The sequence below is a fragment of the Aythya marila genome, assembly GCF_965140915.1.
Source record: "Aythya marila genome assembly, chromosome: 3".
NCBI lineage: Eukaryota > Metazoa > Chordata > Aves > Anseriformes > Anatidae > Aythya > Aythya marila.
The window spans coordinates 18,018,058-18,090,146 of record NC_139044.1 but is presented as its reverse complement, the minus strand read 5'-3'; the positions used below and the strand labels follow the sequence as shown (position 1 = coordinate 18,090,146).

Below are 72,089 nucleotides of genomic sequence, written 5' to 3'. Positions count from 1 at the left end.
ACTATTTCATCTAGCTGAGGCTTGTTGGCATTCTTTTTGGCTTTTTCTTCACTGCTAGTATTTTCTGTAAGAAGAAAAAAAAAGCAACAGTGAATAAGGATAACTACTTTAGAAATGGGAGTCAGAGCTTTGCTTTGCAGCAGACAAGACACTACTTTGTTTAGAAATCTGATGGGCTGAAGTTCATACCAAGGCTGTGGCTAAAGCATTCAAAGGGAAGAGGAACAGCACACATAGGTTTGTGTGTTGTGCTCCTTCACTGAAAAAGCATCAATTAGTACCTCTTTCAGAAAATAACCATCAGTTTACCATTGCAATACTGCAATACCCCCAACTATTTTAACCTATCAGTGATCAAATGCAGCATCTGATGTTACTGTCAGAATTTTACTTTCAACTTAAAATTGCAGACAAGATGCCAGCTAGATAGAAGCCACGTGCTGTAGAGGCTGGGGAGCTAGGAAATGGTACAAGACAGTCAGTGGGGTTTTCCTGCATCACAAGTTCTGCAAGACTGGGATTTTATATAAATAAGCGTGCTTACCTTCCTCTTCATCCTCATCATCACTGGATTCACTGACATGCACACTGACTGCAGTATTAGGGGAGTCTGTCCATTCAAAATACACCCCAAAGCCAATATCATAATTGTCTGTAGCAAACTCCCAAAAGAGGTAAGACCCCTCTTCGTGAGTTGGTACTCTAACTGTAACCACTTCTCCTCGGCCCACTGTGATCACAGAGTCTGCATCCTGACGGATTTTTTCTTTGAAGTCTTTTATCTGGGGTCGGGTCCACATTGATGGAGCAGCTATCACTGGAACAGAATCTAGACAGGGGAAAGACATCCCAGTTAAGCTTTTGCTTCAGTAACGTATGTGGCATGCTGAAGTCTGCTCTGGGTGCACTTGAAGACCATCAGAGTTGCTTCTATTCAGACAGGGACTGCACTAGTATAAGTTTCTTACTGAGGTCCAAGCAGATCTTGGAGACTACTGATTGTGGGTGAATGTAAAGAGGACAACACCCAGAAATACCAGTGAGGGAAGATCTGCTGGGAGGCTACTACTCCTGCTCTGCTTCCACAGCTTCCTAGAAGCAGCTGGAGGAAGGTGGGAGATGCAAGGGGACGGTGGCCTGCACTGCACACAGAAGGAGGCTAAACCACAGAATGGGTAGCAGTAACAGAATAAGACGACTTTCTTTTAATCCCCAAGACTAAATAAATGCTCAGTTTTGATGTTTGAATACACTTCTGCACAAAACAGCTTTCTGCTGCAACTCATGCAATAAAACAGACTAAGTCAAGAGTGAAAGAAGATTCTGTATCCCATCCACTTTGCTGGAAATGCTTTTGTGGCTTACTCTGTCCTCCCCCAAAACATCCTCTGCCTGTGCAGTGTCCTCCCTTGAGAAAAACTAGACCCAGAAATCAAACCTAGATCTTGCATAGCTCAATGAAGCCAAGCAAAGAGCCACAGTAATCATACCTAAGACACCTAAATCCTAATGAAGGCTTTTGTGATTTATCTTTATTTAAGTGATCTAGCTAGTCCTACCTTTTGGTCCATTCTCCAATGCTTCTTCCAAAGCCTCTGGATCCAGCTCTTTTTCAGGGCTGTCTGCATGCGTACTGGCTTGCCCATTAACAGATGGGATATCCCCTTGGGCAGGTGTATTCACCTTTTGTGCAGTAGTCAGAGGTGTCCCTGCTGCTGCCACGACTGCCTCCTGCTGTTTTTGTAAGGCTGCCTAAAATGAAAGAAATTCAGTGAAGTAAAACAAAAACAAACAAAATGTCTCCCTTTTTCAGTAGAAGGTGTAAGTGCAGTCACAAAATTTCCTTTCCTCCCCCGGAGGAAGCCTGACATGAAACACCAGAAGCAGCACACATTAACCAGTGAGAATTACACATACGTAGTAGCAGGGGAAGTCCATGTCACTTAGTGATAGTCAAATATTAGATTCCAGATTTGAGCAGTCATACAGGTTCTGTCCAGGTTCACTACCAAAGCTCCATTTCAATGGAAATTGGTGAGGAACTTTTCACTGAAGTATTGTTTACAGCCTTTGTGAAATTAATTATATCAGAAGATCAACTAGAAGCAATCGCAACACAACAGTACTTTTGAACTGTTAAGTTCCAAGGTGACTGAGATAACAGGCATCCAAAAGGGAAGTACTCATCAAAAGTGCTATAGGCTACCTGAGTCTTCAGCAATATTTAAGCAGGATTAGATAATCTTGGCGCTGTTATTGCTTCTTTTTCATTTTTTTCTCTAGCAGAGTTATCCAAGTATTGATTTGAAAGATGAACTTCATTGCCTGACAGATGTATTATTTTGTAAGCTGCTACAAAGAAAAGACTGTTTTGCCCTGGATCTCAGTGGGCATTAGTCTTCTCTGTGTAGAAAACAGCCAGCCATAACTATAAGGAAGAGTGCTGGCAAGGAAAGTTTTCTTCAAGGAAAATTGGCAGCATCTCCTCAGACACCTCAGTCTCAAGGGAGCGGTATCAATTACAGAAGGCATCGAGGACAAGGCTGATGAGACTGTAGCTTTCGCTTACCATTATGACACCAAAGCATTGGTACCAAGGTGGCATTAAGCCTGAAGAGCAACTATAAAAGGGCAGAAAGCCTCTGACTTCCCTGTACCGCTTCAGTTCTTTTCCTTCCTTGAGCAGCTCTTAGCTGAGAGCATTGGACTCTTCAAAATACAAATGTCTTCGCAGGAAATTAGTCACTGAATTTTACCTTCAGCTCAAGAATAGCAGACCTCAGCCTGGCAGATACAGGTTATTTAAGATGCAGATCCTGCCCATCGAGGTCAGACATGCTGGAGTCTAAAGTCTGTTTTACATCTGCTTAAGACACTTACCCTGAACTTTTAAAATAAGCTTCAGAGAACACAGCACGTTTTCCAGAGATGCAACATCTAAACAGAAGAGTAGCCTTTGAAGCCCACGCACAAAACCTTTGCACAGAAGCAAGGTTTTACTCCCACCCACTGCTACCAGAAACATGAAGGTCTCCTTCCACCCAGACCACAAGCAGGCTACTGCAGGCAACCAAACAACTTACTAGACACTTCTGTCAGACAAGATGCCAGAGGAGAGAGAAGTCAGTACTGCTATAAGTTGACAGAAAGGAACAGTCTCAAACCCAGTAGGGATGTGACTGTACTACACGCACATTCGACTAGAAACATTGCCAACCAAAGCCTGATGTTCTGCAGATCCTCAAATGTGATACACACATCAAGAAGCACCTGAACAGGGTTGTTTGTACTCACTGCACTGGTACATACCCCCATATAATTGGGCGTGAAATAGATGCTGCAGCAAAGCACTTAACATTTTGTTTCCAGGAACTGTAGCAAAGTGGTTAATAAATGCTGCTTAGAATTTTCTTAACTAATGGCTGCTTCAGAAAACTACTTGAAAAGACAAAGAGGCTTTGGTGTTTGGAGCTGAAGCAGCGTTAGTCACTAGAACACTCTTTCTCTCTCCTCCTTCTAGCAATTAGCTTTTCAAGGAGATAAAAGTAGGCAAGTTAATGTCTCCCAAAGAGATTATAACACAAAATCCAAGTTTCTCAGCTGGTCTGTCATACCTGTTGCTGTGCAAGCTGGACTTGATACAACTGCTGCATGTATTGTTGATAATGCTGTTCCTGAAGCTGTCGAATTAGGATCTGCTGCTGCTCATAGTTGCCCGGATACTGCTGGGCTGCGTACTGCTGGAACTGCATGGCAGTCTGCGAGTTCAGTGCTGCCATGATCTGTTGCCTACATTAGAGGGAAGAGAGCATGAGGATTACGAACAGCTGAGGTCATTGGGAAATTCCTGTACTTAGGTTATTTAAGTGACAGTTAATTCTGCAAAATAAATAAATAAATAAATAAATAAAACAAATCTACATAATACAGCAGAGCCCAGAGGTATATGCAAACCTGAGTTTTGTCTAAAAATATGCTGAGAATATAAGACTGTGCAACAGCTTCTACCTAATATTTTGACATCATGTGTTAAAAAAAAAATCAAGAGCTCTCAGGAAATTCTCTATCTATAGTCCAATAAAGAAGTAGTGCTAGAAAAACATGTTACTAAATCTCTCAAACAACCAAGGGCAAAAAAATTCCACAATTCATTCCTCCAGAAAACATGCAGAAACCATCCTAGCAGCCCTTCTACAAACAGTAATAAGAACAGGCCCACTGTGGTACTGCATGTCAATATTTTTTGTTAAATCTAAAAACACTTCATATTACCACATTAATTTCCCAAGACACAGTGCAACCATATGAAGAACACGACTGACTGTGGCCTAATTCACAAACAGAAAAAAGCTGCCAAATAGGACATCTGCATCTCCAGCAGACTGAACTGCTGAAACTTCAGGAGAAACACATGGGTTCATCAAGCACAGGCTCAGTTTTCCTCCCCTCTCCAAAAGAGGAACAGAAGTTGTATAGTAGGACCCAGGGTTCATTTTTTCCTCATGTGTAACATTCAATGACCAGCTATTGATACTTCAGAGGGAGATAAAAGAATCATGCAAATGTAATAGTTCTTTCATTCCTATCCTTCTTTCTCCCCCTCCTCTAACACATTTCATGAGGTGCATGCAGTCCTTGAACACATAAATCTCCAGAGATTCTCTTCAAACAAGATCTCTCTGGCAATTTTAGATGAGAAGGCTGCATACAATAACATGGTGGGATAGTTATTCTCTGCAAACTGTACCCCTCTTAACTAAGAACTGCAAGTGTCACTGCTAGACTACAGTGCTCTGGAACTTCAGGTATTTAACGCTAGCATAACTATTTAAATGGTTAGATAAAATTGTCTCAAGTTCAAGACAGTTATTTTCTTTCAAGTATCATTTCTTTCAGCTACTCACTTTTGTTGTTCCATCCGAAGCCGTTCCTCCTCTATTCTCCTCCTCTCTTCTTCTTCTCTTCTCAGTCTCTCTTCTTCCTCTCGCCTACGTTTTTCTTCTTCTTTTTGTAAACGCTCACGCTCCTCTTCTTCACGGCGCCTTCGTTCTTCTTCTTCTCTCCTGCAACATCCACCCAATAAGATATTTCAGTATTTCTACAACCCTACGACAAGCTATTTTCAGCATGCTGTAACCTGCCTTTTGCCTACCCCCAGAAAAGCTTTTCATTTGGCATCATTGCCCACTTCAACTTGACTGGAGAAATGTCTTATTGCTCACCAGAAGAAAACCTTACTGTTTGGTCTTACTGCACTACGCAGTATGACAAGCATAAACTGTGTATTTTAATTCGATATCCACTCTAACAGCAGAGAACTGGAGAAAAAGTATCTGGAAGCCTTGAACACTTCTTCCAAGTTGTAATATATGTTCAATAATCACACTGATACTACTGTTTAATAATCACATGAATTGATTAGTACAGGATATAGTACTAGCATATATAGTATATATACTATAAGAAAATAAAAATATAGAAAAATAAAAAAATACTATATATACTATACTATATATAGTATATATATAGCATATATACTATATAACCTAGTATATATGCTATATATATAGCATATAACCTAGTATATATGCTATATATATACTATATATAGCACATAAGTTGTTGTAACTTGTATACTATATAATATATATACACACTATATATAGTATAGTATATATATAATTTATACTCTATATATAATTTATATACTACTATATATATACACTATATATATAAAGTACTATAGTACAGGAAAAGAACTTTATCAAGTTGCTAACCCATACTAAAAGAGCTTTGAACATCTAAAAGTTTCATTTCCTATATGTTTAATATACTGACGTATCAGGGCAGACATTTTGTGCGTATTTCTTAAAAATATCACAGTATCACCACATTTTAAAAATAATCTTATGTTCTAGTTATATTCACCTGAGAATAAATCATTCATTGCTGGCAACATACAAAGACTTAGAGAGCAATTGGTTACCACAGACACCCGAACTTCAAGCATTTCTCTTCCCAAAGTGATTTCAGCCTAAGCCAGATGCAGCAGTGTCCATAAGTCAAGAATTATATACCCAACATACTTCCCAGCACCACAGGATTGAAACATTACCTTTTCTTTTCTTGTTCTTCTTTTTCTATCTTGTGTGAAGTAACATATGTTGAGAACAAGTGGCAGCACCTATTTAGGAGCTTAACAAATTCTGTCATAGCTTCTTGTTTTGACATGTTTCCAAGGGCAGCCCATTCCTTCCTGGGGGGTAAAAGAAGGAGAGAGAGAAGCTGAACAGAAGGCTCAACTCTTTGCAAGTCAGCAGTGAACTCAGAAAACGAAGAACAGTTGGGAGACCAAGAACCAAACTTCAGCATGTGGCATTTCAGAGAATCAACAACTTTTTCCTCAAAACAGATCTTAAACCTGTAGATTTCAGGTGAAGAGAGCACTGAACAACCACTTCAAACAGACGTAGCCGAGTGCTTATATGAAATCTAATACACACCATCAGCTAACCCTACGTAGAATTCTCAAGTGTCCAAAAACTTCCAAGACTGGCAGATGAATCTTTTATTTTTACCCTTCTTCCACTCTAGCTTGTGGAAAAAATGCATACACTTTCCCAGATGAGCAAACACAGTAACACCCATTGATTGAAGCGCTCAACCTAATTGAATGCAACAGCTTGCTTCTTCCTAAAGAATGACTCCATCTATTTGAGCAAAAACAGTACACTGGGTCCAGCTCTGAGAAGCAAAGTACAACACAGGACTGCCTCTTCTCCACCAGAAATAGCATCAAACAACAAGAAAACTGTAGGCAGAGACTGCCCTGACCTCATCAAAATTTACACAGAGGCTGAATGCAACAGGTATCTAATTTCAGAAGTTATCCTTACTATTAACAAGAAAGTTATGGTAAATGCTGTTACCACTGGCAAAAGACTTGGCCTGTTGCAGCTCTGGTATCAAATTCGGAGGAAGGAACTTGGGCCTACGTGTTAATGCAGAGCTGAGCCTTTAAACTGCTATGAGAAACTGGACCGTCAGCACAAGAGCTTCTCCCAGTGTGGCTTAAAAAAACCTCAGTAATTGCCTGATAACTCCTTTACTAAACAGTGACTCATTTCTAAGACGTATTTGAAAAGGCTGCGCTCACATTCCACTACCATACACCCATACTGAGGCAACCCACATACTTTTCTTATTGTTGAAATTAGGTGGCCTTTACTTCAGATAGGAAAAGCAGAGTTACGATCAAGGAAGGGAACAGGCCTTTTACCTCCTATCATTCCCCAGCACATCAAAGAATCCAACTTCAGGGCAAGTGTCAGGGTTGTAAGGTCCCAGCAGAACCTGCTTGTGCAGCGCCACCAGTTTGAGCTTTTCTTCATATGTTGGATGAAAGGCTTTGCCATCTTTTTCTGTAGAGGAAGAGAAAATTTCACTGTTGTGATTAATTTGTTCAGCATAGGACAGCAGAGAGTGTTTCGTATAAACAATCACAACCTCTTCTCTAAGAAAAGGAAATGAAGACAAGTCATTAAAGGTTTGACAACTGCAGTCAATTCTATTCAAGGAAAACAATTTGTCCAGAAGAAACACATCTAACTTCAGCTGCTGAAACTTAACTCTGACTCTAGATAGCATGATACGAACACTTCAATCTTAGCTAGTGAGTTATCACAAATATTTATGTTATCATACCATATGGACCTATATTGCCAAAATACTTAAAAAGCTTAACTTGATTTCAAACGTGTCTGCCAAGTGTACTGTAATGTGGATAGGAAGGATTTTCTACAGAAAGATGTGGGGTTAACTTTATAAATAGCTCTTCTTCCATACTCTTCACATCAGTGAATGCAGAACAAGCAAGGTTAAAGGCAAGAAAGGCTGCAGAGAGAAACATTATAACTAAAGGAAAGTTTTCCTCAAGGCAATTTGATTGCTGCACTTTGCCCAGGCAGCTGGAATAACTCCTCACAATGAGAATCCTTAGAGATACCTTGATCAGCATCAGTGCGTATAGAGAGCTCTGGCCGTGAGATAGAGGCAGCATAAACCAGAACAGTGTCACAATTCCAGGGGCTCCACACAAACACCTTCTAAAGCACACCCGGTTAGCTCCCATCATGTCATTTACTGGTGAGAAGAAGTTGCATTGATTTAAAATGATAGTTGAATGAGTCAGCTAGGACTTGCCTCAGCCCATTTAACAAGCTGCCAAACAAGCCTAAGAGACAGACACCACTATATGCAATTACTGGGTAAAAAAAAAAAAAAAAAAAAAAAAAAAAAAGGACCCTTTTCTTGATCAGGAAACCCAAAGAAATACGCATCACCTCTTTTGGGAAGGACTGAAATGAGGAAGCTGTTATCGGAGGTAAACAACAGCAGTAGTCACGTGGAACACCTAACTGCTCTGCGCTCGGTCAGGAATCACAGCACGGCTGCCACTAATTTCCAGCTCTCCTTTACCATAAAGGTCACTTCGGATCAAGCTGCCCAGAGCTAAGCAGCCCAATTCATTCTCAGACATTCAAGCTGACACACTGAGAAACCGCTCAGCTGATGATTGTAAACAGAATCATTAAGGGGAAAAGAAAAATCCCAGAAGAGGAGGGAAAACCCCTCCCCTGGGGCTTGCTGAAAACACTGCCATCAGTCAGTATTTCTGAAAACTGAGAATGAGAGACAACCCCAGAGGAAAAGTGTTTGCATATCACAGCAAGATTAGTACGTTACTGGATTTATTCAGCTAAAACATCACACAGAACAACTGTGCACGTACCACTAGTTTTTAAGCCTGAATCAAGTTAGGAAGGTAGACATCTAGTCACTTCTTATCCATTCCTAGGGGCTCACTTCACTCTTACAGAATCTAAAATTACTCACTTTTTTCCCAGCATCACAGAATCTTTCAGCAAGTATCTATTCCAGCATCAAAAACCAGAAGGCTTTGTGCACAGAAGTGTCTATTCCTGAAAATACATCCCCCCCAATCCCATCAGGTAAAGATGCACTCACCCAGACTCTACCCGGTGGTATCCAGTGAAAGGGCAAGAGGCAGCAAACAAATTGAAATACTGGAAATTCAGCTTCAGTATAAGAGGTGGCTTTTTTCCCCTCTTTGCTGGTACAGTGGTCAACCACAGGCACAAATTGCTTGTAGAGGATGCAGAGCCTCCATTCTTGGAGATGTTCAAAATCCAGATGGACACAGCCCTGAGAAGGCTGCTCTGAAGGCTGGATTTGACAAGTCCTGGAGGTCCCTTCCCACCCCAGCAAGCCTGTAATCCTTAAAAGATGCCAACTACCACTTCCTACAACTCCACCCAAGGTTACAGCACTTTCTGCAACGAAGCCAGCAGAGGTAAGCTCTCTCCCTGCTCTCAGGTCTTACCACCCAGACACCCAAGGAGCCCGTTGGCTTTTCCTCAGTTCCAAGCACTTTGCACTTCCATTAACCTTGATAAACAGCAGGCACTTGGCAATCACTCTTAACATCCCAGGGCTACATGCTTAAAACGAAGTCCGTTCACAAAGGGTCCTGAAGTGAAGCTTTTGCTAGGCTTCTGTGAGAGGCACACCTCTCAAGGGGTCGCTGCAGCACCACTTACCTTGCACAACCTGTACCTATATACAGGTCTGCCAGAAACACTGCTGTTCACCCTGCCTAAGCCAGCTGACACAAGTATTTGTATTCACTTCTGAACAGGGTTAAAGCAGAAAAAGAGATTTCTTTTGGCAGTATAGCACAGCACACCTGCTTTTGCACAGAACTGAGAAGTCAGACCTTCAGGCCTAACAAGGCCTAACAGGGAAGGCAAAAATCTGCATTTACAAAGAACGGGGACCCAAGGGAAGAAGAACAAATGAGCTAAGAGATAAAAACAGACCAAAAAAATCAGAGGCAGGCTTTCAGCAACCTGTAGATAATCCATATCAGAAGCAAACTCTCAAAGTATTTGGAGCCAGTCAAGAGAGTGAAGTCGTATACCAGCCATTTTTCAGCTGAACCCTTCAGCAGAAACCACGCAGTTTCCCCAAAAGATTTACCCCAGTTACCCCAAAGACTTAGAAGTGCTGCAGGTTGACCTGAACCAGAGGAGCTGAAGCCATCTGCAGAGTTAAATGTGCCAAAGAAGAGCCTTAGCAAGCGAAGATAAGCAGAAGTGCTGAATTCATTCAAGTATCCGTGACTGTATCATTCCAGTAGGTATTACCCATGGATATGGTACAGGAAACTTGGGAATATCAAACAGCTGCAAGGGACACGGCAAGAAATCTGGATGATGTGCACAGGAATAGCAGGGGGAGACCAGAGGGGACAGACACACTCAGCTGAATATTCCTGAAGAACTGAACATGGAGAGCCGAGGACGTTCCTTACCATACAGGTAGTTGGCAGGGACTTGAACACCACTGTCTGTATTTGCATACACCAAAAGATTAAGTCATCCCAATAACTACTAATTAAAAACAAATAATGCAGATTTACGTTGCTATATAGCACTGTACTGCTGGCCTGAACCAGTAAAAACCATAAATAAATAAATAATAAACGAATAAAACCACAAATTCAGGCTCCAGGGAGGTTAACAAATACGCTTCAGAGAACACTGCATCATGCCGTGTACTTTCTAACTTCAGATTTTTTCTCCCTGTAAGGAACACTGCACAATCTGCTGCAGCTTCCACTCCAGCTCATCCACTGCACTCACCCTAAGTGCTCAATTCCCACAGAACGGCACTCAGTCCCAGGCAAACAAGGAAACAGTCTGCAGTGTGATTTGTCACCTCCTAGCTTTTAAAAGCCAGTGTCACATATGTTAATGCTATTCGTTTGCAGCGCTTTAATGAGCACTAAAACCAAGAAACAGGAGAACTGCTTACTGCGGTCTGCAGGCAGTGATTCCACCTCTTATGCTCCTAATTCTTTTTTTTCCCTGAAGATGTTCTGCATCAACAGGAGAGTTACCAATCAATCCTTCCTATTAAATCTGATCAAAGCTTAACGTTATGAAAAATGTAGATATATTATAGTTTTTTTTTTTGTTTTTTTTTTTTTAAGGCAATAATCTACTTAACTAACAAACTACAATCATGCCATCAAATTAGCACACTGAAAATGAGGTCAAAATTCATTTTGAATGCTGTATTGCTGAGTTGAAGATGCATTCCTGTTAGGATGAGAGGAAATAACTTGGAGCAGTCAATGAAGTTAAGGTACTTAGGGTACCAGGAGAGCTTTCAGATTGCAGGGTGATACGGTTGGTACAGTCTGCCCAGATATGCAGCACTGCAAATCACTACAGACAACGCATGCACACTTCAGGGACTGGCACATATTGAAGGTTGAGTAAAAAGCTATTTCACAACCACATGATACAGAAAATTGTAAAGCCAGGTTCTGGAGGAGATTTGCTGGCAGAGCTGTGCGAGCTACCCCCTCCTACAGCAGGGGGCAGCTGACACCTTGAGCAGATCACCTGCACTGACAGCTCCCAGTTGCACAAGCAAAAGCAGCTGTCAGACACTCCTCTGTCTTTATCAGGCAGACTGAAGTAGCTTTCGAGGCTCTTTAGTATCCTAGACTATTTTCAGTTGTGTTCTTCCCTGCATTTACACGCACTCCCACCCTATCTTGGCTCTGAGCGATTCTGCAACGTGCCACCACAGACGAGCGCTAGCAGCCATTGTAATACCTAACTCTGAAGGGTTTTGATCTAAATCAGCTTTCTAGGAAGAGAGTGCATTATAAGTTACAACCAGAGAACTCACTCTACACGCTGAAGCAGAAAAGGAGGTGCTTAACTGGTGATCACCGCTACCTTTTGACATCCAGCAACTTCTTTGGTATCCCCCTGCTCAACTCCCCCACCCCACCAGCTGCAGCTAACCCAGATCCCTGCCTCCCTGTGGGCTGCCTCTAGCTGCTAGCTTGCCCCACAGTAGCAGTACGTGTAAGACAGCTTCCGTATCATAAATTGAAGCACTGGTACCAAACAGCTTTAGGATGGATCCAGTTTGTCAAAGGTTTCCCCACCACCACCTCCGTATCAATACAGAGCAGCAGAGCCATCAGAGAACAGCATTCAGAGTCCATCCCTGTCCACACATGCCAGCCTTCAGATCCCCAGCGCCTTCCTTCCCAAGGGAAAGGAGGAATCTGCGTTTGCTCCTCAGCATCTACAGGGCTGCCCACTCCCACTGTTGCTTTGACAGCAGATAAAATAGTTTGGAAACAAGGCCAATTACTTTCAGAGCCACACAGATACCGAACGAGCTAGCAGAATTGGTAATCTGAGTATTACAAGCTCCTGTAGCTCATCATCATTGCACTTATAAATAAAAACCTTTGTGTTACACCGGTTTCAGCAAAAATAATAAATAAATCGCATGAAGATAGAGGCAATGACTTCATATGACTTATTCTAGCCATAAGGCCAGAGGAGCACGGCCTTCGTTTGGAAAGTCTGACAGCTTCATAGAGGGTGGGAAGTTCTCTTATGATCACAATTGTGTGTTGCGAGAAATTGCGGAAGGCCGAAGAGCAGCAATAAACTGCGGCTGAGCTTTTACCAAGAGGAAGGCAGCAACGAAACGGAGACAAAATGAACGCAGCACAGTGCCCTGTAACCTGGAAACAAGATTTCTAGCTATTCACAAGGAGTGAAGCGCGAAGGCTGAGCATTAAAGATGAGCTGTAACAGAGCCCGAGCACAGCGTGGAGTTTCTATACTATCGATATCGGTTTCGGCAGAACATTAACCCAAAACGAAACCGCAGCTGCCGGGGATGAGCAATCTGCTGCTGCGGAGCCACATTTCAGCACCAGGCTTTACGCACAAGCGATTTCTAAGCAGCCAACCCGTGCCAGCAGGCAGCGAGCGCGGTGCCCCCACCCGCCCCTACCCCGGCGCCTACCCTTGAAGAAGCGCAGCGCCAGCCCGTACAGCTCCTCCAGCGCGAAGCCCCAGCGCCGCTCCGGGCTCAGCGCCGCCTCCTCCCCGCCGGCCTCCGCGCAGCCGGGCCCCGCTGCCGCCCGGCTCCTCCCCGCGCCCGGCTCGCCCGGCCCCGGCCTGGCTTGGCAGGGCGGCGGCGCCTCGCTGTTGGGGCTGAGCGTCAGCCCGTCCACCGACACCTCCAGCCGGCCCGAGCCCAGCGCCGCCGCCATCCTCGGGCTGCGCTGCGGCGGCCACGTCCCGACTTCCCGTCCCCTCCGACCCGGATCTTCCGGGCCCGCCCGCCCGAAATGGCCGCCCCCCCGCGGCACCTGAGGGGAGGGAAGGAAGGAGGAGGGCAGGGGGTTGGCGGCGTGGCCGCCCGCCGGGTGAAGGGGGTGTGTGAAGGCGTCCCCATAACGTCTTCTGAGGGCCCTGGAAGGAGGAGGAAGCATAAAGTTGTGTTAAATTGAATTCCCAGTTGGTATTTCTTGAAGGAGTGAATGCCAAACAGGGCGCTTCATTAGAAACATGTATAGAGAAAGGCAGAATTTACCTCAGATGATTAATACAAGCTTCAGTAGATATTCTATAACCAGTAAAATTCAGTAGATATTTTACCACCAACCAGAAATCCTTTGTAGCATGTTCAATAGCTTTTGTTTTCCTTTTGGTCGAGGATCACAAACACAACACCCTATTCTTTGCTTTATCCTAAAATCACAGAACAAGGCTGTATCACCCGCCTCTAACAATTTTTGCTTTCCAGGGCATGCAGTTCCCTGGACTGCTGCTACCTTGTGTACCAGGCTACCAGCAGCATGGATAATTTTATCTCCTCGTTCCTGCACCCTGCTTTACAAAGTCTGCCATTTCAGTATCGGCTTCCCTTTAAGATGTGTTAGTTCATCTACAAAATCACTTGTATTAAAATACCTGTTTTCAAAGTTTCGGTCTAACACATTTCCTGCTTGGTTTGCAGAGTTTGTACTTCATAAATATTTTATTTTGCATTAATTTTACAGTTCAATCCACAGTGAGATTAATCTTAAAATTTCTGCTTTAAGAAGCTTTGAGTTCCTTATCCTAAATGCATCGTTCAAGTAAAAGAAACAGACGTCCTTAATGATCCCTATAGGGGTTTGCTACGTTTAACCCAAATGGAAGGAAATATTTATTTCATTTTATATACTAGCAAAACCAGAGGTGTTTCTGCTTCATGGTAGGAGCTGCTTGAAACTGGACAGCCCTTAGCTTGCCTTCATGTTTGGAGGCCAAGCTAAATCCACAAGCATCTTGCTTGACAAGCTGATTTGGAGAATAATCACAGAAAACTGATTTGTCTCCTAACAGGATGTCTCCTGTAGGAAATGCTTGGTACATTTAGCAAACGTGTGACTATTCCTCTCTTCTCCTGCCAGCAGCAGATTTGCCCTCAGTGGCTCCCTGCCTGCCCTACCCCTAGCACAGGTACCTGGTGAGCATGGAGTAGACCCACTACATCACTCTCCTCTGTTTCACACTGTTTCCGAGTCCTATTTACAAAGACAGATGTGCAGTGTTGGTATAAATGCCGTGATGTGCAGCTAGCAGACAGGCTGAGTGCCTGATCAGGTATAGGAAGGGGAAGAGCTGTAATACAAAATACTAGAAAAAAAAATACAGGTCGAGATTTTCCATCAGGAAATCCTGTCTGGAATAATGCAGTAATGAAGAAATATTTTCCCAGAGTTCCCAATAATTTATATATATTTGAGAAAACCATTAGCTTAATTCACGGTTAAGATGAAGATGTTATTTACGGTCAGTAAATAATTTATTTCTTGTAAAAGCTGGTTATGCATGGCAAATGAAAGACAGAAGAAATTTGAGTCCTAGAGAGGTAGTCTAGTCCAGCAATAGCAGCCTCTGCTAGGAAACGTAGTCCTAGCAACTTTTTGTAGAATAAACCAATTATTTAATTGAAGCTGGTAAATGTTTAACAGTGAAAAATATCAGCATTTGCAACTGTACAGTAAAACGTTAAAATATTCATAGGGCACAAGTCTGACTTAAACTAACTCTTCCTGGTACTCACAAGCACCAAGACCATCATCAGTGCTTCTTGCCAAGGTGCCCGTAGGTGAAACAGGCGTGTTCCTGGCCACTGGGGCTGTGGTTCAAAGGAGTCCCACTGGCACAGCGGCTTCCAGCTGGGGAAGGAGCCTTGATTTGTAAAATGTTGCCTGCTGTGTTGTTTGCTAGAGCAAGGGCTGCTAAATATTTGGTTATCTTAAATGAACATCTCTGAGCGGTTAGATCTGGCACTGCGTTAGAGGCTCAGAAATGTAAATCATTCACTATGAAAATACTCTTATCAGCTTTGCAGGAATGGCTAAATTAAATAGAACGGGTATTAACATCATTCCCAGCCCTACTGTTGTCATACCAGCCCAGAGCTCAGTAGTTCAGGCATACGCTCCCAGTCTTTTCACTGGGAGACAGGAAAGTGGGCTGCCTGGGAGGGAGGGTTATGTGTATCTGTGGGAAGATGATCAGATCAATAGGGTTAAATTCCCCAAGGTTTGGCAGTTGGGGATTGGAACTAGATGATCTTTAGAGGGCCTTTCCAACCCAAACCATTGCATGATTCTATGATATCATGAATTGAACTGTATTTGTGAGTAGCAACGGGATTTACATTTTTTTTCCCAGAAAATGACAGTTTTGTTCCTTTTTCTACTGTCTTCATTTTGCATTCATGAGAGTTTTGCTGGATGCAACAGACTAGGACCAGAAGGAAGAAAACATTCCAGTTCTTTTACTGTAAATAACAGGCCTTCTCTTTGTCTGCCTTTCCTTGAAGAAATCAGCGGTGTGATTAGTAGCTGACCTTACACTGTAAAAACACCTGTGGAGGCACTGCTGCAGTATAAAGCTCTCCCAGCACTGTAGTAACATGGAAGGAAACAAAAATGATTTGTGCCTATGTCTCTAATTTGCTCTGGCTGATAAAATCTAGACTAAAGAGTGGATGTAAATATATATATATTTTTCTCCTTACAGTTCTGTTGATCCCAGTCTTTTCATATAAATTAATTTTTATTTTATTTTATTTTGGGAAGCCTGTTTGAAAACATCTTTATCAGAGGACCTACAGCGTATCTGCTGGTACTCCCCATTTTGGTGACCACTCAACCTCATCCACCACCGAGCTGTTTTTCATAGTGGCTTATTGGTTTTCCTGAAGTAAAGGAGCCCAGCGTGATCCTACTGCATGTGCATCTAACTAACCTATGCTTCTATTTTTAAGTTAAGCAAGAGAACCATGAATCCGTTTCTGCAAGACCTCCACCACTGTCACCTCCAGAACTAATAGTTTCAGTTTTACTATTTCAGTTTTAATAATGAAATCTCCAGAAACAGAGAAAAAAAAAAAAAAAGGTCATTTTTTGAGTAGAAACCCATATGTAATTTGGGTTGATGCCTGAAAATAGCCACAATACTCTTATTTTTTCTTTGAGGTCTCCTCTAAAGCACGGTCTAATCTTGCCTTGCACACAAGAACAAACAGTGCTGTGTGTTTCACATCCTGTTAGACAACTCTGAAAGTCTGCAGTACAGTTGCAGTCCTGAAAACATGTTCTGGGACTGCTTTACAGCAGGGTGGATAATACTTGTCTCAGCTTTGAAGGTAACAGTTCACTGTGCTGCTGCCTTGCATTTACGTAGTAATTTACGGTGACGTGCACACTGACTTCTTTAAATTATTACATGAGCTGCAGAATAACAGTTAATCAGATGTAAGGTCTGGCAATACCTTTATAGCAGTGTCAGCAAACTGCTGAAAACAGTTTTATTGACAGAGTGCTAGAGAGACTCATGAGGAAAAATGCACGTGCCAAAGTCCGTCTTCGTGTAATATTGCCATTTTGACAGCAAGCAAACATCCTTCAGGGGGATGCAGTTATAACAGATATTGGCGATCATAAAAGGACAGTTCAGTCTGATAAAATAAACTATAGCAGTTTAATATATCTTATGCTGATACAATTCTATCTGCAGCAGTAGAGTAACCAATCACGCCTTTCACAGGCACTTGCTGAGAGAAGTACAGCGCTGTTATCAAGAAGTCTTTGCTAAATGAGATATGGCCAGGAATTTGAGCACTTCCTGAATTTAACCAACTCCTCTAATAAACTCATTTTACAGTAGAGAGGACATGGAAATTGGTGCAATTAGCAATTGCATTTTTGGCTGCCTGCCCGGAAAAAACTGTGAATCAACAGCCAGAACAATGATTTCCACCCATGGAAGTTCCGAGCACCTCTCGGTGCTCTTCCAAAACACCTCCAGGAGGGTACTGACCTCTGAGTCAGCATCTAAACCCAGTGGGGGACCCCTGCAGAGCCAGTAAAACCCTGCCCTGAGTTCTCCTGATGTTCCGGGTATATCTTCCTCTGCGCTTTGCTCTTCTACCAGCTTCTTCTCTCCTGTGTCCTTTCCCTTTGGATTCATTTTAAAATGAACTGTATCTGCCTTTGGGCCTCCAACCCACCCAATGGCACAGGAAATAATAGGCAGCAAAGTGCCTTTGTTGCAAAACTGTGTGCTGACCCTCCTGCCCCTGTCTGGGGAACAGTGGGGCTGTGTGTGCAACATGCAGTGCCATTCATGTCACTCTTTCCATTCAGCAGTCAGGAGGATAACATATCTTTCAAAAGCGGGCATTAAACCTGTCCTTTTTCTTCTAATGGTCAGGTGCACACTTTTCAATGAAGAATCTGCTCAGCTGTGGCTCTCTTTTTTATTTCATTTATTTATTTTTTCCTGCTTTGGGTTAAATTGAGAATGAGTTTTCATGAAATGGCTGCATTCCTACAGAGCCACCCTGGACTCCTCCAAGCCACACAGTCCCATCAGCATCCTTGCACCAGCTTTTATGCTCATCCCACCTCTCTCCTTCACCTAGTTAAGCAGGCAGAAAACTATTTGCTTTCTAGGTGCGGGGTTGGTTTCTTGCTGCCTTTGAGAGCAGGCCTAGTTCACTGAGGGGTCAAACAAGCACTGGAGGTGGCAGGAACACGCTACTGGGAGCAGGGAAATGAAGATGGGAGCAGGGTGCCCTTTCATGGACAGCCTGCAGTTAGAGCTGTGTGCCAATGCTAAATAGTGGTGGTTTCACTACTGCTCCTACCTGCGTCCTCCATCTCTCTTTCTTGTGCTGAATGGAGCAACTCCTGTGTGAATTGACTCAGCTGGCTGGCCTAGACAACAACTATTCATTTTTATGGCTCAGTTGGTTTTCTGCTGTTAGCAGTCAGATGAACAGAACTGCCCTGTGGCCACGCAGCCACAAGATGCAGCATAAGGAAAGTAATGTAAATGGGAAACAAGGACAGCAAATAGCGCAGAGATGAGCTCAGCTGTTACACTGGACTGCACCTTAACAAGTAGCTGTACCAAGTCAGCTGTCCTGCTCTTACACTAGGTAGTTTGCTTTCCTACCTGTGCTCTTCTGCTCTAACAAATGTATTTGCAGTGCAGGAAGTGTATTTTTATCTCCTTTATTCTGTGCTAGTAGAGCTGCACTACAGCAGGCAATTTCAGCCTCTTCTGATCTGTGGACTGCTCGTGGAGACGCAGATCAGAATCTATCAACTTCCACCCCTTTATGGCTTTTATGGACCTGGGAAGTTGTTCACAGAGGCAACAACCATAGATTGAAATCTACTGCACAGCAGAACTGCTGAGGATCACCCAAGTCCCATAAGATTGGAGAGAGCATTTGGCATCATTTATTTTTTTATTTTATTTTATTTCTCACCCAGGATAATAAAATCAGAGTAGATTACGGAGAGCAAAGTTACTGAACAAAGATGGAAACTTGAGCTAAAACCTCCTCACTCCAGTTTCTTAACTGACAGCACTGGACAGATTACTGAGACAGAGCTTCCCATTTGCTTTATGTGTGAGTAGGATATCCTCAAAGGAGATAAGCGATAGCATAATTTCTTACAAGAGTAATGTAGGATCCTTCTTTCTTCCTTCCTCACCCCCATTTTCTTATTGTAATTGTTTTGTTTTTAAACAGCTTTATTACCAAAATCTGGTTCACAGCCCGGTCCCATAAAAATCTGAGTCAATACAATTGTCAGGGCTGCAAAGACAGGAGCGTGAATGAGTTAAACGGTAGGCAGGAATTTCTTAAACTGCCAAACCCTCATTCTTCATCAAGCCTAAAGTCAAGACTGGCACATCGAGTACATCTGTCACCTGAAACAGCACTTTTGGCTTAAAATATTTATTTACGTACCTTCTGGCCCGTATCTTGCTGATGCTTGAGAGGAATCACTACTGAACAGGTCATACATTTTTCCTCTTAAATATAGATATGTTGATTTCTCCTCCTTTTGTATGCTTTTCTGCAAGATAATGGACTCTTTGTATGTAGAGGGGAAGGACACAGTAACAAATAATTCAATGTAGTCCTGGACTGGAGACCTCTCATGTAACAGGGTCTGGGATGGCTGTCACATGAGGGAGTTTTATGAGGGAAAACATGGCAAGAAGTAGAAAAGAAGTTTACAAAGGAAAAGCTTAAACAAGTTTACAAATAAAAAGCTTATTCAAAGTGATTATATCTCACTGGCCAGATTTCTGAACTGTATTGCCAGGAGAGAAGTACCTGAAGTGTTTTATTCAGCATCTGGGCTACAGCAATCCGAAACGTAGGTCCTGAAGGCCTAGAGAAGAAAATTTCTCTAACCAGAAGTAAAAGAAACAAGACGTAAGCTTTAGCAACACACTAACCGCACAAGTATTCAAATACTGTTTGTTTGTTTTTAATATCCTCTTTTCCTAAATTTGTAAAGTACATTAGAAGGAATATGTCTGCTTTCAGAGAAAATGCCTTCCCCCCCCCCCCCCCCCCCACTCACCTCCAGTAGCACACTGCAAGATCTTACCTTTTAATGCCTTGCAGGAGTTAGTCAGATGATTCCTTCTGACACCAGAAGCTTCAAGACCCTACAAAGCAGTAGTGAAAAGATTAAATAAACTACTCACTGTGGAAAAACATAGCCATGGAATCAGAGTAGCAGGCACCTAAGGTTTCCATGGCTATTGTATGAGAACGACAGATTCGTCCTGTCACCACTGTAGGATTGCATACTATTTTCTTTTCTTCTTTGAACAAATGGGTGCATGGCCAATGATTTACCAGTCTCAAATCCAGAAGTGTGGAAGCCACTTAGTTGTCACAAAGACTCTGACAAAGGTAGGCAAAAGCTTTGCAAACAGGCTCGGGCATCCCTATTTAGAATGGAGATTGCTCATGCTTCATTTTCTAATGAAATGAACATTCTTAGTTATCGTGGGATATAATAAAGTCTTAATCTGTGGAGTATTAGAGGACAAATAAAAGCTCGGGCTGGGGAGTTACTGAGTGTTCAGGAATTTCCAGTATCCTGTTTTCTAAGTGCCACTCAAAAAATGCAACCTTAAATTCCTCAGCAACTCAGCTTGCCCCCCTGCCCCAAATATCATCATGTATACACGACTTGACACAAAAATGTGCCAGTTCTTACCTGACAGCATATTGCTACATGCTGCAGCATGTAAATTCCTCTCTGTTGACCTAAGTCACCCTTCTTCAGCATGATTTTATTCAAACAACCATACGGTGTGTGCTTGCATGCGTATTTGTACGTACGAGAAACTAGTTCCCCCAGCTCTTTACTCTGCTGATGTTGCACTTGGCAGCTGTTCCTTAAAAGAATTCGTATACCACATGTTGAGCCCTATGAGGCTCACACGAAAAAGAAGCAGAGCCCCAGCGATCCTTTTTAGTGAGCAGTTTCCAGAGAAGAGCAATCCAGGGCTGGTGGTGCCCCGTTGTGCTACCTGTCCCTTGCACTGGTGCAGCGATGAAGTAGAGGCAAATCCCAAACCACGGGAGTGCTGCTTCGAGCAGCCTCTGCTGGCCCCCAGTAACCCACAGGGCCATCATGTGGCACAACTGCTGGACAACAGCTGGGGAGGGCCTGTTTTTCTCTAGCCAGCACACAAGTGGGACTTGAGCTAGCAGACGCTGCTCACACCTGTGGAACAGAGAAAAGCCGAGTGAAAGTTGGGGGGGTTTACTAGAAAGCCCAGGGTTTTACAGCAGAGCCAGCAAGGAGCGTTGGCACTGAGGCTGCTCCTCGGCCCTGTCCCAAACTTCCCGTGATTGCAGGCTGCTTGCCTTCATTTCTGGGTGCCTCTGAAATATTCCTGCGTGGGAACCAAGTGCTAAGACGGCCCAGTGAGCTCAGTCGGAGCTCAGAGACACAGAAGGGCCTGTCCTACAGTATGCGTGTTTCCAGCCCGGTGGCTCTGTCTGATGCAAAATCTCTCCTCACATCGCCTAAGTGCCCTGTCACCTTCGGTAACAGCCGTGTTTGGGGCTGACCATTTCCTCCCAGACTGGTGAGCCCCGAGTCAAAGGACTTTACATCTCACTTACAAACGGGCAGTTCCTCACCCCCACTACAAAGACCCTATCTGCACTACAAAACAAACAAAAATCAACCCAGGTACAGCAGCGTGGCTCCTCCGCACTGCTTTGTCTCGCTGAGGATGCAGAAGGGACCCGTGAGCTGCTCTGCACTGTGAGGCAGCCTGGGGCTCTCTGCCTGAGCGGTGTGGCTGGCCAAACCACGGGGGCAGTGCTCTGCTTCTAGTACTGCTAGAGCATACCTCTATGCCTTTATACCTAACTGTATCTGAGTATCATCCAGCAAAACTGCCCGAAGGAAAGCTCTGCTGGTGTACTGCCACTGTGTAGGAACTGCTAATGGCACGCAGCCAAGTGCTAAGTTAAAGTCAGGCTATGTTGCAAATCAGGATAAAATTACCTTTTTGCTAACAAACTGTGTGAAATTACCCAGTTCAGCTAACCTTGAATCCCTCCTAGTTTCTGGGGAGTTCACGTCCCACATTCCTTGATCTATATAACAAGATGATTGCTGTAATATTTTATTTTGGTTGTGTGCACATGAAATAGGGCAGTGTTAATACAGAAGAGAGGGTGTAGAGCAGCAGCTGTTACACTTCCAAAGAGCATTACTGATCTTTTTATAGTTGGCTGCAGTTGACATCATGGCTAAATAGAGTCTCTAAAATATATTCCACCCTGCCTATGCAGCCTTAAAGCCATGCATTGCTGGGAGCAATGCTGAGAGCACTGCTCTGGCCATAGGAAGTGATGAAATGCCAGAAAGGTGGAAAAGGATTGGGTATGTTTTCTTCCTTTTCCCTGCACCCATTATGAGAAGAGCTCTAGAAAGACCAAACGCCTCTGGAGAACAGAGACCGTGAAACCTCTAAAATCATCGTTGCTGCCTTTACGCTTGGTGCCACTGTGGTGCTGCTAGAAGCTGGGTAACAGCAGCTGTGCAATAAAAAACACTGCTGAGGAGCATCACGCACCAAAGCCGCTTCAGGGGCCTGATCAGCAGTTTCCAGAGCTTTCAGGAGAGTGCTTGCCACCAGCAGGATGCTTGCTACTAAGAAAATAACGAAGCTGGGTTTGGGGGAATCTCATTCAGGACTCGGGTGTTGGGGATGATAACAGCTGGAGGTGAATTTGTAGCAGCACAGACCTCCCAGGCAAAACCTCTGCACTTGGGATACTCCAGTGCATGAAAAGCCACTTCCCTCCTCCACCTGCTGGAGACAAGGGATGAGATACAGGATTTGTTTCTTCCATATGCCTAACATTTCTGTCAGCTACAGATCCTGCCAGCCTGTGGAGCTGAAGTCACGCATACTAAGTAATTTTACCTGAAGTATGCGAATTGTTGCCCAGCTGGTGTTGCCTGGGTGTACTTTGCACAGGCAACTGAGACCGGTGCTCTGCAACACCCCCCGCGATGCCACCAGTGCTGCCTCCACACATTCCTCCACCATGCTTTGCAGGAGGCACTCTCCTTTTGCTGTGAAGAAAAAGTGAAGAGGCGTGTGAGCTGGTCCATGGTTTCTGCACCTGCTGAAGGTGCTGGCAAGAGTTTGAAAACTGATTGTGGGAAACACAGGCAGAGAAAAGAAGTCAGGCAGAGCTGCAGTGACCCCATCTCCTACAGCAATTTGTGCATACGTGGTCCTAAGTAAAATTCATGCCTGAAAACAGCTTTTCCGCATGGTGCTGCTGCACCTTCTAGTGGGTTTACGTGGCTAGGCTGTGGTAACAGGGGGCTGCAGGGGTGGCTTCTGTGAGAAGAATCCAGAAGCTGCCCCATGGTAGATAAGGGCCAGTTCCAGCTGGCTCCAAAGGGACCTGCTGCTGCCCCACGCTGAGTCTGTTTTGCCCATGACAGTAATTGCTGAGAGATCTCCCTGCCCTTATCTCAACCCTTGAGCCTTTTTCATTTTATTTTCTTCCCTTTTCCCTTTGAGGAAGAGGAGTGAGAGAGCGGTTGTGGTGGACCTCGGCTGCCCACATGAGTGAAACCACCACAACCCTTCTTTTGAACAGTCTTGCAGCGAACTCACCACTCCCCTGTACCCTCTCTTACCTCTAAGACCTTAGGACAGCCCGCTAGATAACGAAGATATTATTGTAGAAGAGGGAAAATGTGGTTTCCTAAGGGTACACGGCCTGCTAAGATGGCAGCAGGGAGCTGCTGTGATCACCACTGCCTGGAGTCACCCTCCGTCTGGGACTGCAGTTGTCTCTTGGAATAACAACACACACGTTTGCTCTTTGGCCTGTGTCCCGTGGCATGGAGAAACTTCCAGGGGATGGGGAAGAAAACCTGTCAAGGAAAAAAGTCTTAAATCTCCCAAGTAATACCGATAAGACAAGTTTGGTCAAATGCAAAAGAGAGGGGAAGGAATCTACAGGGCTAAAAGACAATGGAGAAAGAGATAAAACTAGCAATGAAAAGGAAAGAGGAAGAGCTTCTGACAACAAAGGAGAGGATTAGACTAAAGAGGTGACAAGGGTGTGCACTTGATAAATGGGGCCCAAGTCAGATAGAAAAATAACCCTGCCAGAAAGCAAAGCAAAGGAGCTGAGTCTGAATAATGGGGAAGAAAAAGAGCTGTGGTGTAAAATGGGTGAGAGGGAATATGAAGCATTGGGAAGGTCTGGGGGAGCAGCTGCAGGCAGCTGGGGGCACCAGCCATGGTGGACGGCAGGGATAGTGCCTGGGAGGAGGCAGCTGGGACGTGCCCGTGTTTGCAGAGAGGAGCAGGATGGTGTCAGTCTGCTTATCCAGGGTTGCTGGGGCAGGGAGAGAGGACAGGCAGGGAGAAAATCATGCCACGGGCTTACAAAAATCAGGATAACCCACAGAAATAATGCCAACTGAGTTTGCAACGTGGCATTTTCTCTCTCTGTCTCTTCTTCAGTGCAATTTTAAATAGCAAAGGAATATGAGTCAACTCATGCATGGAAGAGAATCATTTCATTAAATGGCATAGTAATCACGGTACTCCCCAGCTCCAATCACCAGGAACTGCTGACTTAATGATCAACTGCAAATCCTCAGCTCAGGTGGAACTTCCCCCTTCCACCTAAACGTTAAAGCTGAAAATCTTCCAGACTGTACAGGGGGCTGAGTATCTGAAATACAACACCCCAGAAAAAAAAAAAAAAAAAAACACTGCAAAATGAAATGACTTTGCAGCAAATGCCCAAATACTCGAGACCAATAGCCCCTTGTCTCTAAAACTAACCAGAAAAGAAGACGGGAAACATTTAGAATGAAAGATAAGATCGCAGCCTGAGCACCAACCTCGGCATGTACCAAGCACACGCCTGAGCCACAGAAGGGATGTGCAGGGCAGCCAGCTGAAGAAACCTGCAGTGCACCCAGAGACGAACACTTGTGGGGTTTAACAGCACCAGGGCAGCCAGGGCAGAGGAAGAAAGCGGCTCTGTGTTCACATTGCTTGCAGGCATCTGACCTTAGCAGAGAAGTTCTGTCTCTTTCCGTTGCCTTCTGGCTTTGAGGCATCCAAGCACAATTTGCTTCACATTTGGATTCTTTTCTCAATAACCGTAAGACATTAGCTTTGAAAAAAAAAAAAAAAAGGACGATAAATTGATATTCTTATAAAATCTACTAATTTCAGCAGTTGAGGCACTCAGACACCAAATATTGCGATACAGAAACAGAAATATTCTGGTTGTCATTTATTTAAGCTGGGGTAGGAGGAAGACTGTGTCACACGCAGGGGGTGACGAGAGCTTAGGAGTCAGCCAAGCAATGGCAGAAAACAAAGGCTTAACACTGCTTGCTAAGACCAAGCAGTCTAAAAACGGTAGGCATGGGACTACTGGAACTTTTCTGTTTAATATTCAATGATATTAAAGAAGCTGTGGCTCCTTGGCTACACTATCACCTGCCTTCCCTTGCCAGCACTGCTGTGTGTACATATTCTGGCTGCACCAGAGCGGGCTGGCTATAGGTAAATGGGTACTGTACACAACTGAAGTAAATAGGGCTCTATCTTTTTCCTTAGCTCTTCCCTTCTCACCTCCCTTTCTTCTTTTTATCTATCTGCAGAGGTAAAAGTTTCTTCCCTTGCCCATGCTGTGAATTAATTGCACATTACTGGGAATTCAGGTAACCCAATAATTGTATATATACAAGCACCTGCATCAACAAGCGTTGTAAAATCCTTCTTTAAAGAAAAATATCTGCAAGGATAGGATATGACTCTTCTAGAGACCTCATTCAGAGCATGCAAATAAGCAAAGCAACAGGATGAACTCAGTTAAATAAATGCTTTAAGCTCTTCCACAGCATCACACTACAAAAACAGAGAGGGCGCAGAGAAAATAAGGCAACAAAGATTTGCTTAAGCCTAAGGTTTGCTGCCACGGAAGTTTTTGAGACTGCCCGCTCACTTCAGAAGCAAAGTGACTGCCAGATACACGCAACCTGCCATTCTCAGGGTCTCTCCAAGCTCAAAGGCAAGCTCAGGTTTCACAGTGTCTTAATTCAACCCTAAACATCCGGCCCCTTCCAACCAGCCTTACCTGTCTCTGGGTAGCATCCCCCCTATTATTACCTTTTCCTTCCCCTCTTCCTGACACCACCCCTGCCATTTGCTCTTATCTCCTTCCCCCTCCCCAATACTTGATCTTCCCCCCTCTGAAGGTAGGGAGCCAGCTGCCAGCCATCAGACGTACTCTACTTTGGCCCCTTTGCTGTGTCTGGATCCCCTCTGAACTTGGACATCTCACCCCAAATCTGTTCCTGTTGGGACTTCGCAAATGCAGCCCCTTGATCTTTTCATATGCATCTGAGATGCTCTTGCGCCTCCCCCACTGCTGCTTTCTTCGAGTTTTTCTCTGTGTCTGAAGCTCTTATCGACTCTTCAGGACGGAATACACGACTGGCACCGCGAGGTCTTGAAGCCCCGTCTCACACCTCCCAGGAAATGGCTTCCTTTATCAGCTCACATCCCCCTCCTAACCGCAAGGCTTGAGTCGGGAGACACTGAGGAGTTCCTTGCTGCTAAAGACAAAGAAAGGCAGCAGTTTAATTTCCAATGACTAACGTATCGTGTACATAGAGATGTTACCAAATCCTAGCCAAACAAGCCAGTCACCTTTCAGAAAGGACCCAAATGCTCATCAGATCACATTTATTTTAACACCCCGGCAGATCTGTGCATGCAAGACTGGACCTTTATTTGTGAACTGAAATAACCAGGGATAACTACTGGCCTGCACGAACAGCATCCTGTACAGGGGTCTGGTGTCACCGGGATCTGACACCACCCTGGGACACCCCTATGAGCAGAGGATGATGTGCAGGGTCCTGCGAGGAGCAAAGGGGCCACAGCAAGGACCTCCTCAGCACCCCACCGGGGCCCTGGCAAGGTGCTGAACAGCCACGGTGAGCAGGCAGCTGGGATTTCTCAAGAATAAGCTTCAACACATCTGCAAGCAGTCCCAAAGAGAGGACAATATGCAGCTCACCTCCTCAAACTCTTCATTTTTGCAGCTGTGAGGACCAGAAGCACAAACCCTGCTAAATAACAACTTTAAATTATAAACATGCAATCACAGTGAGATCTTAGAATACTACTTAGAAGTGTGGATGTGTCTAAAAACATGAATCCCACTGTACCTACACTGGGAAGGACTGAAAAACCTCTAAAAACTTTCAGAGATTGTAAAGAGCTCTGTCAGAGGAGTTACACAGTAACTAGAGGCAATCGGGGGCTGGGGGTGGGGAATGAAGTGTTAATTCTAAAGGTTTCCTTTTAGGCAGAAAAAAAAAAACAAACACTTGAAAAGCCAAGCCTGGCATGCATTAATGACTTTTGCTATCAGAGCTCTGATAGAGAAGATAGAAATTATAAGGCAACCATTAAAATATCTATGGCCTCATATATATATATATATATATATATTTTTTTTTTTTGTAAGAACACATATTAGTTAAGCAGCCATTGCTTCTTCAATATAGCTTAAACTCAAGCTTTTACAGCAAAAATGCAATTTGTTTTTTCCTTTAAGGAAAGTAAATCAGGTTTGTGTGACCACTGCTGCTTTTACTGTTAGGCTCCATGACATGAGCTTTTGCAATTGCTGTCCATTTTCAATTAAAAATGAGATATACATTAGGATGTCCAAGACACCAAGTCTCTGCGAGTGTAGTGAGAACACTCAAGGCGATGAGAGACCCCTAAATTTGCACTGCTAAAAGGTTCAACGTTGTTTTTAGACACGAGAATTCATACTGAAGACAGACATACACACACACACACACACGCAGCAAACATCATATCAATATCAGGGATGCTTCCTGAGCTACAGTTCCTCGAATCAGTACGGCAGAATCTCAACTTGCATGTTCAGATGATGACTTTGTTACCCTCAGCAATCTGAGGGAATATCAGCAGATTGATATGGAAAAGGCTGCAAAGCCATCGGGCCAACAAACGCAGGACTCACCTCCTTCCTCTCCCAAATCCCCGTGTTTCAGAGCCTGCCTCATCCTTGCTGAACGCCTGAAGTTGTGTAGAGTAACCTGAAATAGTGAGGTGATGGTGTGTCCTTCAGCCGCAGCACGAAGCCCTGCTTCCACTAAGGCAGAGGCGCGTTTTGTGCTGTGGGAGTCCCCTCAGCACAGCTACCTCAGTGCAAGGTACTCCCAGCACAGACGTGAGCACATTTGTCTTGTGTCATCCACAGTGGTGATCAGCCTTCAAAGTGGGCAGTAATCTGTTATCTACACAAGGTAGTGAAACCATGTCAATGTTCCCCTTAGCTATCTCACTTTTAGACATGTTAATTTAAAAAAAAGTGAGACACTTCTGGGCTTGTGCCATAGCTCCGCATCTCAAGGAGAGATGCAAGATTCTTCTTTGTGCCTAGCCAGGACAAAAATAAAGTCAGAGTGCAGAAATGGAAGGGGAAAAACATCTGAATGCCTTCCTAAATACTTCCAAGCCTTACCTAGCACAACTCCAGGCAGATAATGGCACTTAGGAGACACTGGAAATGTCAGACTAAAGGGACACATCTGGATGTAAAACCTGTTGGGGAAAGGAAACTCTGCCGAATCTAGACAGAGTGCTTTTCCACACAGCAGGAGGCACACCACGATACCTGGCAGGCATCACTTCTCACACATTGGAGGTATGAAACTCTGTGGGAGCTGTGGTGAGCACTAGGAGGGGAGAAAGCCGGCAAGAGAAAACAAAAGAGGCGTCTTCTGTGCCATCCTGCTTTCCTGTGAAGCAGCCAAAGACTTGTACTTTATTCTCCATCCAGCAGCACGCTCCTTTAGAATTAGAGCACCGAGCCCTTCCTTGCTTCTCCTCAGGCTTACAAACCTTGCAAACCAGGGCAATGCAGAAGGGCAGCTACCAGAGCCCTACAGAGGAAATTTGCATGCAAAGCTCAGAGCAATGGCTTCGGTCTTGCCTCCGAACCACTCTGCTCCCCTGTCCAGCACACACCTGTGTTCAGCACTGACTCATCAACAAGATGCATCAAAGCGCCAGCCAAAACAGGAAGGGAAATTCAGGCGGGGAGCACGGCCGTGATCAGCACCGCAGGTGTGCAAGCAGTCCACGCAGACAGCACCTTCACACGGCTGTGTCAGCCCCTCGCCATTAAGGCCTGTGAATGTGCACTAAAAACACAATCTGCACATGGATAATTCAGTGACTGAGCATCAGCTACAAACCCTGGAGTCTGTATGTTTGTAACCCTGTGCTGAGGACCCCAACCCATTTTGCCTATTGGTTCAGTCACAGTGACCCCGGTGTACCCATCCTATTTTACAGAGCTACAAAACACAGACCTCCTGCCTGGGAACTGCAGGCAACCACGGTTAATTGTACGGGATCTACGGAAAAAATAAAACAGTACCTACAAGTTATCTCTCCTCTACTATGACAAAGCTTGCTTTTCGCCTTTTGATGGTCTCTAGATGCTGCATCCATGAAAGCTTTCAGGCCTGGGAAATGTCCCCGGTCTTTTCCCATCACGGGAAGCGTGGTGGCTGATGTTACAGGACAGTTATTGGATCACCTCTGGTACACAAAGTGCAAGGGGACCGCTTCTGGCCTGCAGCGTACCCCAGCAGTCAGAGATGAAAGAGCGAGCCCATTTCCAGCGATATGGGTTGGGAATAGCTCCATCAGCTCCCGGTACTTGCTCTTTCCTGAGCACATACTCAATATACATCGATAAAGCCGCAGCCTTAACGGGCAGTCTGACACCGACAACGCCCCGCTCTGGGGCAGCCTGTCCCGGCTGTGCCCCCATACAGCCAAACACCACCCCAGGTGCTGGCAGCCCCAGAGCCACCCCAATCACCCCATTCCCACCCCACGCTCCTTCTCCCCCTCCCAGCCATTTTGGGCGAAATGTGAGGGGGAATCCACATCTGAAACCAGCACGGGCAGCTCCTGGCAAGCTGGCAAGCACACCCTCGTGTCTGCAGGCGCAAACCCTACAGCACCACCACCCCATTGCCCTCACCCCAGCGCAGCGTGGTGCCCGCTCCCCTCACCTGCCTCCCGCGGGGCCGGGGCCGCCTCCCCCTGCCCCTCCGCCCCTCTGCCCGGCTATAAAGCCCCGGGGGCTCGGTGCCCGGCCCGGCTCAGCGCCATGGCCACGCTGCGCTTCGGGGAGCCCTTCCCGGCGGGGAGGTGGCCCCGTGAGGCGGCGGCGGGCGGCGGGGGGCCGGGGGTCCCCGGGCCGGGCTCTGCCCCCACCCCCGTGGCGGCGCTGCCCCGGGGGGCGGCGGAGCCGGCGGCGCAGCGTCGGAAGCGGACGAGCTTCACGGCGGCACAGCTGGAGACGCTGGAGTCGGTGTTCCAGGACACCATGTACCCCGACATCCACCTGCGGGAGAAGCTGGCCGACGCCACGCACATCCCCGAGTCCCGCATCCAGGTGAGGGGCCGCCCTGCCGCTCAGCACCACCACGCCGCCCCCCGCACCCCCCCAGCCCTCACCGCCGCCCTCTCTCCCCGCAGGTTTGGTTCCAGAACCGCCGGGCCAAGTCCCGCCGCCAGCGGGGGCCGCCCCGCTCGGGCTGCAGCCCCCAGCCCCCGGGCTGCCCGCAGGGGCCCTGCGCTGCCCGGCCCCCGCCGCCCGGCTGCCGCTGGCCCCCCGCCGCCTTCCCGGGGCCGCCGCCGCCGCCCGCCGGCCCCTACCCGGCCCCGCGCGGCCCCTGCGGGCGCTTCTCGCCCCTGACGGAGGCGGCCGACAGCGGAGGCTTCGCGGAGCCCGGCTCGGAGTGGGAGGAAAACGCCCTCGGTGCCTTCCGAGCCGTCTGAGCGCCTCCCCGGGTCTCCCCCCCGGCTTGCTGGGACTTAGACGCCGCCGTTGTGTTGATGGAAGAGGTGCCCTGCCCCGCCACTGTTGCACTTTATGCCGGAGTGACAGACTTCAGCTATTTATTTAAGGGAGAGAGGGGTCAGCTCCACCCGCCGACGGCAGCTTTCTGCGGATGGAACAGTTTCTGGTAGCGCCTTTCCTATTTCTCCTTCACCTTCCTCAGCCAAAAAGCTAACCCAGCCCGCTGGGGTTGGGGGGGTGGGGGCTGGCCTGGCGTTACTTTTTGAGAGGAAAAAAATAATAAAAGTTTGCATTTTTGCTCTGTGCTGCTTGTGAGCTGGGAAGTGTGTTCATGCCTCTGGCAGGAAGGGGGTTTCTTACCTCAGCAGTGCTGGAAATCCCCGTCCCAGGCAAGGTCCTGGAGCGCCAGGGCTGCAGCTCAGAACAAGAGACCTAATGGGACTGAAGGGCAATTTATGAAAAATGTCTCATCGCTGTGGTCAGTATTCACTTTACTTTTCAATTACATTTTCATTGAGGGGGAAGCATAAATTTATGACCTAATTAATGAAAAAATACACCTCAAACTGTCTGCTGGCTCAGTCAGCCTCAACTCTGCCACTTTAGCCAAGATAACATGAAACTAGAAAAAAACTGCAATTGTATTTTGTGTACCCTGTAAAAGCACATTATTCACAGTCAAAGCTAAAGTGCTTTTACAGGGTTCACAAAATACTATCGTAGTTTTTTTCTAGTTTAACGACTGACCCAGCACACCAGCAGGTTTTATGAGCACCACATGAGAAGGCTGGGGGTGGGAGTCAACAGCAAGAGGATGGTTCTTTTTCCCTGAGTTAGCTGTAGATCGTGTTAGTTACTGTCAGACTAAGCCTTTGTGCCTTGCATTAGGCCTTGACACTTTTTCTCTGTTTAAATGAAAAGTGTGGTGGCTGGGGGCCTGTGTGTCTTTACCAAACAGATGGTAACACCCCAAAACACGGGAATTGGGGGCACTACTACAATGGTCGGTTACATTACAAGAGGTAAATGGCTAACTCAAGCAAAATTACTGCTTAGTTTTTGGGAATACCCCTCATAAGTTTTGTGTGTATCTTTTAAAATAGCTACCCACCTTGTTCTCCAGCCCATAACATTTCATTTTCAGAAATTAACTTCTGTTGAAAAATGACCTGACACCATCTGCCAAACGTTTGCATTTTTGTGAAATATATCAACTCTCATAGGTCAATTTATTCAGTTACAAATTTCACTGAGAATAAAAGATTTATGCATTTCTCTTAATTAACAGAACAAGTTTAGCTAAATATAAACTCTGCACTAAAGTTTTGCAGTGGCACAATACCAACACAGAATACAGAAGCATCTTTAAACTATACAAAATTTTAAAATTGAAAATAATCCTGTTTACATATTCTTTATACATTAACATATAAAAGACCTCATTTAATGAGGCATCTAAAAGAATGAAAAACATCTCTACACCTATCTTTGAAAATTCATATCTGGAAACGATTCATTACACAGAAGCTTTACAAGACTATTTAAACAAACCAATACATACTTTTTACAAGATTAACATTCCAAAATTTACTCATAGGCAGGTTGTCACTTTTTATTTTTGCAGTTTACCTCACTGGTTATATTTCACTATAAAAATCTTCATATTTATATATGTTGGATATTGTTGGATAACCAGTAATCTAATTCAAAAGTTGTGCAAAACAAACAAAAAAGTTGGAAAAACTGTATGTTTAACCAGTCGTGTATATAAAATACCAACTAAAACACTTTCTTTGCCCCATGTAAAGGGAAAAAACATAACAACTATTTCTGAAAAGTTACATTTTTATATTCCTTCATTAGACTCCTTATATAAGTTATGATAAATTAAAAGTTCCAATAAGACGCTGACTGATCTACAGATCTGCCCAACATCCCCTAGTTTGCAACTTCCCTTCACTGTCCATATCCCACTGCTGCTTCTTTAGATCAGGAACACTCAGCTTGTGCTGTCACCGTGCTAGCTGAAGGGTGAAATGGCAACTCTTGGACACCTACAGGAGTGTAGCTTTAAGGAACAAAGACCTGCCATCTGCCTAACCCATGTGAGCCATTTCCTCTTCATCATTTCGAACATACCAGGAGAGCCAACGAGAAGAGGTGGGCAGAATTAATCTGAACTTTTAAAACTAAGTTCAAATTATATGAAAATACATTTTCAGGTTTATTATAATAAATGCAATTACTAAGAGATTACCAGTTAGCAAAACTATTGTATGTGGATAACAAATGGAAAAATCTAACATAACGTTGGCCAGTAATGCTGGTTTTCTTAAGAAGCAGATATATTATATTTAAAAGGGTCCTTTCTGAGAGGTTTTCTTTTCCCTTATCTTCTGGCAGTTAGGATATTTGGTGAAGCCTATGTAAAGGAAGAGGATTTTCCAGAACTACTTGCTGTACACTTAGAAAATTTTCAGTCTCTGTTGGTGTTATTAGCTGCAAAGGCATGTAAATTTCCCATCTGGCTCAGACCACTCTGAATATGTGCAACATGGATCTCCACATTATTCTGAAAACAACTACAGGGGAAAAAAGAAGAAAAAAAGGATTAAACCTCGAAGTAAAAGTCACATCTGAGTATTTCTACAAGTTACAAACATAGATTCAGATGAATGAGTGAGTACTACATACTCGTGCAACTTAATAGAGACATATGAAAGTAGCACTTGCATAAACAGCTGTAGGAAGTCAGACTTACTGACTTGGGTGTTTTAGAAATGACTGTAACATGGTTGGAGTTAATGAAACAAAAACACAATGAAAAGATGCTAAAATACCCAAGCTAAGTACACTGAAAAGATCATCACCTTCTTAGCAGTGTTTATCAGTTGATCCGTTCCAACTTTTGACTTGCAGTGTTGATTACAGAGACGTTTCACTAATATTTGGATTTTATTTTTGCTTTTACCAAAATGAAAGTGTGCTATAAAACTTATTTTAAATTTTAAATCAAAAGGCCGTCTTACTATCTCTGCAAAAAAAAATTCATGCACACGTAGCCTCCCATTATTACAGAGCAATATGAATATGGAAAGTATAAGGAAACACTTGGCATTTAGGTAATTTTTTAAAATTATGTAACTCAGCAACCATATAATTGAAAAAAGTCATGGCCACAAATTCTTGGAGACTGCAGAATACTCAGGAAAAGTATCGCCACATTCTTGCTATCTTTATAATGTTTCCTCTGTCACCTGCTTCTGACAACTGTTGAAAAATGGATACTAGATTAGATGGGCCTTTGATCTGGCAAAACACAGCTGTTCTTCTGTTTCTTCATTTAAAATACTGCTAATGGAAGCTGGTCGTAAGCTATAATTGTCTCATATACCAGCTTTTGATATGTACAGATGAGAGACTGAGTAACACTGCAAAACAAATACTGAAATTGTACTGAAAGTGATCTAAAATAACTTGTTAGTTGTCATGACTTTCTTGCTCTTTATTTTGGTTGTTGTTGTATCCATTTAACACTTTTTAAAGATCAGTTTACTTTACTGAAAACTGCTAATTTCACACTCCCTTTAAGAAGACCATTCCTATAAGTACGTTACCAGATTAAAACTCTTATCCATAATGAACATTCACCTCTAAAATACAGCAACAATTGCTCGCTGGTACAAAATGTGTAATTAGGAATTAAGTATTTAAAAAGTAATACCTGATATTTGAGGAATCTATTGAATTCTTAATGTCATTTAATGAATCTGTTAGTGATTTAAATTCAAAGGAATTCAGGTCACCTCCTTCTGCTAGACACTGCAGGAGAAGAAAAAAAAAGTTCTAACAGTTCAGCACAAAGAAACCGACAGAGCTTTAATACTAATTGGAAACACTATTTTTACAAACATTTTACCTTAATCTGTAGCAATATTGCTGTAAGTCTAGAGATAAGATCAGTTAAATTTTCGCTTTGAACACAAAGCTGTCCTGTTGTTGAGGAATTTGCTTGCCTAACAATCTCCTGAGCCTCCTCTTCACATCTCCGCCTCAGATCTGTTGGTTGGTCTGCAGGTTGGAGGCCTTGGTCTGGAGCAAGCTGTACAGATAAAATAAAGAGAAATGAAGACTAAAGATCTCCTTTTGCATTTGGTGCATGAGTGAAGTGACAAGTCATTTCAAAGAGAGTCCACAGGTATATACCCTGCATTCTGATAAGAGAAACAGACAAAAGAGACAGAATGAAACTGATAGAGCTGCTACTAGTTTCATTTCCAGGTGAGCCCCACCCATGCCCTATTCCCAGGAAATATATATTTTTAAAACTTCGTTTAAGCAGAAATAACAAATTCATACAGATTCAAGCAAAATCTTACCTCATAACAATACTGTTGAACTTTATGCAACACTTTATTTAAGTCTTTGTTTAGTTGTTCTAGATCTAGAACAATAGTTGCATATCTCCTCTGAAACTCAATACCTATTGGCATAGAATAGGATTTCTGTGGAAAAGACAAAAGCATATTAAAATTAATGCAATACTTTACATACATACCTTTTGAACTCATCAAAAGAAATTTTCAATTTAAAAATAATACTGAGATATTTGAAATCCTAGTGTCCAACGGAAAGGTGATAACATGCAAAATCTTAAAACCTAGTAATGCGATTTGCAACTCCAAGTGACAACTGTGTAGTAACTAGCATGCTTTTATTCTCTGCAGTAAGTGCTGTGATAATCTGTGGTGCTAAATTCTACAGATGATAACTGTGACCTGACCTAGTTATTTCACCAGTAGCTGGGAATGACTTCTTCCTACTGAAAGAACTGCATGAACCTGCATGATCCTGTCAGTAAGAGGACAGTACAGGACAACATGGCCACAGCCACCTGTATTACAGGTGGGAGGTACGCTTGGCTAGTAAGTTAGTGGTCATCTGAGAATAATTCTAGTGCTACATACCTTCTGTTACAACTAACAGTTCTGCCAAGAAATAGAAGTTACTATAGCTTACATTTGGTAACAAATATTTTGGATAAGATCAATTTCATAAAACAAGCAAACAAAACCAGAATACAGTACTATTTTTCTTACATTGCTTTCACAGCATATCTTGATGTTGTTTGGGTAATATTTATGAAATTGAAACAAAATATACAACATATTGTAAGTTTCCCCTACAAATGGCCTCTTCGGTGATAAATTCGATACATTTTCACTGTTCCTCTGCCACAAGTCTGAGATACAGACACCTCATACAATCCTATAGGCATAGATTTTACAAGAGATGAAGTAAATTTCAATGTCAACAGCCTTCATCAGGAGGCTCCAGGTCAGAAACTCCAAATCAAGCTTTTAGTTACCAGTCCTAGATTAAGTTCCCCTTTAAACTTGGCCTCTGAAATGATGCCCAGGGATTGACTAGTCTGAATACCAATGTAACAGTGCTTTAAACTAACATCATGACTTCAGGTTTCACTCAGCAACCAGGAAACCTGCATAAATTTGATATGCTTCCTCTGGCTCCGGAATATAAGTAAATAATTGTAACTTCCAGACCTTCAGTGACCAGCCCCCTCTAGAGCATACTGGCCTAATACAGGCTAGCCATGAAAGCCACAGGAAATTGTGAACTCCATATCAGAAAGCAATGGGTGAGGGCATTCTGTATTAGTGAAGACGAAAGATATTTCTCAGCACCAGCATTATTTACGATCCAAGACCAATCTAAGATATGGAAACACTGACAAACAGCTGACCTCACAGATAAAAGATGAATGGCTTTCAGTAGATGGAAACATAACATCTCTGTCATGGAGCATCTACCCGCTTCTCTTGGTCAACCAGCATCACCTTTACCTCATCTTCATTGCAGGTCAAGTGAAAAAATGAACCAGCCATCCTTTTTACTTGCATTCATTTCTCCAAGTGGCTATCAGAAAAGTAATTACTGTTGTGTACGTAACTTGTTTATAGCCTGCAACCAAGGTTAGTATAGTGATGTCAAAATGATTAACTGATAGTAAGCTGTCCTTTCCCTGCCTCATGTAAATTTGAATTTATTGTTATTGCCAGATAATAATGGACTTCATTCAGTACCACTTCTGATTTTGGTCAGTTCTCTTTACTTCTATGTTGGATCAATCACTAAAAAAAAAAGTGTCTCCAAACAACAGTGTTATTCTAACAATTTTATGAATTTTATGAAAGATTAGCAAAGTCTGACAACTGAACTGAATGAACTCAAAGGATTCCATTTTATTCACGTTCAGACATGATACTGATGTTCAAGTGGACTGGTGCTGGAAAGAGGAACGTTCAAAGAAAATGCTTTTTAAGGGAGAGATAGAGTATGGTAAGCAGAACAAACGTAGATGGGATTACCAAGAGGACAAAGTATTATAGACAGGCAGGCTAAGAACATGACCCATTAGAAAGGTATCATGTCCTCTATTTTTATCAGGACAGCTTCAAATTGTGACAAAAAAAGTGTTATGATTGCTTATTTACAAAGCAAACAGCATAAGAAAGGTATCTCAAAGTCCTTATCTAGGCTATAACTGAGTTAAAATTTAATGTTTATTCCTGAATCATCGTCTTCCTTATTGCTTCTTAGAATGCTCTCTCCATTTTGCCATTTTCCTTGGTATTCTTATTCCACAATAAAGTTAAATTTATAACATAGTAGCTGAGTGGCATGTTAATATCTGGGTTCTTGTCAGAGGAAGGCTTTGAAAGTTCAGCCCTTTCTATGGATTTCTTTACCTCTGCAAAAGTACTGATATCTCAGTAGGAACAGAAATCTTTCTGGTTAAAAAAGGGGTGGTAATTTTTCAGTATCAGAGTTACATGCTGCAATAGCACGTTTTAATCTTGCTTCTTTTTGCATTTAAAATTAAATTATTATTATTAAACATAATTAAAAGACAAAATGATAATGTAATAACTGAAATACTAACAAGGTTTTGAAGATCAGCCTTGGGACAGTAGGAAACAGAATAACAGAACGTGCAAATGATCACTGAAAGGACAAAGAGGGAAATCTTACTATGATGAAGTCTTCAACATTCAAATATTTTAAATTAAGAAAATCAGCATTTTTTGGTTTAAAGAAATAAAAAGGATTCATTTTCCTCTCCACAAGCTTTAGCATTCTTTTTGTGCATTGTAGAGATACTGGCAGAATGGACGCTGGCAGACGGTTGAGACTGACACCTTTCCACATTCAAGTTGATGGATAGACATGGGTTATAGAAGAAACGTTCTTATCATTTTGGATTTACTGACTGATGATTAGATAAAACCTAGCAAGAAAAACTGTTCTGCTGATGGTAATTACACTGTAGCTGGTCTAGTATTGGAATATGAAATCTAGGTTAAGGGCACTCAGTGATGTATACAGAAAACCTTTAAACTGAGTTATTGTCCAGAAAGCTAAACAAATACCAACCTCCACAAAATAAAATTAAGATAAATGCCTTACTCTATAAACTGACCCCCCAAACCCTCAAAGTACATAACATACATCAATTGACACATAAAGGAAGCAAACACTATCCTGATGTTCACATTAATCTGTTTCCAAAGCATAATGCTTTCAAAGTGGAATCCTATTTGAAACAACTGACCTCTGACTTGTCTTAAAAAATAAGAATCCCACCACATTATAGAAAGCAATAAAATATATGGATTTTATATAGACTCTGTTTTAATTCTTATCTATTTGTATTAGCTGTTAAAGTATATCCTAACTTAAGAACTGAAAAGAGAAAATTCTCACCAGCTTTTCTGCTTCCGTATTCATCTCTCTTAATTGTTTGATGTGTTCCTTCTTGATCATAAGGATTTTCGATAACCTGGTCTAAAACAAAGGAGCTATTTTTAGAACAAATAGGTCCTTATGCAGTTTTGAAACAGCATACAGATTCAAGACAATAAAATGTATGTTTCTTTCATAATTTTAAAATACATTTCTCAGTTGTTCTTCAAGTGAAGATGCAGAAGTAAAAAATAATTGAAAATAAACAATGTTTTTTTTTCAGAGAATTTTTAAACCTTTTCAAGTGTCCTAGACAGAAGAAAGCTAAAATTTATCAGCTGGAATTCCCTATAGGAAAACAATATATACTGTTAGAGGCTGAAGAATCAAGACTCTTCATGGTGATACCATCACGTACTACAGCTAACGACCTGTGTCCTACCAAGCTTTTGCTGAGTTGTAATTCTGTTCTCAGCTGTGCCCTGGACTAAGCACCAGCCCTTTATGTACGATCTTGCAGTAAAACCTTGCCAATCTCCTGTTATAGAGACTGGATCTATTTTATGGAGAACAACTCTGGTCTTTCCATTTACCTGCTTCTTTTACAGAGGGAATACCCCTGTTTCTTCTGCCCTGAGAACCTAGCAAGCTGAAGAGGAAATCACTGAGACTGCTCTCAACACACATATCACTTATAAAACCATTCATATTCTCTCAGGCACATGGAAAGAAATTATAGCTCCACTACAACCAACAGCAGCTTTATTATTGATATAAAACTTGACATCTTGTCTCCGTTTAAAAATTTCAAAGGGTTTAACTGCATCCTAAAAGTGGAACATGAGACTGGGAGAAACAGGAACTTCTAGTTCAACATACATCTCCTTATATATAATTCCCATCATTGATTTTGAAGTTCAGTCTTCAGGCAGCCAGGTTTATTGCCCTCACAAATCCTAACGAAAAGCTCTTCCAGGACCTCTTTCAGCTAATTATGAATCTTCTTGAAATTTCCATGTTAAATGCATTCTTATTAGCTTCATAGCAATTTGTTCTGACCAAGCTGTTATTCAGCTTAAATACAGCCTGTCCTCTGTGTTTAGTCCCGTTTTCACAGACAGTAAAAGCAACCCTTCTCCACCACTCTCTCACTAGACTTTCACAACCCAAGCCTTTCAAGTCTACTCTCCCATAAAAAACCCCTGTTCTCTTGAACTGTTGAGGCTCTCTCTGTATCTTTTTTTTTCTATTCACTGTCATCCTTCCTTAAATGTGAGCACCAGGACATCTATACCACTATTCTAAATGACATTTTTACCAGCATCAATACTCTCTGCCACAAATACTTTGCCAGATGCATCTTATGAACTGATGACAAGCTATGGCCAGACACACAGAACAATACTGCGTAGATAACTCTTCCAATTCCAGACATTCACTTCTGTCCTTGCAGGAAACTGAAAATGATGAACAATACATACAGAAAATGCAGGAAAAGAGTTTTTAAATTGTTTTGGGACAATTATGTGGTGCTGCACTTCTATTTTGATGCCCAGATATATTCAAGGATATAGGCCCTAGTTCTCCAGTTGCATTTTATGTTATCCACCCTGCATTTTATGTTATATTTCATCCCACTCCCAGAAAATATTCCAGTGGTCAAGATAATTAAATTATTTCTACAAGATACTGACCTTCCACCATTTTATGTCTACTAACTTTCTCCCATTGGTATATTTTTATTAAACAGAATTGCATTTTCATTTGCCAGTATACGTTAATTCAGGTCAGTCTGAATTTTCTTCTAGCCCAGCAGTTCCATTTTCAGTATAACTCATCCTGTTTACTGTTATATAGTCCTCATTAAATTCAAAGAGCAGTTTTAGTACACACGTTAAAAGACATGAAGGAACAACCCAAACAGTATGCTTACATTTGTACTTGTATATTCTTTTGACTACAAAATGAAATATGAAGACAACAAGCATTTCAATGTCTGCAATAACTTCATATGGAATATTTCCAAAGTTTTCACAAGCAGAAAGACAAAATTCCAGCATCCACTCTTAGTTTTTTCTTGCTGGCTTTTAAGATGAAAAGATACTTATTTTCTCCATAGTAATCTGAAAGACTAATCAGCTTTTTTGATTGTGTTGTATTCCCTCTACTGGACATGCAGCAGCATTGCAAACGATCTCTTTTTGTCTTCGCTTGCTTTCTTCCCAATATTAATTTAAGCTTTTCCCAAACAACACAAACAAACATCAACAAATAAACAATAAGCAAAACACAAACAAACAAACAAAAACAAAACAAAAGAACAAAAACCTAAAACTGCAGCTGGACACTTGGAAAAAACATCCTCTAACTTTTAGTATTGACTAGAAGTTCAGACTTTGCTAAAAAGAACATGCAGTATAGCCAAATATCAAAGGATATATATTGCATGTAAGGATAAAAGACTTTTTAAAAAAATGGTTACATCTATTACTTGTTTCTTGATGACTTTATTCTCAGTCACAATACATACAAGCCAGGTAGATGATGTCAGTTGCTCTTTCCGTATGCATCAGTGCTGTAACCCCGTTGTAGAAGACCACCAGATTTGTTCTGGCATTTTTTGCCCTTAGTGAAGCCATGTGGTCTATCACCAATCACCTCCTTATTTTCTGTATGCCGTAGCATAGTTTCCAGAAGAACCGGCTCCAGGTGAGACTGACTGGCTCATAGTTCCCTTGGTCTTCCTTTTTTCCCCTTTTAAAAATTGGGGTTATGTTTCCCCTGCCACAATTTCACAAGTATGATGGACAGGGGCATAGCAACTTCATCTGCAAGTTCCCTCAGGACCCACAGATGCATCTTATCCAGTCCCACAGACCTGAGGCACATTTAGGTTTCTTAGATGGTCTCAAACCTGATCTTCTCCTACAGCGGGTGGTTCTTCATTCTCCCAGTCCATGTCTTTGACTTTTGCAACTTGGGCAGTGTATCTAGAGCACTTGCTGATGAAGACTGAGGCAAAAATATCGTCAGGAGCCTGTATCCTGTCATTCCAACACTCCTGTCATAGGAGCCATCCCACCACATCTCTGGAATGCCAGTAAGATTACAGACCTCAAGGCAAGTCCCACGGTCTAAGTAGCTGAACCCCTGGCTGTGGCACCAGCCCTGTAACCATTTGTTGATTCGCCAGATTTGACTGGTCCTTTCAAATCCCTTCCCTTTGACCAGGAGGACTGATGGAAAAAACTACCTGTGCTTCAGAGTCCCTTAATGCTGTTACCAGGGCTCTGGTCCTTGATACTTCTCCTGGTTGTATCACTGGTGCCCACATGAAACAACAGCAGTGGATAATAGTCAGTGGGCTGGACAACGCTTGGTGGCCTCTTGGTGACACTGCTAATACAAGCCCCCATTAAGCAACACGCCTGTCTAAAGAATGTATCTGGTCAGCAGATGGGTGCCTCTGTGCCTCTCAGAAGAGATTTGCCTACTTCCATCACCCACTGCCTTTTCTTAGTTGTGCTGGTTGTTATTGGAGCTGAGCAACAGCTCGGTTTGCTCCCGCATCTCTCCTGATGCGGTCTTTCCTCTTCAGCCTCCAGTGATGAAGTGGTTCTGCAACGGCACCTCAAGGTTTGGGGAAAACCCCTTCCTCTTGCTGGTCCTTGTCATTGCAATTTTTCATTCTTTTGTGTTACTGGCCCCCCTCCTTTGTGCATGTGCTGGTGGATTTTTTTGTTTGGCTGTGGGTTCACTGGAGACTGTGCTTGGAACCAGCCATCCAACTCCTTCCTCAGCCTCCCAGATGTTATGCAGCCTTCTCACTGCCTCCTGCAGCTCAGCCACCTGCTAGGAGGTCCTCCACCTGCTCACACCTTTTGCAGGCCGCAGGAGTCGAGGCACTTCCTGCAGTCTGAGGTCTTCACTGCAGCTTCTCCCTTCAGCAACTGTCTGCGTGGAGGCGCGGGCCACCTCTGGGGTAAATGGTGCAGACCCCCCACGTGGAACAGCAACCTTGGCTCTAAGATTTGGCCTTGAGACTTGGGCAGAACGAGTACTCTTGACCAGGTCCCTGGGTGCTGGGTTACATGAACTTCGAGTCCCCTCCTCAGCCCGTGGGTTGCATTCCTTCATGATACACTCTCCCTGCACACCCACCACACACAAACTGACCCTCCACACCGTGTTTGTAGTGCTCCCTAAGGGCCCCCTTTTGTACACGTAGGGGGTGGCTGCCATTGTTCCTGGCCTTGCCCAAGTACCACCAATCTCTCTCATGAGATCTGCTGGTTCCTGGCAGGTCTTGGTGCTCTCCTGGGGAGAAAAAAGAACTATAGCATATTCAGGGAATAAAGTGGTTCCTTTCTTCTCCAAGGCAGGTAGGGCACATTACCTAACACTGGATACAATATTATACAATATATGATAAAGCAACAGGGGCAAATGTTCTTTGCACAATGCAAGAATATTTTAAATGAAAAAAGTCTTTAGCATAGTACAAAGTTTGCAGGTAGAAATAATATAATTTTTTCAGACCAACTGGTAGAGCTAAGAATACACTTTCAGAGTCAAAAAGCCATCCTGGGGTCTAAATTACAAGTAGCACATTTCAAAGCTTATGAACAAGTGAGAACAATTAAAAAAAAAAGGAAGAAACTCAGAAGAAGCATTAATAATATCTTCTTAAAATTTCATTTTGGTATCACAATATCACCACCTCATAAACCAACAGAAGATCATTTAACTGCAGAAGAATTAGAATAAACACAAAAAGGACAATACATGACAGAAGTAAGAGCTGCAGTTAACACTTACCACTTGAATGAGGAATTCTACTGGAAAGCCACCTAGTGTTTCACTATCTGTGCCAGAAATTTTGTTTTTCCATGAAGACTGTCCTAATAAAGGATCACTATCCTATTAAAAAAAAAAGAAGATTTCAGTAAATCTCTCTAAAAATAAGCTATTAAATTAAATTATCTTAATGAACAACACCAGAAAATTAAAAACTGTACAAGGTAACAGCTGTACCACGTATCAGAAAGTATTTTACCAGTTAATATTATAAATTACATGAAATAAGTAGCTTACTGTAATTGGAGACTGGAGTGAAGGTGTATAATGCAATCGGGGAGGGGTCATAAAGAACCTAGACGGCCGTTGTTTCTGTCCAAAGGCAGCGATTGGCATTGTTTCATGGGGCTCATTACTCTGTATGACAGGAAAAGGAAAGACATACTTCAGGTGCTAGGCTAATTAAAAACATACCTTATGGTATACATATTTTATTTCTGGAATCTGGACTAACTATGCACATCCATACTCCAAACCCAAGAAACACTGAAAGATTGAAAGAGTAACATTTTGCATTTGGGCTAGCAAGAGCTTCAAAACCATATTGCACTGCTAGAGTTAGCATCACATCAAAAACAAACCAACCCTTGCAAGAGTATTTCCAAAAATCCTATCGGCAAGTTGCAGACAAAGCATGACTGAACACAAGTTCACCAAAGGCTCCAAACTCTCATCATAACAAAGACTAGATCTCAGACAAGTTAGCTGTCCCTTAGTAGATTGAATGCTACACAAGATTCTAAAGAATATGGTGCCATCTAAAAATTTTGCAGTCTAGGTCAGAACATTCAGCAGGAACAATCCATGAAGCTCATAAATTGGTACAAAAGCACGAGAGCTAGGAAGTAACTACAATTTGTTTGACCAAAACAGTGTCCTCACCGTTAGTTTCATTACCATAGAAGCTTGAAAATTAGACTCAATCAACTCATAATACTTGCTTCCAACTACCACAAGCCTTAACTCATTTTGTCAAATTACAAAGGGTCAAGTTTCCACAAACATTTTCTACAAATCCTGCCTGGATCCCACAGCAGAATTTTCTTTGGGATCTTACACTACTCGTTATACTTCTTCATACTCAAATCATGCTGTAACACTAGCTCTAGTAAGTTATTCCAGTCTGAACAGTTATGTTTGTATTATAGAAGGTTATCCTGTTCTATAAAACCATGAGAAGTATGAGCTCATTCTCCTGGAAATTCCCATGCATCTGGTACGCTAGTTTCTATTTTATGACAATACAACCTGGATGTAATATTTTTAATTTTATTCTTTTGGATTAAAGGATAGAATTGTAGGCTGCTTTCTTTCATTAGAACTATTTTAAGAATGTGTTGTTAATACTTACAAGAACTTCATAATCTGGGACTGTCTGTGTTCCGAGACCTGCCCTGTCGAAAGTAACTCTGTATGTAGCGTTAAGAGTGTCCACGGCGTCTATTTGTCCTGTGAACAGTCCGTCATGGACACCTCGCAACCGTGCTAAAAAGATACATATAAATAAATAAAAAACAAAAACACCACAACACACAAATATTATAATATCGTGATGCAAAAAATAGACAATGTATCTTTTGCAAGTAACCCTGGCATTGTCCAATACATATACATTTATATTAGAAACAAAAAGCGAAACAGACTAGATTAAAATGAAAAATATCATAAGCCCTGAAAAAGAATTGTATGCACTAGAAATACTACCTAATTTTTGTCAAATTTAGTCTTACAATTCGAATATTTCTCAAATCTACTCCTTAGCACTACATTTACAGCTATGTAGAACAGTATTTAAAACCTGAACCTTCTGACAGTCAGATTCTGCAGGCAAAAATCAATTTCTGAGTTACTTTGTATACCATTTCTATTTGATGTCTTCCACTGATAACTGCATATTTAGAGAAAGACAATGATGAACACAGCTCAAGGATTCATCTCTAGGAGAGTAAGGAGTTACAGTATGCCTGCTCATCAGCAAGAATTAAGGACAGTGATGCTGAAGAAGTCAGAAGGGAATGAACAGAAATGGCCTGAGTGGGAGAAACCATGCTCAAGTGAAAAGAACCCTGCACCACAAACAGATAGGATGGAGGAATTCAAGATTTTATAAGATTTTTATAAGATTTAACAAAGCTGAGCATATTTTCCAAACGAATTTTTTTAACAGTACTCCTTCCTCAGTTATGTGCAATTTTTTTGTGTAAGACAATGTCACGTTTAGCATACAAGTCTAACTACACTGGGAAATTAATTGTATAACTGCTTTGAAACAGGTATTTTTATGTTTATGGAAAACAAAGCTTAAGTTTTATATTAGGTCAGATTTTAAACTTCTAGACAGTACTCAGCTCTTTGCATTGAAGCATCTCTCTCTCTCCAGGATTTTTTAGATATACTAGACTTAAAAAAAAAAAATCTGGATTATGAACACCAGAAATAATAAATCATAATAAATTCATATCTCAAAACCCTGTCACTGTGTTACAAATACTAGGTAATCCTCACAAGCACTTTCTCAATGAGCTAGCAATAAAAACACACAATTTTGTGTAATTCTTTTAAATTTATTTTTACCTATACACACTAGGTATTCTATGATTAACTAAAATTTGCAGAATCTTAATTTTTATTTGTTTGTTTTTAGGAAGTTACCTGTAACTTTTGTTCCTATTACAAGTGGTAATGGAATTTCTTCTGGAAGATCTTTGAACTGTGAAATATCTGCAACTTTACGCTGCTGCAAAAGCCTTATTTTCTGCCGCTTCTGTTTTAACGCTGATCTCTCTTCTTCAAAGAAGGCAGAGGAACATCTACAATACAATTAGGTAAAACTATACTTAAATTCAACACTGAAAACGTACATACACAAAGACATAACAAATAAATAAGCACAGTTTACAACTCAGTGAGAGAAAATGAAAAAGCTTGAGGTGCTCAAGAGAGAACAATTTCAGTGAACAGATTTAGACAGCTTGAGTCCCCAAAATTATCCTAGAATAACAGTTTACTTAAAAACAAAGCAAAAAAAAAACAACAAAAGCAAAAACCACAACGCAACAACACTCAGAAATGCTGTTTGCACTACTATTTCAGAAGGAAATTTGTCACAACAAAGGTAAAGCAGGTCTCTAAAGCAAGTCTCACATCCAGCCTACTCTGAATACCAGTTCAGTGTTGGTACTCAGAACTTACTGTGAGGTCTCTGCCTGCCACTTCTGGCCAATAGAGAATAGAACCCATTGGATCAGTTAGATCGGTTAAACTGACTTAAACTGACTTTGTAAGAAAGAGCGTCAGGCTCAATGTAAAACATCACTTCCATGTCTCCTACTTGCATACATTCAGAGTACAACTCAGACACCAAAATCTCTATTATGCAGGTGAATTGCTCTGACATTGATCACAATAACAATATAAATTTGTTCGGAATTGAGCAACTGTGTAAAAATCCAATAACCTCTAACAGTTCATACTTCACTTTGTTTTGGTCCCAAAGCCCTTACTTGTTTCTATCCATTTTCATTGTAATCTACTGATGCGTGAAGAGAATACTAAAAGCATAGACATTAGGATTTGATCCTATCTACTGCTCGTTATTAAAAAGGAATATAATTCTTGTGTCAACAACAGAAGCCCTTTGAAAAAGGAATACAGGTTGCTACTGTAGGTCTGCTTAACTGCAGAAGTAGTTATTGAGGAAATAATTTACTACATCTTTCTTAATTGCTTTACTCCAGTCAAGTGCAATTTAAACGTTCTCTGTAGAACTTGTGTAGGTATATACTGATTACTGATCAATAAGAAGTGCTGCTTTACAAGGCTGTTTTAGAAGATGCTGATAACTCCTCCACTGGTTCCTATTACTATACTGTCAACTATTTTCCATTTTAAAACCTTTCAAGATCTTGCTTAGTTATTTATCTATGGTGTAGCACTGAGCAGTCAGCTCCTATTTGCAAGTCTGCTTATTACTCTTACTATATGCTGAACTAAACATGCTTTCTCTATACCCTTCACTCAAAGCATTTCACAAAGCCATTTTGCTATTCTCCAAAATTTCTCTTTCTTGCAGTACGTGTAAGATGGTTTCTCTTAAGCTGCCAATGTGCTGAGACCATTTCCTTTCACACCAAGCAGCAGTTTCACACTTGCTGTCTACGTGCATACATCATTTGCCTTTTACCTTATTCATGGTTTCAAAGTTCTTAGGGGGCACGAACCATCTGTTTTGATCAGTATGTACAACATTAAACACAATGAGATCTAAGCTCCAGGGAAGACATACAAAAAAGCATGGACAGAAATGAACTGAAGCTATGCTGTACTTCTACTAGACCTGGGCAGTAATGCACTGCAACAAAGGTTCTTTTTCAAGATTTTCAAATTCCAATTTGTTGTATAGTCTATAAACGTATAGTGGATTGAGCAATTTTGGGGGTGTCCATTCACTGTTGTACCACTGAAGAGCAGAATGAATTTACCCTGGAGTTGTGTATTGCCTAGTGATCCTCATTAGAAATTCAACATATCTGGAAAGGGATATAGTAGAGATATATGGTGGTTGGGGGATTTATGCAAAGCTTATTTGAATATTCCTATTTAAAGACATTATTTTCCCTGTATTTACTACTGGAGAGGAACAAGTGTGAGATAGGGCTTGTCACGTGCTCTAGATGTTAAGTAGCAAAATGCAGGTCAGGGTATTTCAATTCCGTTGAGGAGAACAAAGTGACTAATCACAGCAAGAGAAAAATAAGGGAGGAAAAAAAGAATAGACGTAATCAACAACACTGAAGACCCTACAACATAAACATTAGGAATGTTTCACTGCTAGCCCAGATGTTCTCAAAGAGACTCCCAAATGCTGTGGGTCATGGAGATAGAAAGTATTTACAATGTACTTCTGCCTTATGTTCAAAGAAGTCTCCAAGCCCTTCTCCCTCAAAATGTCCTTAAAAAAGGTCCTCTCATCTTTGTACCACTCCTAAAAAAAAAAATGAAGGTGAAAACTATGGCAGAGATCACATTGCAACCTCTTTAGTTTTCCATAGACTTATTTAAGAGGATGAACACTCTTTTAGGCTTCTAGTTTGGTCACAGAAGTTTGAACATGGGAATCATCACCACCATACAATGTCAGGACAGGCATATCTGAGCTTAATTCACACCCATTCCTATTTCACAACCCCACTGAAATTTATATAGAGTAGACAAGACTAACTATTACCTCTTCCTTCTCTTGGAGTATATCTTTCCCCAGAGTCTACTGGAATCTTACAAGCTTTGCAGGCTCCCAGGAAGAATACTGTTGTGCCAACCAACCACACTGTTGCTGGTGTGATAGGACATTTAAAGTAGCAGCAGACATTAAGAAAATATTACAATATATTTAACACAAAATGGAAGAAGAAAAAAGACAACCATGTGCACAGCTATCACACAGAGAAACTATTATTCTCTCTGCCATTAACACTGTGAATGTAATATGTTGTATGTTTTTTCCTCCCTCCTGGGAAGATATTAGTATGGCCATGGAATTTGGCTTACTTGCGTATGACTGAGGGCAGACAAGACATTTCTAACAGAATAGTAATGTCAGAAGACTTTGCTCTAGAGCTAGATGAAAACTGTCTCGAAAAAGTATTCAACTGATTTAGACCATTCAAAACCTGTTATAACTGAGCCCAGGGACCTCTCCAGAGATCTTGAAAAACGTTGCCAGTATTTTTTTTAATTATTAAAGAAATGAAAAACAAACAAATGCCTATTTGAGGCTGACAAAAAGCAAGATCACATAACCTCTTGGTTAACAAAGCCAGACTCTCCATCCAGTCAAGTACCTGTAGTTTAGAATTGATGTAAAAACTTCCTGACCATTTAGAACTGTGGCTTCTTAAGCATGAGGCTCTCTTTTCAAAAAAAAAAATGACTGTATGACAGCTTAACAAAAAAAAAAGTATATACATCTACTATCCAGTGGTACTTACTTTTGGCAAAAGTCAAATGAATATGAGTAAATGATGATTTAAGCTCCAGCTACAACAGCTCCCTCTCAGTGGGAAGCATAATGATAGAAGAACTAAAAACTCACAATTAAGCTTAAATGAACACCTTTCCAAAAGGAGCCATTTTTAAGGTGGCTGTGCTGCCCTCCATGGAGTAGCATTTATAATTATGTAAAGCCATGTAAGATTAAATGGCCATGTAAGATTAAATAGCCTCCATCAGACAAAATACAATCTGACTCGATACAATGACCTATGAAATTGATTCAGTGCTTCAGTTTTCATTTTTAGTAATTCATATAAACAAACCAGTCTTTTCTTACCTAAACACTACTTGCTCATCCTGATCTTTCAGAATTTAGGGAATCACAGACTGGTTGAGATTGAAAGGGATCTTTGGAAGTTACTTGGTCCAACTCCCCTGTTCAAACAGGGACACTGAGAGCAGGCTGCTTATGACCACATCCAAATGGCCTTTGAGTAACTCCAAGGTGGGAGACTCCACAGCTTCTCTCATCAACCTGTTACAGTGCTCAATCACCCTCATGGTAAAAATCTGTTTCCTTACATTCAGACAGAACCCTCCTGTGTTTCAGTTTGTGCCCACTGCTTCTTACCCTGTTTCTAGACATCACTGAAAAGAGCCTGTCCTCTCACCTTTCCTGAGGGATTTACACTCACAGGTGAGATCTCTCCTGAGCTTTCTCTTCTCTATCCTAAGTTGTACAGATTCCATGAAAAGACTGAACTGAATCATTGGGTTTAAAATCTAAGAATTCTTAATCAGAGAAAAAAAACTCTGCTTTTCATTCAACTCTGGATTCTTGACTACGATGTTCAGTATTATATGGGTGACTTCCCCCACTCCTGTTTTGGCAGCCAGGAAAAGCTGAGAATCTAAAAAGTGGTTTAAAAAATAATAAATAAAAAAAAAAAAAAGAGAAGAAAACATGCATTTGTTCTCCCCACAAAGAGCTAGTTATATCCAAAAAACACGTAGTGGAAAATTGGCCTGGCTTCATGTCAGGAAGCAATGCAACATGGAAGATAGAGTAATAATTTCAACATAGCCCAGCTTGAACACTCAAGTTACCTAGGATGGGAGGAGAACGTTTAAAGTACAGGCTCATCACAACTGCATGGACTGAACGCACACACACAAGGAATGGGAGGGAGGTCAGGGATGGGAAGCATTGTGCACACTCAGAGAACACCATTTCAATAAAATGTTGTTCTACGCTCAGCTATTATTGAGCTTTACTACCTGCATGCAAAATAATTAAAAAAAGAACAATTCAGGTAACATGAAAACTACATGTAATCATTGACTGAAGAGAAAGAGAGAGGGAAAGGGAGAGGGAGGGAGGGGGAAAAAATTACCTCCGTGGCTTTCCCATCAATCGTCTGATTTTTCCCCACTCTACTCTTGTCAATTTTCTGGTTTTCAAGTTTGGAAAAGATTCTTTCAGGCATACACAGAAATCATTATCTCCTTCAAATAGTGGTCTGTTGAAACATCAAAAGAAACTTCAGCAAAGCCAATGAAGTGTTATGAAAGTACTGCAACCCACTAAAGGAAACCATAAACATATGTTGAGGTATTAAGAGTAAAGGAAAGGACAATAGGTGCAAGGCAATACTGAGGAATAGAAAAATAGCACCCTTTTCATAAATCCATTCAATTATAAACCAGATTCTCAACAGAGGGTTCCAAAAATACAGGAAATTGAGCCAACTTGTCATTGTCAGTAGCTATACAGGAGATTTTTATTCCATCACACCATGGCTCCATGATAAAGCAGAGGATCACTATTACAGAAGTGACACTACCTACACAAGTTATGAATTTTTCTTTGATGCTATGACCTGTCATAACACAACAATATACCTTATGTTCTATGAAGGTCTTTTACTTTGTAGTACCACATTCTTCTTGGGCTGAGGAGACAAGGGAGCAGCAATGGATATGCTGGCCTAATAGCAGGTTGATGATTAAAGACCATAGCAAGTGAAATAAATCTCACCTGGTAAGAACAAGAGAATAACTGCATCCGAGGCAAAGCCACTTTTCTCTATTCTCTACAGGGTACTGGGGTTTTAGAGGGAAATATCCCAGAACAGAGAGGATCTTGGAAGCAACACCACTTTCAACTGAATGTGTTGGGTGTCAGGAGAGAGGGAAGGTTCATGGAGATAAGGAAACTCAGGCAAGAATGGAAGAGAATATTTTTACAGTAAAAGGATCTGCCACTGTGTCATGAAATGAAAGTAAACTGCTAAGGATGATCAGTGGCACTCAAGCAAAAGATAAGTGTATAAAGGTTTTATTTTTATTTTTTTTATCCAGTTTTAGTGTCTTTAACATTAGACTTCAAAGAAAGTTGTAAACACCGACTTTTTTTTTTTTTTTTTTTTTTTAAGAGAAAGAATCTGTATTTGATTTTTTTTTTTAAAAACTATCACTTGACTTTAAACAGGCAAACTATAAACCTATTGATAATACCGGAAGGTCTGCCATGTGGTGTAAGCAAGCTACAACTATATCTGGTTCGGGGCGGGGGGGGGTGGTTTATGATCAGAGATGATATATAATGAGATGATAGTTTGAAAGATTAAAATATTTTAAAAACTTATAGCAGGCGTATCGCGTTTAAATAGATGATGTCAACTGAGGATAAGATTTGATTAAAATACGTTGAGCTTTATAGAGAGTGCCGTATTTTGTCAGCTTACAGCTCTATGCTTTAAACTCTTCTATGCTTCATATTGTTTAGATCGTATCACCCACAACATAAATCAGTTTTTCTTCTGCAGATATATACATGTACTTTCTTAGTAAGCTATACCATGGTAATATCTTAACATAATCATACCAGTAATGTGAGGTAACTATCAAAAAGGTTTTTTAGAGTCACCTGCTAAACACAAGTTTTAGTTTACTGATAGACCTAAAGCTCCACAGACAATTATTTGAGAAAAAAAATGTTCTTGGACTGTTATAAATATCAAAACTATAAGCATCAGATATTGAAATTACTACTAGGAATAATGTTTTTGTTTGTTTTCCAAATAAGACCAAGGGAAAAAAAATACATAAAACTAATTCATTCAAAAGAACTTCCACAGAAGAATTATAAACAAACTAAAATGAACATGCAATTTTTCTGCTTGAGGTAAACATATCCTAAAATGTTCTTCTGTTGCTATGACTGCCTGCTGAAGCTACAGCTATCCTGATTAAAATAGGAAAAAAGAACAGTATTTCATTATGAATAGATTCTGGAAAAGAATGCTCGTTAACTCTGAAGCCATCCTTCAGAGTATTGAATGTTAGCATTTCATATAATAGTCAATTTTTACATTTTAGAATTTTTAGTTTTTATGTGATTAGGGACTAAATTAAAATGGTTCTTTCAAACAATTCACACCACCTTGCCACTGGTGCTAAGAGAACAAGTACCAAAAGACTGAAATACAGACTGTGGAAACAATCTGAGAGCTATAGATTAGGTGATCCAAGAAAGATTCTGACGTGTAGAGGTGACCTGAATAGTCATAACCCAGCACCCTGTTGGTGATCACAATAAAAACAGGATAACAGGAAATAAATACACAAAATAAAAATGTTTAACTTTTAGGGAAGCAGCATTTTGCAAAGAAGCAGTCCCCTTTCCATCTCCGTTGTGTACCACTGACTCAAGGGTTCAAAAAAGCTGAAGTGTTCTGACAACTTCAGACTTCAGAAGGTAAAGTATATGCATAAAATCTTCTATTTGGTAGAGGCAGAGATCATAAAAAGGAAAATATTTCCATGGACGAATACATTCCATAGAAGACTAAAAGAGCTACCCAACTAGATTGCTCATTATAAAAACAAACAAACAAAAAAAAACACAATAAAATAATTTTCAAGATCTAAAAATTTAAGAATAAACTTTATTCTTAAATAAAGTTTAACCAGTACATGGAAAATTGTAGCTCAACTTCAGAAAATTACTTGTTTTTATACTAATAAAATACTTATATAAAGAATACATACTTATCTATATTTGAATAGAACCATTCGTATATGCACCACTTGTGAGCTTTAGGAAGTTTGAGCAGGTTACGAAGCCGTAAACCAATCTTCTGTGATGCCTTCTTGTCTGGCGTTGGCATTGTTGTATTAAACTTCTATACAGTAAAATAAAGGAAACAGTTAAATATGGTCTAATATTCTTCAATATTCAAATTGTTAAACTATTTTTTAATAAAAGTTCATATATTAATAACTGTTATATCTTAATTGCATGTATTGTTTCATGACATTTTTTTGTGTTGCAGATCTACGATTGTCCTTACTGCAATGCAATCCAAACAGATGGCAAACTTTAACAGGATCAATATAAATTATCTCTACACGAAGCTCTTCTAAGGGAAGCATTTTCCAGCAGTGAAACCACATTATTAGTAACAACAGTATTGGCACTAACTGCACACAGACCTCAAATGTTTGAGGCACCACTGAATGTTGTCTCAAGTTGGCATGTGTGATTTGGTGACTCAAATGCCAGCAACGCCAACTCCCTCATTTGCACTAGTGATTCCACTCTTACTAATTTGATGTAATCAAGTCAAAGCCCTGAGCAGAGCGTCGCCTTTTTATAAAATGTAAGAGTACCTAGCATGGACATAATCAATTTTTAACTAAGTTTGAAAGCTATTTTATAAACCCCAAAACAAGGCATTTGTCTTAGATCACATGCATACTACACAATGCTGTGTTTAAACAAGACTGCAGAAAAATAATTCTGTAATTTCCTCGCAGGGATGGCTGTCTTAACTGACAGGAAAACTTACTTGAAAAAGCAATGGTTTTTCAAGAATATTAGTTTAACTGGGTCCCCATGCCATAACTTGTTGTTATCCTTGTCTAAATGCTCAAAAATGACATTTAGTAGCAGCAATAATAGAATAAAGCATACAGTTGCCATCTTGTTGGCTCCTGCTGCACTTAACTACTGCCTTCTAGATACAGTTCCACTTCTGCTTCAGGAAACAAAGCCTAGCACAATGGCAAGATCTGTGGGCTACAGTAACTGCAGTCGCTCACACAGGTTTATCTAGCAATCCACAGGACATCCTGAACCAGACATTTAAGTACAAACTACCTGGGCTTAGGACATTATCCAGGCCTTTCTACTGTTAAGAAATCATAGTAGCAAAAGAGAAAAATGCCTTGGTCCTCCTCTGTAACAAAACAGACCCTGCAAAACAGCAATTGCTAAGTCCTCCCTATCCTACACTACACGCTACAGTTCAGAAAGGAAGTACGACCAGTATTTAAATACCGTCTTTTCACTGTGGCAAATCCAGGCTCATAAGGTGATGGTACATACAGAGAAGTGATTTGGATGATAAAGGTATTACAGAGTCAATTCTTTGAGACAAAGAGATGTTGCCCTGTCTAACAGCAAATAAAGGGTGAGAAAAATTACTGCTGCTCTTTCATGCTATACCAAGGAGTAGACAGCCAAGGAGAAGAATAGAAAACCAAGCTGTTTGAAGCAGAGGACAGTATCATTACAGGATCAAGAAGGTGCAGATGGCCATGAATACATTTTGGCTACTAATCTAAAACTAGTTCCTAGCTATTGGAACACAAAGTTCTACAGCAGCCTTCTAAATGGTGTAGTTAGTTTGTGGAAGAACCGTAGTCAGTTTTTAACTGAAGTGGAAAAAATCTGTGCAGATTACAGAATATTATTGTTCACAGGAGCAAGACAGGCAATTATGGACTGCTTTCCAGCTCTATATGCTTACGTCCAGGATCAAAAAGAACAAGTACTCTCACAAATAAACGTAGTACCACAGTTGTGAGGAAAAAAAATACAAATCTGTTTTGAATTGTGGCTTACTCCTAGCAACAGCTTTCCTCACAGGCATATTCAAAAACTGGTAATGCAACTTGAAAAACAAATATATTCTAATCTTCCGCTAACACAGATAGGCTTGTTCCCCTTTTTGGTAAAAAAATATCTGCATACATGTAGGTACCTGTGGAACCATCGCAACCTTCTGATTTCTTTTGGGTGACCTTGTGTTTATTTGTCTGTCATCATCTTCACAGAAGAGTCGACTCCGTTTTGAATTTCTGAAGGGCTGCATGTATCAAAATTAAGAATGAATTACAAGAAAAAAACACTGATTTCTCTGTACATGCACAGAATTCACAGTGATAGAAACGGAACGTGTTTTCTCTTGCCACCTACTGGATTTAAGGCACACGGTACACAATAAACAGTGCCTCCTAGCAGTTACAAACCTAAGGGCTGAGAGAAGAGAGGAAGGAATTTAAGATTCTGGGCTTTCCAATGCTAACTATAACCCATTGCTGTACTGCTGGCTCAGTTCCACAAAAGAATTTAGAATGTGACTCTCACTTGTTTCCAGAGAAGTTAGGTGTCAAAAAACTTATGTATCAAAGCTTAAAATAGTACTTGTTTATAAGCACATCTCTCAAGCAGTTTGTTCTAAATTTGGGGTAAAAATGTTTATTCAAACTGTGTTTTGGTATGTTTCCAGTAAAAACATTAGCTTTATATAAAATTTCTTTCAAGAACTTCTTAGGAATCTAATTTTCTTTTTTTAATTTTAAACTCACTGAAAATGCCTACGCTGCAAAATGCTAAGAAGCTAATGCCTGAAGAAAGTGAAGCTTAAGTAAGTTATATAAAAATATCAGATAAGAGAAGAATTTAGAATTTATGCTAAAATTTACTTGTGTGGTGGTAAGACGTTACAGCTCAAAGAGAAGGCTGACTGAAAATGAGAAATCATATTGCAAATATGTGTCATGATTGTCTTCCCCTTTTCAACCACTTCTGTTTAGTTATTCCACAACATTTAACCCTACAACAACAACAACAAAAAAAGAGCTTTCAACAAGGACAAAACAGTAACCTACGTCTGGCTAGACTGGCTATTAGTGCTAAAAGCAGGAAGCTTTCCCTTCAGCAAAGACTTTGTGGCCCAGCACAGGAGCCAGCTACATCTGAGACGTCTCTCCCCTGTAGAACTCCATGACTGCACTACGTAGCGTTCCTCGTAATTCAAAATATTAACAAAAGTGATGAGTAAAGGCCAAATAAATGCAGATTTTGCTTCTTTCAGTAGAAATGGTGGAAATGCTACAAATAGTATGCAAACCACATAGGTATGAAATCTGTAGCACCCAAATGTGAAGAATACTGATGACAAAGATAAGCCAGCCCTTAACAGCAATCAGAAACAAAATAAATCAACACAACGAAGTAAAACATCACCAATATGCACTTACTTTAGTCAGTCACAAACTTATTAAATGTAATTCTTAAATATATGTTTGAAAATAGATACTCCCAATTGAATTAATTAGCAGTAGCAAGAAATTGATCTGTCCCGTGCCAGGAGAGCAGCTGGAGCTTTCCCAGGGAACTGCGTCTTTCTTACTGAAAGTTACACTGTGTATTTTATAAACATAATTACACTGGTGTATTTAAGTGATAGTGCCATGTATGCGCTAGACACCTAAGCACATTCAGCACACAGAAGGAAACTCCTATTCCTTGTACACTTTACAAACAGAAAAGAGACACACGCTGGCAAGGGAACCAAACAGTGCCCACAGCATATTAGCATAGTAATTAGTTTATCATGTTAATTTTGCTGGATGCTGTTTTTCTCTCTGCACATAAATGCATTGAGTTCTTTTTTTTTTTTTAGATTTATTAGATCTTAAAAACAATGTTAGATTTAAATTGCATCTTTTCATTTATTTTATAACATCTCTGCTGTCCTTGACAAACCATCATCATTAAAAAAAAAGGTCAGAACTATTCTAACTTTTGAGCAAGGAAATAAATCCACAAACCTATTTCAACAATAAAAACTCTTGCATCGCTAAACTCCAATTTTTTTTTAATCATAGCACTCTGCCTAGAGGATGAGGCATCAGGTTCTCTTAAATATTTGCAATTATATTTTGGTCCTGAGATTTGAAATGCTGATTCTAGAACAACATTTTTTTCCTCACAAACGTCTTGGTGGCACTATACCCCATGAACACCACGTACCAACACACAAACACAAATACTCCACCTACACAAAACATGGAAGTTCCTCCAATCTTATGCTAAGGCTATGGTACAGATCAAGTGAACTGTTTTATAAACCTCAACAGAAGCTCCTAAATTCTATTCCAAGGAACTATCCAAAACAACAAACTTTCATCAGTCTGGATAACAGACGCCTAACAGCAGAATAAAAGAACAGGTGTTGAAAGGAAGCATCATCTACCTTAACTGAACAGGTCAGGCATATGGGGAAGAGTTTTCAATTGGTAGTACAACACAGCTGCAAAACTTCCAGTGTTCATGGATCTCAACCTAGTATAGAAGACTACATCACATCTCAGCAACACGTGCCACTGCTAAAACATCATTTTATGTCTATCTTTTGATCATGTCCGAGCTTTCTACAGAATACAGAGTCAAATTCAAAGTTTGAATCCTTATTTTCAATACCTACAGGTAGCATACCTGAAGATTAACAAAGCTTTGATACAAATATTATGGCTTAATGTGAACTCCAGCAGGAAGTAAGGGCCATCACAAAGGTCCAGTCACTGGAACTGCATTTTGTAGACCTCTGTAGTTCTCCAGCATAAGCACATAGCAACACGTATACATATGCCTACAGAAATCCGACCAAAATAAGTATCTTCTCTGTGTAAGTTTCTCTCTTCAGGGATAAAAATCACAGAGCAAACTACACAGGAGATGTTAGTCACGTTGCTTAATGCTTTACTGGATGCTTCTCAGATATTTTGATTATGTGGAGAGCAGGCAAGTACCATAATTTCTAAACAAAATTCTTCCCTTCAAATAAGCAAGCAGTTCATAATAAACAAACAACTTGTGATTTGAATAAAAACCAGGTGAGAACTGGCAAGTTGGTTGCAGTTATTGTGGAAAAAGGCAGCACCAAAAGAGCATAGGAGAAAGATCTGCATAGCTGTTGAGGGAGCATTTCATATGCTCTCCAGGGTGTTGCAGAAAGAGCACACAGTAATATATACATGTATGTAGACAAACAAGGCATCAGGTGTGATATTGCTGCTGGCAAAACCAAACCAAAAATCAAGTAACTAGGTAAGGTAGGGGAAGTACAGAATAATCTAGAAAAGCCTGAACTTGATGCAGTGGGGAAAAACGTGACAATGGAACGTTTCAGAGAGGTGGAAACGGGGGAAGCCTTGGAGGCTTCAAGGCCTTTACCTTTCACTCCCCCACTCCAAGGACATTCTTTAACTCACGATCCCCTCATGAGTCCTCTCAGAACCCTGCAGGACATTTCCCTAACATGACTTTATTTTTATTAAAATCTCTCCTGCAGAAGGCACAATGATCGAAGTATGCTGTGATGTTTTCGCTTCCTTTTCCTTATGCAGCAGTTCTCAGCCAAAATTAGAAATGAGATATTTCATGAGATAAAGCAAATGGTTGATAAGAAATGGAGTTTCTTAAGTTCAGGGTCTGTAGATTCAGTACAGACATTTCACACATTTTCTTGACAAAAGAGAGGGAAAATGATTATGAGCGCTCTTGAACAAGGTCAACAATTTAGTTAGTTTGATTATTCATTTATAAAAAAAAATAATGCTTTCATCTCATGTTGAAACTGTGTAGACTGCTTCTGAAGGATATAGTTTAACATTCTAAGATTACAAAAGTATGAATTCTCAGATTTTCTGATCCTTACATTTGATTAACTTTACAGTATTTAACCAATCTAAAAGTTGGCTTGTTATTGCTTCTTACCATTTCCACGGCAGAACCAGCATTCTTGCTCTTCCAAATGGGGGTTTTCTGGAGAGAATTGTATTTTTCATTCCACGAATTGGATAAGCTTCCCTCTGTTGTGAAGAATTTGTGTCATTAATATACATAGCCATATGCGTGTGTGTTTTAACACAGCTATTACCCAAAAGCTAGCATAACATCGTCTACTAATATATCTTTTGTTACTTGCAGTGTCTTCTTTGGGTTCAACTATAAATGGATTTTAGATTTCAGTATTTGTATTAAATTGTTCTGAACATTAACTAAAAAAATGAAAGAAATTTTCAGTACAAGGAGAAACATCAACAAAACTTTATTATTCCTGAAAAAAAAAAAAGATTTCAGGAACCTCCTTTACTTCCATTATTTCCACTTACAGGGGAACACGCATCTAGGCAGCTTTATCATGGCTGTAACTGAATCTTGGAGAAGGTAAAGCTCTAACAGACCTGGCTACCTTCATTTTAAAAAGCAATTAATAGCACGTACATCAACAAGTCAAACAAATTTAACTGAAACAAGCTATGTTAATTAAAACAGATTCAGCAGACCATGTCTTCTTCCTTGTGTAATATAAGACTTATAGTATATTAAGAGTTTTTTATTGTTGGGTAGATTGTAAGCGTTCAAAATTCATATGTCATGTGCATGAAAATAATTTCAAAGAAAAGATATAAGAAAAAGATTTTTGAGTTAGTTTATAACTTGCTGACAGGAAATGTAATGGGATTATGAATTTCCTTCCTAATGTAAATTTTGTCACATGTTTAGAGCTCACTGAGAATCCTTTTCCTATCTCATCTTCAAGACAGAAAAAAATTACATCAATTTTCTCATCAAACCTGATACCTAAGAAGGTACTTGAGAAGAAACACACTTCAGGAACGCCACCCAGAAGATTAGTGTCTAAGTACACCATGACATACACAGTTTCAACCACCAAGGATTATCAAACTACAGAACTATATATAATAAAACTAATAAATAAATAATAATAAAACTAATCATATTTTACCCCCCCAAAAAAAAACAAAAACAAACAAAAAAACACAAAACAACACACAAACAAAAAACCCCACTCTTTTTCAGTGCTATTTTCTTGAAGTTTTTGAAGCCAGAAACTAAGCATGCCTAAAGGTCAGCGTGGCTGTTTCATTTGTACATGTAAATAACGTTAGCTGCTTACCTTTCAAGCTCACAAGTGCTTTTGCTGAAGAACCTGCAATAGAACACATCAGAAAATCCACATAAATCCTAAGTTATTTCAAAGAATACAGATGCTGAGCGCTTTTATTTAACACAGTAGATTCTGAATGGGCTTCACATCCGATCTACATACTTCCATGCAGTTGTAACTGTATTATACAATTTACTAGGATACAGTAATTAACTTTTTTTATTGTCCTCCTAATTCAGAACTCTTCAATGCCAAAAAAGTCCATGGAAGCAGCAGTTTATGCAAGCTAAGCTTGACCCAAAAGTAGAAGTGATGGCTAGCCCGTCGCCCCCTGGTGGGAACTCCTTACAGAGAAACGCAGCAGGCAGGCATTAGAAACGCGGATGGGAGCTTTATTTTGCTTCCACTGCTCAGACTGGGTAGCACATCCTTCAGAATTTCACTGCTCCTGCAGAACCTCTGCAGTGGTTTTGGGCCAGAAAGGACAAAGCCAGGCCTGACTGCTGCCCTCACGCTCTGCGATTTGCAAGTGCCTCTCTAAGAATAAACTGTTTGAAGCAATTATAGTAGGAGAAGACAAAGGGAAAGGTATTTCTGCATGACAGCACTTCAACAGATTCATGCTTTTCTTTCAAATCAGGTTTAACCTTCCACATATTCCACTGTTGCAACACCTTTCATTCTTGCATTGCATCCTCCTCTCCCCATCACTTTCCCCAGCTTCCTCCTTCAGTTTCTCTTTGGAAATTCCATGAGAATTTTTGACTCCAAAGATCTGAAAATCTCTGCTTGCAACTGCTCCGTATCTAAGTCCTAAACTCATTAGTTTTTATCGTGCCAAAGATCCTTTCCTCAAGGGGACACATTCCAGGGAAAATCACAAAGCCAAAAATGAATTATTGCCCCTTTCCACGAGAATGCAGTATTTTGGCTTTGAGTGGACTCTTGAAGAAAACACAGGTGTAGCGAGGACAAAAAAGACCGAAACACCTACATTCCTTATTTTTTTCCAACATATTGTGTTCACTACCAGCTTACTGTACTGTAATGAAAATATTTGAAATATACATATATATACACACACACACACTTGAGTTTGAGATACAAAATTGAACTGTTTTTCACTCGTTGATGGTTTAGAGGGTCCCATCCCAGCGTCTTCCAAGCTGTCCAAATCTAACTTGGCTATTGCACATGGGATTAACTGTCAGAAGTAAGGTGACAGACCTGGGCTGTACTGTTCTGTTGCCCATCCTACACATTCCTTTTCTGATCCATCACCTTTGACAGTTTGGAGGCCTAAAAGTGGCTGGTACAGGAACTCGCTTCTATGCTGTTCACAGTGAATTCAGCTCTTGTAACGGAGGTGTGGCATGGTACTACTGATTTATACCTCGAAGATAGAAGATATTACCGGATTAATTAAAGACACTGTGGGCATTTTATTGATTTATTAAGTATTTCATACTAATATCACACGCCATACACAGTGCTTGCACAAATGCACAGATACCCTGCTATTCACTAGGACTGCAGTCCCAAACAGAACAAGTCACGTAATTGCCGCTGAAGAAACCTTTATCCTCCCCTAAAAAATAATGTGAGGGATGGTGGGAAACGTGTGCAGGGATTAATAAATACTCAGTTTAAAAGCATGGGGGGAAAGTACGTGTCATTGAAGATGGAGAGGCAGAAGCAGTATCATCAGTACTGTTAGATGGAGAAGATGCTGGCTTCTCAAAACGGAACCGTAATGTGAAAAGTCTCAGGCATTTCACCTCAACACAGAATAATTTCCTTTTCTGACCATCTTCCTCATATGAATGAGATTAAATCAATTCAGTCAAGGTGAAGAAGTGACGGACACCAGAATGCCACTGTGCTATCTCCCAGCTTTGTAGCACTACCACCGCAAACACACTTAGCTGCCAACATCTTATCCACTTGGCATAGTTAGGAATCAGTAAGTTTCCCCATAGCCCAAATCCTCAACAGATGCATACTTATGACAAATTTTTCCTTACTTAGCTTGCAAATGAAGTAATCTAAGCAGAAAAGGGAATCTTTATTTAGAAATACAAGTGTCCTAATAAAGTTCATTATATTGTCGAACTTCAAGGAAAACTGAGCATTCCCCTGCTTTTTCCATTTAGTTCGGCAGTATTTTACATTCAACCAGGGCCACAAAAACTAGGATGAAATGAGCAATAATGAGTTACAACCAAACATATTCAATATTTAATGCAGATAAAAGCATTTCAGAAATTATAAAAGTTGCAGAATACATTCAGAATACATTAACTTTTTAAAAACTATCCTGTTTTAGTTAGAATTGTTGGATTTATAGTATCGTGACCCCACATTAAATACCAGATTTCATACACCACTCCTGTTCTGAACAACAAACATATAATCAGTCTTTTTAAACAGCATTTTAGTTATACAGATAAAGATTAAAGCAGAATATGAACATGTGCTTGAACATAAATACTTATTATAACAATGACACATCTCATTTGTACAAACATCAAACACTTAAGAAATGGGTGGAAAGGATGAAAGAAGGCCTCTCCATCACGTCGGATGTTACAACCAAAGTCTAATTCTAGCTCCTCCCGGTTCAGATCATCATGGAAGTGACTCAGTGCTGAAAGTAGGAAAACCTCAGCCTAAGGTGGAAGTACATGCAGCTGACCCCAGCAGTGGATCAGAAATGAGAAGATCTGCTTTCAATAGCCTACATGGTCACATTACTCCACTGTGAAGTGTACGAGTGGCTTAGATGTGTTTTAGTCCCCTGCTGAGTGCAGGACAGTGGGGCTGAGCTCACTCTCAGCAAGTTTGCTGGTGACACCGAGCTGTGTGGTGCAGTGAATGCGCTGGAGGGAAGGGATGCCATCCAGTGGGGCCTGGACAGGCTTGAGGGGTGGGAGCATGCAAACCTCACACAGTTCAACAAGACCAAGTGCAAAGTCCTGCACCTGTGTCAGGGCAATCCAACATGAATAGAGGCTGGGGTACGAGCGGATAGAGAGCAGCCCTGAGGAGAAGGGCTTGGGGGTGTTGGTTGGAGAAAAGCTCAACATGAGCCAGCAACGTGTGCTTGCAGCCCACAAAGCCAACCATATCCTACTTGGCTTTTTTTTTTTTTTTTTTTTTTTTTTTTTTTTTTTACTTCCCTGCTCCTGCTGGCCACACCACTTTTGATGCAAGCCAGCATGCCACTGGCCTTCTTGGCCACCTGGGCACACAGCTGGCTCATGCTCAGCCGGCTGTCAACCAATGTCCCAGGTCTTTTTCTGCGGGGCAACTTCCTAGCCACTCTTCCCCAAGCCTGTTATGGCAGCATGGGGTTGTCACCACCCAAGAGCAGGGGTATGACCCAAACACTTCACCTTGCTGGATGTCACACAGCTGAACTTGGCCCATTGATCCAACCCACCCAGACCCCTCTGCACAGTCGTCCTACCCTCCTGCAGCTCAACACTCCCACCTCACTTGGCATCATCTGTGAGATTACTACGTGTGCACTTGATCCTCTCATCCGGATCACTGACAGAAACGTTAAACGAAACCGTCCCCAGCAGCGAGCCCTGGGCAATACCACTGGTGAGCAGCCACCAAACGGACTGCCCTCCGGCTTCACTTACCGCTGCACTTGGTTAGCCAGTATTTCATCAGAAAATCTGCAGAAAGATATCTACAACGAAGCACAAACATCACAGCTTCCTATTCGCTTCTCTGCTTACCACAGCTCTCAGGGTCTGTTTTTCTTTTGGTGGCGATTGCATAACAATATTTTTGCAATTTATTTCAGCTCCTCTTTAAGGTCCCTTCCAACCCAAACCATTCTATGATTTTATTGCTTGTTAGGTTGCTAGTAGATGTATTACTTCAACACAGTGTCCGTACTTGACTAAGTTTGAAAAACTGGGAGAGGATTTTGCACAGAGCTAGGAGAAAGACTGGAAGCTCTGAAGACATGCCTTTGTGCAAAAAAGCCAAGATCCACCCAATCTTGTTCTTCCTACAGAAGGTCAAGGTCTGTACTGACTGCAAGTATCTACAATGAGAGAATTCAGATTGGAAATAGCTCTGCAGCCTTCTCTTACAAGGAAGGACAGAACTAGATTTACTTGTTGAAAGATGATGACATTGGGTGAGTTTGGATCAACAACAAATGCCAAAGTTTGCCACTTTTTGTATTAACTATGCTGAGGAAGGGCAGCACGGACTCCCTACCATTTGAACTCCTTAAATCAAATTCACATCTACTTTTAAAGGGAAAAGTGTAGTTGAAAAGGGAAACACAGAGCTGATGCACATATACTCCAAACACAATGGCCTTTTCTGGCCTTAAAAAAAGGTTTCTGTAGAATATATGGACCACAGACGTGCAGTAAAAATAACTGTTACAGATTGCAAAGCTTTTAATAGTCTAATAGCAGGGAACTCATTAGTACCTACAGAGTCAGGAGTCAGTGTATTTTTGTTTTTATAGCTCTAGTAAGAAGTGATTTTCCGGAAGTCCATATTAAAACAAATCAAATAAAAAAAAATCAACATTAAAATAACATTAAGTCTGACAGGTTTAACACCACAAGAACCACATTTTTTCACACCAGGCTGGACAGAAAAACAAAACTGCTGCTGGCAGCAGGGGCCATGCCAAGGGACAACTCCCCCAGTCCTGCTCCTCCAGCACCATCCACGCTCCAGCAGTCACTCCTCTGGCCCCAGCCTCACCCTCCAAGCATCAGAGAGCGCTTTTATGGACATTACCATGAAGATAACCTCCTCTGGCTGCTTTGCAAGTGGTGTGAACAGGCTTAAAGAGGAATTTTGATAGCTTGCCCTCTAAGCAGTATTTTTTATGTGGAGATAGGCTGTGAGGCCAAAAGCACTGAAATCTGACTCCAGTATTTAGAAAGGGGAAAAGCTTAAGTTTAAAACCAAGCACCTGTTCCCTCTTCCCATGCGAAAAAACATATCTGAACAAAGGAGAGGAAGTATCACTGCCATTCAGTATGGGCACTTATGGGTGCCCTGATGTGTATTTTCAGTACTAACACGAAGGCAAAGCAGTTTAAACAACTTCTCAACAGCTGAGCTTAACATTTAAATGGGAACACAGGCTGAATTACATCTGCAAAAGATTCTTTTTTTTAATAATGAATTTGTAACAGCTGATTGTAATTTTGAAAATAAAAGTTAGAAATAGCCAAATGGATGTCCCATAGGTGCTGATTTTACTGATGTGTGAGCACAAAAAGGTATTCCAAGAGTGTATCTAAGTCAATACATGTAATTATATTATTCAGGTAAGTGATAATATAAGGAGAACCTTTCTTCACCAGATTGTTACACCATTTTGTCTCAGTTCAGCACAAGTGAGTGGTTATTTTTTAACACTGATTGCATGAACGCCTCAAAAACCTATGTAATTAAACTACATTGCTGGTTCTAAAAATGGTGTGACAGTGGAAACTTGTGGAGAAGAAGGGAGAAGTACCAGCCTTTTTCAGAGAGTGAGTCACTAGTCCTCCTAGAGATCATTCGCTTGCAAAAGCATAGCAAAAGTTGTTAACAGCAGAGGAAGCATCTCTAATAACTGGCCACTAAAGTTCAGGAAAACTTAGAAAGTTAAAAGCACACAGATCATAGAAAAAAATGAGTTTGAGAGCTTTAAAGCTCCCCCCAGAATTTGGGTTTGCTGTAGAGGTAAATAAATGAATGAAAGAACAGTAACTTCTAGCTTCAAGCACAGATCAGCATTTCCCTCACGTTATGAGACCGCTACTAGATTGATAGTTGTGTATTTCCACATCCTAATTCAACTACTGGGTGGAAGTCCATTTTTTCAGCCCTGTGAATCCCTTTACAGGACTTGTGCAGATAATAACCACAACACCAAAGCTGTCTTTCTGAAACATTACATTCTCATGATGGGCAATATGCTGATACCATGGTAATATACAATTCTAAACATATGCAGTACAATGCCAAAACGAGTAGTTCTGGGTACTGTTTAGCAGCCATGAAATATGCCTTGAGCCCTCTCCTGAGTGCTGTAATCTTGAGGCTCTCCTGAATTTCTGCCTCAAATATCCAGAGTGGTGCTGCCTTCACGGCCCCTTTGCCCTAGGAAAACTGAAGCAGCAACGTGTATGCCCCATCCTTCCCTCAGCTTCTCTGAGAAGTGTCATACGCAGGGGCAGTGCCATGAAGCAGCTAGGGGATGTGCTGGGGGTAGAGGAGGATTTCTTCCTCAGGTGCTTGCCTGTGCTGCAGCCTCCACCTGCGGGATAAGAGATCCATGCCCCCCTTCCCTTCTTCTGCCTGTCCTAAAACACAACAAGCCCCTACAAACACCAGTAGTGATGTTTGCACACATTTGGCCATGGAGTACCATTTTCAGTACTCGCATTGCTAGCGCTTTGCCACCTAACGCCACCACATTCTGGCTTCTTGCTTGGATTCACCCGTCACTTGTTGGTGTTCACCTGCAGATGACACAAACACAGCACTCGGTAGCAGCTCAGTGCCTTGCTCCTGTTGGTGGCACCGTGTTGGTGATCTTTTAGCTAGCTTAGCTTGCTTTCACTTCTTCCAAACCTGACTTCTGGGGAACTGACTCCGCAGGTCCTCCCCATCCAGGTTTACCTGTGCACAAGAAGGCACTGACCCAACGATCTACAGAAACAATCCTGTCTCCAACATATAAATCCAATTATTAGCATTTAAAGTACTTTTGCAGTTGGGATCTTGAATATTCTGGAATTTCTCCGTTATAAGCTTTGTGATAGAATTACTCCTTTTTCACAGAACTTCGCTTCACACCAGGTCTCTGCATCCCTCTCCCCATGCAAAACTGGTGAGAAAAGGCTTAAACTAAAGGCACAAACTGCATATGAACTTACACACCACTAACATTGTGATTGTTTAGGTTGTTAATCTGAGCTCCTTTCTTCTGCCTTCACCACCCAGCTGCATCATGCTGCTTGCCAGAGGGCAAGCAGGTGCTTTCACAGCACCAAAAGCAAATGCCATTTAATCAGATTTATAAGTGTAGCATGGTTAGAACAACAGAGCTCCAAAATTTCAGTTATCTTGTCACTGAGTACACTGCATTTAATTACAATTCTAGGTGAAAACTCAATTACAGTCCACTGCTTCACTATAAAAACTCTGCCAGAGAGAAGTCACGGGATTAGGCATAAACCTCAAAGTTTGATGGTTGTGAAGTCTTGTAGCTCTTTTAGAGACTTATTTTTACACCACCATAAAAGATTTCAAAAACAATTTTGCAATGCTCATTGTTATTATCCCTTATAAGTAAGCAGAAAGTCACATGAAGACAGAGGTAAATCGATCTCAGTTTATCAGACTAAGTTTGTATCTTTATCTTAAGAACAGGACTGGAAGTGAAAGACCTAGGTGGAACAATAATTACAATGTAACTGGAAAACCAGCTCACCAAGAGTATTAAGAACAGGGGTGAAAGCACAAGACTTTTTGAAACTTCCACGTTTCTAGCAGTGCACCAGCACTCTAGAAAGCTCCCTCTCTATTTGATGAGAGCAGAGAAACATCCCCTACTTGCACCAAACCTTGGCTTCTGCTGTGCTGACCTTGCTCCTATTTACCTATTGCCTTCAAAACACATTCACCATGTGCCTGCTTCGTGTGCCAGGCAGACACTTCACGTACCAATGGCCACACTGCTGGCAAGGGTCCGCACTACAGCACAACCCTAAGGGAAAAAGAGGAATGTACAACATTGTAGGAACTCTGACAGGTGAAGCAACAGACGTGTCAAACCTTTTTGGTGCTGCTCTAGGCAACATAAAGGTGGCAAAGAGAAGAAAAAAGTTAACTCCTTGAAACACACAGCACCTTCCCTAGAACATGGGTATGACAGAAGTAGGAACAGGCCATCTCCCACTAAGCCTCCTGTTACAGAAGCAGTTCGCACGTTCATGAGCTTGCACGGTGATGCACAAAACAGCGTCACTAAAAATATAAATCTACCTTGTACATACGTTTATCAAAACTATTAGATGCCCTAGTTTTAGCTGGACACACATTGGCAACTTCATTTAAAGTTTTAGAGAGCTTCATGTAAACAGAGATGCTACAGCCAACACACAGAACAGAAAGCAAGTGACAGATCCTGAAAGAAATATAAAACTTCTTAGATGTCCCAAGTGATTTTTATTTTTCATTTTTTGGAAAAGCCATTGTCAGAATAACTTTTACAAAGAAATGGTTATTAGTCTACACACTTTCCTAAACTGCTGAATGATTTAGTGATTACTCAGAGTAATTTTCTTTAAAGACTTAAAATTATTAAACTGAGACCCATTATCAAAATTCAACTATGTCACGACTATTGTCTATATAATCTTACAGGAGTACCGCGTCAAGCCTTTCAGGAAGGAACCCTTCCCCTGTAAATCCACCTTTGTGTTCTAATTAAATGAATGACAATGGATTCCCCACACAGATCAGTACAACAGAATCTTCACGCATAAACAAGTGAGTTATTTTTCCCCTCAGAAGAACAGAGCCCATAAAGCCAGATGCGAGACAGGCATTTCTCTGCCAGATCTTCCCCTACCCTGTGTCACTTCCAACAAAGTTGATTTCTCTCCGGAGAACTCTTGTGAACATCCAGATCCATACTCACACATAACCAATCCCATGCCAAAACAATTCCAAACCACCGCAGCGCACTCCTAGAGCTGACAGTGCTCGAGATGACTACCATTTGGTGTTAACAGGAGGGGTGTGATGTAACATTTACTTTTCCACATTAAGCAACTGCAATATGTACTAGCTCATTTGTAATGGAATGCACACAGAGCTGTGTTCTACGTAAATAAGCAGGTGCAGATATACAACGTATTGTAACTCTCTACCACAGTGATTAATGTATGAACCTTCCTGCGTAAGATAATATGAATGTCAGATGCAAACAATACACAAATATCTCATGAGTGAGTCTGAAAGTCAATACTGTAGGATGCACACGTTCTAGAGGTGCTGTACAAAACCCTCCAACAGTAATGCCACTCATCTTGCAAAAACACTGAAGTACTAGTCTGAAGGAAACATTTGTGTAAGTAGTCAGACAGAAATAACATCTGCAAGTATCAATATGCATGACCTGCATGCAGGTGTGCGGCTGTATTCTATATAGGCGATGTGTTTGTATTTGCTCAGTCCTTTCCACCTCAGTTACTACTTGCATCTCGTGCGCCATCCCAGCCTTCCAAACTGCCTCTCACAAGGCCCATCCTTTCCTCTGTCATCCTCTGAATCTCCTTTACTCAGGCGCTGTCTTCAGCTATACATGCCAAACTTAAAACACAGCAGCGATTGTATCAGCACACGACAGATTTCAGTTGCTGATTTCACACTGTTCCCTGTCCATTGGTCTCTCAGACTGAGTGCAGATCACAGCTCCTGCTTATCTTATCACTAGAAACAAAAGGATCCCAAAATACCTGTAAACAGGGTAAAGCAAAAACTACAAGACAGAAAGGGCTAAAATAAAATAAAATAAAATAAAATAAAATAAAATAAAATAAAATAAAATAAAATAAAATAAATGTATTTCTTAATACCCTTCAAGTCAGCTTTGGGCCCTGTTCAGCCACTGGTAGGTATTAAGGAACCCTGGTGGCAAGGTGTTACCCCCAGCAAGCAGCAGTGCAGGTGCCTTATGGCATACGGTAGACGTTAAAACTAGAATCCACAGTGCATAGGAACTGCCCCACTGATTGCTTTGAATGCCTCTGCGGAGTGTGAAGAAAGTGGGTTAAATTACAAGTGATTCCTCCTTTACATACCCCCTTCTCCCTTCGTATTCTCTTCTTTCTGGCACACCGGCACCTCCAGTTACTCTCTGGCAGAACTTAGCCTTCCTAGATCTTAGTGTGTTCTCTAGAAGGAGACCTGCCAGCAGACACATTTACACTGAAAATTTCCTCTTCTGTAACACCTGCTGTGCATTATGTAACAGATAATGTACGCTGCGTGTCAATCCCTGTATACAGAAGCGCGTATCTCACCTATGCGTGTTTATACCTAACCCTTGTTGACAATTACGCTCACAAAGCCACCACAGAGGCACGCTGCATCTGCGTGCTCCTCCTGCAGGACCCCCTCTCACCCCTCTCACCCCCTGGGCCCTCTCCCCTCACCCTCCCGTTCCCCCCGGGGCCGTGCCCTGCCCCCGGCTCCCCCCGCACACCTTCCCGAGCCCCTTCCCCCTCCACCCCCGGCAGGGCGGCGGGCACGGGGGCAGCCCGGCGGCAGGGGCAGGGCAGGGCAGGGCAGGGCAGCGCCCACAGCCCCGTCAGGACGGCGTCGGCCCGGCCCCAGCGCCCCCCGCCCGCCGCCCTCCCCGCACCGCCGCCTGGGCCGGGGCCTCGCCGCCGAGGGGCGGCGGCGGCGGAGGCGGCGGGGGGAGAAGCCGGGCGGCCCCGGCTGCCGGGGAGGAGGCCGGGGGCGAGGCCGGGGGCGGCGGGGGGGAGGCCGGGGGCGGCGGGGCGCGGCGCGGCGCGGGGACTCACTCTCGTCAGGCAGCTGATCCAGCTCCGCCATCTTGAACCCGCCGCGCCGCTTTTTCAAAGGCTGCCTGGCGCGGGGCATTGTGGGGGAGGAGACGGGGCCTTGCGCGGGGCGGCGCCGCCGCCGAGGTGTGAGGGGAGGGGGGGAAATGGCGGCGCCTGCGCGGGGCGGGAACGGCCGCCCGCCGCCCTGAGGAGCCGCCCGGCGCAGGGCGAGGGCTGGGTTGTGTCCGCCCTGAAGGGTGGCAGCGCCTTTGCTCCTCACGGGCTGCCCTCACGCAGCCCTGCCCCGCACACCTGAGCACTCCGTGTGGTAGTTTTAGTCCTGTGGGTCCGTCAGGGACGGACAGCACAGCGCATGTTAAAGTTTCTGCAAGAACGCTCGTTATACAGACACAAACCACAAACATCTCCCTGAAACTAGGAAACCCACAAAACACAGAAATGCATATACAGAATACAGTTTTTGTGTTCCTAATTGGTAACCAACTCCTATGACTAAGCACTACACCAGGTTGAGAAGAGCAGGAGACAAACCCTATCATTAAACAATTAAAGTGAAACTCAATTTTCCTAAGAAAAAAAAAACATCCTTTGGAAATTGCCCCACAACTTCCTATGTACGTTGTATATGGAGTATGAATGTACATGTATGTATAAGGCCATTGTACATGGAGTATGAATGTATATATAAGGCAAAATTTAATGTATGTATTTCTAAGGCAAATTATCCTACATATTTATCATAAATTTACAACCTTTTTCAGGTCTGTTAAAACAGCCTTCCTTTTCCTTAACCCCCAAGGGGCCATAAGATACTGCAACAAAAGCTTTCCATACTGCACAGCACAAAGTGCAAGTAAAGTGGATAGACGCAAAAAGAGTGTAGGCATGTACCAAGTAAAGTAGTTGCAAAAAAAAAAAAAAAAACCAAACAACAGTATTTGCTATTTCAAAGGCAAAAACTACCCAACGTGAAACCTTGTAGTTTCCCCTTTTAATAAAAACATGTCCACCACCTAAATAAAGACTCAACGCAGACAAGACCTTACAGGGTTGGGTGAACAGTAAGGTGTTAATGACACTGATACTCATTTAT

At 41.7% G+C, this 72,089-nt stretch overlaps 3 protein-coding genes across 6 annotated transcripts in view; 1 reads left to right on the top strand and 2 right to left on the bottom strand.

Moving 5' to 3' along the window:
* Nucleotides 1–13,208, bottom strand: part of ACBD3 (acyl-CoA binding domain containing 3) — a 14,372-nt gene extending 1,164 nt beyond the window's left edge. Inside the window, exons 1-8 of the mRNA XM_082756752.1 lie at nt 12,931–13,208; nt 7,280–7,421; nt 6,116–6,256; nt 4,905–5,063; nt 3,615–3,789; nt 1,560–1,752; nt 545–829; nt 1–64 (exon numbers count right to left, since the gene is read on the bottom strand). The exon at nt 1–64 is cut by the window's left edge and continues 1,164 nt beyond it. Coding sequence (XP_082612878.1) covers nt 1–64; nt 545–829; nt 1,560–1,752; nt 3,615–3,789; nt 4,905–5,063; nt 6,116–6,256; nt 7,280–7,421; nt 12,931–13,180 — 1,409 coding nt within the window. The 5' untranslated portion in view covers nt 13,181–13,208. The remainder of the gene's footprint in view (nt 65–544; nt 830–1,559; nt 1,753–3,614; nt 3,790–4,904; nt 5,064–6,115; nt 6,257–7,279; nt 7,422–12,930) is intronic.
* Nucleotides 13,209–30,054: 16,846 nt separating this feature from the next.
* Nucleotides 30,055–30,837, top strand: MIXL1 (Mix paired-like homeobox; the record flags this gene model as incomplete). The annotated part of the gene is made up of 2 exons (XM_082758166.1): nt 30,055–30,342; nt 30,426–30,837. 2 exons carry the CDS (start codon nt 30,055–30,057, stop codon nt 30,726–30,728), a joined length of 591 nt encoding a protein of 196 aa, XP_082614292.1. The 3' UTR covers nt 30,729–30,837.
* A 1,114-nt stretch (nt 30,838–31,951) lies between these two features.
* On the bottom strand, nt 31,952–71,092 carry LIN9 (lin-9 DREAM MuvB core complex component). 4 transcript variants are annotated; one of them, XM_082755622.1, is made up of 15 exons: nt 70,994–71,092; nt 60,423–60,455; nt 59,216–59,310; nt 55,413–55,517; nt 53,416–53,549; nt 50,757–50,882; nt 46,024–46,181; nt 44,723–44,856; nt 43,609–43,728; nt 43,333–43,434; nt 38,536–38,616; nt 35,130–35,255; nt 34,670–34,852; nt 34,475–34,572; nt 31,952–33,332 (listed from the first exon to the last, which is right to left on the bottom strand). In XM_082755622.1, exons 1-15 carry the CDS (start codon nt 71,070–71,072, stop codon nt 33,227–33,229), a joined length of 1,680 nt encoding a protein of 559 aa, XP_082611748.1. In that variant the 5' UTR covers nt 71,073–71,092; the 3' UTR covers nt 31,952–33,226. The 4 variants fall into 4 exon arrangements, 3 of the variants coding, with proteins under 3 accessions (XP_082611748.1, XP_082611750.1, XP_082611749.1); XM_082755624.1 differs by lacking the exon at nt 34,475–34,572; XM_082755623.1 differs by lacking the exon at nt 55,413–55,517.
* Between the last annotated feature and the right edge of the window lie 997 nt (nt 71,093–72,089).

What these genes read in the sequence shown, in the direction of transcription:
- LIN9 (XM_082755622.1), bottom strand. Translation starts at nt 71,072, where the DNA reads ATGCCCCGCGCCAGGCAGCCTTTGAAAAAGCGGCGCGGCGGGTTCAAG. An exon ending in GGATCAGCTGCCTGACGAGA is followed by an intron (nt 60,456 to 70,993) that starts GTGAGTCCCCGC and finishes GTTCTATTGCAG; the next exon opens with GTTCTTCAGCAAAAGCACTT. An exon ending in TAGAATTCCTCATTCAAGTG is followed by an intron (nt 38,617 to 43,332) that starts GTAAGTGTTAAC and finishes CCTTTGTTTTAG; the next exon opens with ACCAGGTTATCGAAAATCCT.